The following is a 52,595-nucleotide window of genomic DNA, read 5'->3' as shown; positions in this document are numbered from 1 at the left end:
ATAAAAATAAGTATAGAATACGACTTAGAAGTAGAACCAAGTGGATCTTGGGCTAATGGCAACTGGCGAGTTTTTGAAGTGCTAAAGGTTGTTTGTATACGTCGTCTTTGAGTCCCTCATTCCATTTCTGCTTGGTCGGAGAGATATATGGAACTCGACCTATATACTAGTTGGTTAATGTTAAAGGAAATAGGCTACAAGAGAAACAATTATTATGTTTTTTTTTTCAAATAACAATTGTTATTTTATATTGTTAATTTCTAACTCTACGTACATCTATTACACAATAATTTAAATTCTTATTTTGTACATTTTCTTATGAGTGATTTTATATAATTGAAGCTAATATGCTGGGCTTGGTTAAAGATACGTACGTAGGCATGTGATGGATGAAGAATTCCAAGACGGTGCCTTATTCTGCGGCGATTCTTTAGGGCAACATGCATATTTTTTTCTTAGCTTCTTGCATGTATACTATAAATAATTAAATAAACTGGATCGACGTCCTTTTTATTTTTTCAATTTTCTATAGATCTACCTTACTGTATAATATATGTATCTTGCTCTGCAGATGTATAAACGTACAAATTCTATGTTCGCAACCTTTCAAAACAAGATTTAAATTAGGAAAACAAGAAGATAGCAACAAACACTTGTAAAAAAAATTAAAGGGTGTGATGTTTATATAGGTTACTAATTTTTATTTTAGTTAAAACAAAGTTTTATTAGTCGTTTCTTAATGAATTAATAGAATTATTATTTCCAAACGATGGAATGGTTGTATTTGCAAAATCAAAGCTCTATAAGTTTAGTTAGATTTCTGATTAATTTCAGAAGCAATTTTTATATTTTCTGTCAAGGAATATTATATATTTTTCAGTAGAAAATCGTAGACAAAATATTCTCTCAAGTCATAACAAAATACATATATGATATCGTCAAATGTCGATTGAAACCATCCAATAATTACAAACAAACAAAAAGTTGAAATGTATTTCATAAAAAAGGAGCATGGGAAATGGAGGAATTGTGTATGGATTGTCGGTACGTAAATAGATTAGGACAAAACATAGTTTCCTCATCTTTCTTAGTGCCCACATGAGTCTCCTACGATTCTTTCTCAATGCTCTCTTCACTCTTAATTAATTAATTGTACTTCGAATGTTTGTCCTCTCTCTCTCTCTCCAAAACCCTAAAGTTGAAGATCGAGAGCGTTGAAATTTGATACTCTCGCGTTGAAATTTGATCCTCTCTCGCGTTTTTACTTACATGTTCCAAAATATTTGTATAGATATGTGTGTGCATAGAGTGTCGGAATCTTGCATCGGGACAGTTCATAATTAAGTTTTTCACGATGAGACTAAAGACAAAATTGCTATTAATTGTTACTTTTGAATCATTAAAATGGTAATTGATCAACACAATATAAATATCTACTTGATCATTCGTCAAGTTCAAGTACAATCTCTCTCGAATTATACGTATATGGATGATTTGGTAATTAATGAATAATGGTTATAAGCCTTATATATAGTACCTACTTAACAACAAATAGAGCAAGCCCTAATCTGAGAGATATCAAATATAAGCAGGTGTGTGACCCAATGCCCACTGAAAGGGGTTACCAATAATAAAACCAAAAGAATAGAGACAACTTGTGAATTTGTACAAACGTGAACCCAAGAATCTTTGGGAATCACATCCTTAACTATATGACAAAGCTCCCTTCTCTTTACTTTATAAGTTTTGATTGTAAACGTTGGGATTCAAAACTGTCATATATTTAAGTATATATAATATATGAATAGATCACGACTTAATGAAACACAGATGTTTTAGAGGAATATTGGGTGATCTCCCCCATCATTTTTAATGTGAAAAGCAGAAAAACAAATTGTTCTAATTACAGATGAATACTTCCAATAATCGGCTTAGGTCGATGGTTGTCATATCCGATTTGGTTTTCTCGATATAAGAAACTAAATTCGTGTAGCTTTAGATTAACCAAGTTTATTTGATTTTATTTTTATTTTTTATTTAATATTTTATTTTATTTTTGAAAAAAGGTTTTGAAAATATCGTTATAATATGACAAGATTGTGAAGCGTAGTCTCCGGCAAAGGTCAACTTAACTGGAGATTATAAAAGACATAAAAGAGGTTATAAACTTATAAAGACAAGAGTGGTTTGGTCGGATATAAATGTTTAATCATTCAAAAACTACAATTCTAATGACACAAAATATTCGACTGCTAATTCTAGTATATATATACATATCGACTTTATTATTGTAACCAAGGTGCGTGCATGATATGTGACAACCAATTTAAACAACCTAGCTATTATCATTGTTATAATATGGAAGGAATATTTCGTAAGCATACGAACTAACAAGAGCCTTGTAGTAATATATCATTTTCTTACAGTCTTCTTATCATCTTTGAATCAAACGTATAAATATGTTACTTAACAATCAATTTCCAATATCTAAAACAACGAAAACAGGATTATTTTGATGTATTCGATATTTTCACCGAGCATGATGGATTCGGCACGGTTAGTCACCGCCGAGCGTTCCACCGCGGTTTAATCGGCTGCTTTGGACATGTTTTCGAACATGGATAGTCTATTTTCTCTTAAAGACTATTATTCTTCTTATTTTAAGGAATAAAGGTGATAAGTTTATATGTCTCTGTCACTAAAAGAACAAGCGGATATTTTTCTGGTATGTTAACAAAAATGTAGCAAAACCTAATAACTAATATGATTTCACCAAACGGAAGATTCCAACACACTTTTCCACAAAAAACACATACACATACACGTAACCATGCATGACATAGATAAGAATTAAAAATGTCTGTATATATTATAGTTTATGGAAAACAAGAGGACTATATAATAATGCATCTATAGGGTATGAATATCTGATCATATATGTATTATTGAAGCTAAGTTCCAACATTCAAATGATCATAGAGAGAGACTATACACATATCGTGTGCTGATTTAGAAAGCTAGCTCGCCGGAGAGACATGGACGGAACATCTTCGCGGGAGAAATGCGCCATGTGGCTTGACCTAAACAGAGAAGAGGCTGTGGAGAAGTACAATGAAGAAGAGTCGTCAGTTGAAGACGAAGACCAACAAGTCACAAGTAGTAATAACGTGAGACAGTATGTTCGGTCCAACATGCCTCGTCTTCGTTGGACACCTGATCTTCATCTTTCCTTCGTCCGGGCAGTCCAACGACTTGGCGGTCCACACAGTACGAATATTGTCTTTTTTTCTTTCTTGGATCTCTCTTTCTCTCTTTGACTTGTAATGATTGTACTTGTGTATGAGTTTACAGGGGCAACACCTAAAATGGTTCTTCAGATGATGAATCTAAAAGGATTGAGCATTGCACATGTCAAGAGTCACTTGCAGGTTGATATAAACTTCTCAAAGACTATCATATTTTTCTTGTCTCTTCTTTTTATACAATGTTATGATGTTTCTGATTTCTAGATGTATCGGAGTAAGAAGCTCGAGGCAACGTCTCTACATGGTACGTTCGTTCTGATCCGAAGTGCTGGATCTGAAATTTGGAAACATAAACATTTACTAAAGAACTGTAATTAAAAAAAACTTATTTTCATAATTTAGAAGCCTATATATATGTATATAACATTCAAAAATGTTTGGGGCAAGGTTAATTTTTCACTGGATTGTGTCTAGATCCGGTCCTGATTATCAATTCATAGGAATAGATTCTTGATATTGATGATATGAAGATGGATTTTCAAATGACTTTGAGCAGAGGTTGGAGCGATGATGGGAGCACAAAGAAACTATTTGTTAGACATGATTGATATCCCTTATGGTGGTTTAAGACATGCGTGTTATCCTAAAACAGTTCCTTCAAGGTCACACAACCTCCATTTTTCGTAAAAGATTCAAATTTGTGAACCTCTTCGTGGACAATAACTTAAGAGATGCATTCATATCTGTAGGGTACACAACCAAGGCACGGTCTTCACAAATCTTGGAGCTAACTTTGTAATGCGACCTTCAAGCTGGTGTAACAGGTTAAGTGGAAATGAGTTGCATGGTGTCCGTGGTGGACTTAACAACAGAGACAGCTTGGAGAGCAAGACTCTGCCTCTGCTTGAGGTATAGCTAACCCACTTGATGAACAATTTGGTATAGAATCGATGGAAGATGTTGTAATCTTGTTGAAACCTCATGCAGATTAGGAGGACGACCCCAGAGAAAAGAGTCCGAGAAGAAGCGGCAAGAGAAGTATCATCTCTCAAACGATCAAAACCAATGCCTGGAGATGGGATCAACACGATGCTCTCGCTGTCTCTGTTCTCGACATCATCAGGAGAGTCACCGTAGTCATGGCATCTGACATAGTAGAGACGTAAGCGTTCAAACTTTAAGGGGATTCAAGGGTAGAGACTGTTTCCTTAAAGCCCATTTCTTGAGATGAGTACTTAGCCAGGATCTGGGTCAGGCTTGATTCAGATCCTGTAAGTACTTCTCTATATGAGTTTTGTATTCTTACATAAAATCAGAATAAATAAGTCGTTTTAACTTAAAAAAAGACCAAAGAACCAACAAGATGAGAAGTCATTGTTCTGATGAAAAGTGAACGTTAGAACATTATGTAAATGTATCAGAACCATGATGATAGCTCCACAATTTCTCTCGATCTGCTCCTTACAGTTGTTATGGTTCAAGTCGATCACCACTAGAAACAGAGGAATCACTCTCTGATCAGAGAAAACTTGTAATATGAATCGCAAAGCTTCCCTTTTGATTTAAATGGTCGTCCTTGGTGAGGCCACTTCTCGGTCTGATCGTCAATGATGAGACAGAAGCTCAGTGTTGATAAGCTGATGCGCGAGACCGATACGATAAGATGTCGTGCGGATCGATCATCTGTGGAATCATCTTTAGGGTTAAGATTAGGTAAACGTACTTGCCTTGCTCTAGAAGCTGCATCTTTAATTGAGCAAGGCTTTGACTGCATCTTCAACTGTCTTTGAACTCACTCTTGACATCTTTAATGGGCCTAGATATGTTGTTCAATAAACTGGCATGAGTTTGTTTTTCCTTACTCGTTAATGAGTTGTAGGGTTTTAGAGGCCCAAATGGGTTCTGTTCTGTTGTTGAATAAACAGTCTAGGGTTTGTATTTTGTAGAGCAGACCACTTTAAACTAGAAAGGAAAAGGACAAAGGTTTCCCAATACTTGTGTAGCAAGCCACGCTCTATAAAAGGCTCACTGCTCCAAGTCTCCAACCATTAGGACATCGATTATGCATCTTTTTTTGTAAACTGAAAGGAGTTCGGGCCAAGACCTAAATCTCTCCCTAGAACCAGAACCAAACCTTTACTAATATCTGATGACACGGCGTAAATCATCTTATATCCATTAAGAATCGAAATTGGGTATCAAAAACCTCTTCTAACCAAGGTTCGAACTTTTATGGAACGCAACCATTTTCAGGGCGATAACTACCTACAGTTACTAGGAATTGTAGTTTGGAAGTTTTCATAATGAATATTTGTTTTAATATTTGGTTATATGAACTGCTTTTGAATACACCAACTGGATTTACACAATATATACTTAACAATAAGTATTTTTATAATAACGAAGAGTTGAACTAATGATTAGAATCTTGTGATAGCTAGAAGGAGTTTAAAGGACTACAAATTCTAATTCTGTTGGTAAAGATAAATGGTATAGGTTTCGCTTTAGAGGTATATACGAATTTACGGATTCATGCCTAGTTAAAAAATGAACTATTATTCAAAGGACCAACATGTAATTGTACTGCCCTACCGACTTTGTTTTGTTTAAGAATTTTCCCTACCAGTATTGTAACGTACTGTTTTGTTGGGATCATGATAAATCATAAATGGTACATGGTGTTTGGTATTTCGTATCTAATATATTAAAACATAAGTCATGACTTCTTTTCATGTGTGATTTTTTTAGTTTGGACCATTCCTAGAAAATATCATATTTTACATAAGTTCATTATTATATCTTTTAATATATTTATCTTTTTATTTGAAATAAAAATTAATATATTTAAAATATTCTAACAAAATCTTCTTAAAATCTTCTTAGAATCTTTTTAAATTTATTTTTGAAAATTAGTTAGTTTTAATTTAAATTATCATAAAATACAATTAGAAATTAAAATTGAATATAGTTTTGGTTTATAAACAAAAATTTAAAATAAAATGAAATAAATTAATTTCAAAAATACATTTATTAATAATTTTTAAACATTTTGTTAGAATTAAATATTCATTTCTGTTTTAATTTTTTCAAATTTGTTTTCTAATAAAATAAAAATCATGATTTTTTTATGAATGATATTTTTATTTGGACCATCATTTAAATTTTCTATTAAATGTATATCACTAATGCTAATATATATAATTTTTAACTACTTTAATCATAATATCTTTTATATCTTTTGATTTTTTAAAAAAAATTTAAAATTCCAACAAATCTCTTGAAAAAGATTATAATAAGATCTTAATTGTCATAAATTGAATATAAATATTTTCAACTAATTTTGTAATTAGTAATAAATAGTTACTAAAAGAATAAAATTATATCCTATTTTATCAATTCTATAATAATATCTATCATTTTAAAATAAAAACGTTATATTGAACAAAATATGATAAAATTATTTTAAATTGATAAGTTAACATATTTTATTTACATAAATATAAAATATTTATGTTAAAAATATAATATGTTGGTAGAACGGGTTAATATTAGTAAACTATATGATACATGTATAAAAATTTATCTTATCTTAAACTTTTTAATATACAGTAATTTACTATATAAAATTAATAAACATTAAAAATTACTAAAAAAATCTAGCGATTTGAATTACGGATCATGATTATAATAAATTAAATACTAAATTGTTTTCATAAATGTTGTTTCATGCATTAAAAAATTTAGTTTAGTAATCAAACGCAAATTCAATAGGACAAATATATAATAAGCAACATATATATATGATGATTTTAATTTACAGCATGAAAACTATAAAATTATTATATTTGGCATAATTATACAAATATTTAAATATGTGAGTAACATTAAAAATATATAGTAATTATGTAAAACAAATATCTATATATATAAATGTGAAAATATATTCCTGCACGGTTGTGCGGGTGGAAATCTAGTTTGTGTTAAAATAACTTATTGATTTGTAATCAATACTATTAAAAGGGAAGGAGTCTTAAAAAATCTACCTATCAAAGTTGTTTGGACTCTTTTATTTAACTCATTATTTTTTGGTCTTACCTTAAATTTAGACTAACAATATATTACCATATATTTCTCTAACAATAATTTATTCAATTCCATTATTTATTCAAATACCACTCATAAATCTTAATCATTACTATTACTATATTTACCATTTTGACTTTTAATTGTAAAAGCATTGAAACTAATGTTTTATATTATCACTTTTATCATATAATATATAATTTAAAGCAAGAGAAGTTACACAACATATATGTGTACATTTTAACTTCCTCTTTCTTTTATAATAACGTAATCATATCATATATAAATTTTCCCACTAAAATCTCATATTATATACTAAACTTTCAATCGTCTATATTTTGATAGATATTTTCATATTTAAAAATGAGTTTTCTAAAAATATTTCATCAACCATGTTTTTGTACAATAACGTTAAAAATCTATATCAAAAGGTTGTTGGACCCGATATGGATGTAATGGGTCCACATCTGTTCGGGTATTTAGGATCCTAAAAAGATTCGAAAAATCTGAAAAATATCTGAAACACGAAAATTACTTGAAACTCCAAACAAATACCCAAAAAAATCAAATACCTAAAAATTCAAAATCTTATTCAAAATCTGACACTGAACTGAAAATACACAAAATTTTATCCAAATACACAAAAAAAAATTTAATTTGAAAATTTACCTGAAATCAAAAACTATAATCGTAAACCAAAAACCTAAAAAAAATATCCATAATGCCGGAAATATATTCGAAATATCTAAATATACCTAATAAACACAACATATTTATGATCGGGTCTAGGGTAGGACCGGACTCAAACAAAGACATGTGGGTCCAAAAAAAAACCCCACTAGGTTATCTTCTCTCGATCTGAACTAAACATATATTTCCGGGTCGGTTAGGTTTGTTTTTTTGATCCGGATATAATTCTCATGTCTAAAAAAACTTACGTAAAAGTGTACATATAAAGTATCAAATAAACTTAATTCATAGATTATATAACTGTTAAAAAATATATTTTTTGATATAATAAGACTTTGTATTATAATATAATCCAAAAAAATCCGCGCTTTTCAAGCGCGGGTCAAAATCTAGTACTAGCTTATAACGATGAACTCAATATTGAAAGTTTAACACCTTAATAAACAATCACCATTTCTCACAGATTGTTCTAAGCTAATCCTCTAATAAACTTTTTACTAATCTAGTAACTTTTTGTAAAAGTTATTTCGCCAATTAATCAATGTTACAATATGCCAAAACATTCAAATGGCCAGACTCTGCTACTCCATCATTATCCATTGTTATCACATAAGTCCAATATGTTGGATTTATACAAGACAAAGAGGTACGCTGACATAGAAGTGCAAAACAAACTTTTCTTAAGTATATATAATCTATACACTTACTTATTCAAAAGGAGCAAAATAAGAGAATAGATATGATATATATAACCGATTGATAGCTACGGTATTGGAGAAATGGATGAAAATCGGTAAAAATGGGGGAAGATATATTGAAGATTACATTTTACTTTGACTTCTTGATCATGAGTAGGTAGACTTGAGGCCTCTTTTGCATTTGATCTCTCTATGAGATTCTATTGATCCTGTCAAGTTTATATCATAATTAATTGTCGAGATCATGCATCTTTGTTTGATATAAATAAAAACTTAACCAAATAGATATAAACTCTTTTGCTATGCCAATTCATTCAAGATTTATTCTTTCACTTATGTTATATTGCATCATCCAACAAAATCCAAAAAGGTTTGCGGGGGACAAAACAAACATTCAGCCTTTTCAAAGTTAGTGGTGACAAAAATCTTAAAGGAAGACTCATAAAGATGATACGAGCAAAGTATATAACTACTACGATTAAAATTATACCTGAGATTCAGATCATAGAAAATAAAAAATGATTTTAGGTGTGATCAAAGAGAAACTTACTGTCCCACAAAATCTAATATATCTATTCTATAACTTCAGAAAATGCCAATGCATAACTACTCCCAATGTTCATGCAGTAAAAGAGCCTCTATCAAAGCTCTAACATATATGTCAAAACCCAAGCTCAAAACTCCGAGATCCTAATTACAATTGGTTGAATTGTAATTAGGATTTTGGTTGAATTGAAAATCTTATAGATTTCTTTGAGTTGTTTATAATTAGATCATTTTCCTAAGACCCACAAAGCAATAATTAAAAGCATGATCAGTAAAGTCTTAAATCTATGTTAACTTTTCTTCTGAGATAACCTTATTAACCTTTAAACAATCATGTAATATTGTCAATTATTAATCGATTTCTTTAGGTTTTAAAATGAAGGGGAAAAAGTCTAATCGATTTATCCCTTGATCATCAATGGGGAACATAATCTACAGAAATCTTTAAAGAGAAGCATTCTAAGAGCCAATCATTACTTCATTGAACCACTGTTTACAGTGGTAAAATGTGTGTGGGGTTTACGAAGGAAAAAAAATCCATCTTTGGAGAATCAAATGTTTTCCAAATCTTGAATGGGATTCTCTCTAAGATCTATACTTGATAATCGGATGCAGTTTCAAATGAAGGTTTTAATTAAAAACATTTATAATTTTTTTTTTCATTTTAGTGCTAGAAAACCTAATGAATCATCATCCATATGCTAGAAACTAGAACATTTATTTTCACGTATTATTCTTTCCATAATTAAAATATACTTTCACTGAAAGAGCTAAAATGATTTAAACGTAATCATCTAAAATAAAATCTATTTCAGTTGAAAACCTAAGAAGATCTAACCTCAATCCGGCCCCTTAATCCGAACCCAACATCAACAAAATTATATATATCAATACTTTCTCAAAAGCCTAACCATGTCTGATGTCTCCAATTAATTAGGGTTTGATACATAGACCATTCTCCAACATAAACATATAGATTTGGGGTATGTTACTAGTCAGTGAAACCATTCAATCACATAAGCATATAGATTTGAGATATGTTAATAGTTATGAAACCATTCTGTCAGAAGTTTCTACTAAGGAGATCAAAAAACAAAATTTAATGCATATATGTAAATGAACGCCAAGGCACACATATTTAAACAAAATAAAAGCATAGTCAATGGAGAAATATATTACCACAAAGTCTTTCACCAAGATGAGAATCTTAAGAGAAGCTGAAGGAAGAGGAGGAAGAAGAAAAGTCGTCTCTTCCACCAACCATCTCCGTAGTTGGCTGCTTCTTCTTCTTCTTCTTGTAAGGAATACCTCTAGCCTTAGCCTGACACTCCCTAACCTCCCGCAGATAAACCCTTATTGCTCCACTAGCGAAAGGGTTTGTTTCCGGAGAACCACCGTTCTCCTCGTAAGCCGCTCTCAGCCGTCCGATCAAAGCGTCGAGACTTCCCCAAGCTTGTCTGAGAGGGCACGTGCAAGGAGCTGGTGGCTCAGGCTGGCCGTAGAACATACAGCCAGGAACGTGCACCTTTGTCTTACCGAACTGGTCTAAGTACCTTAGGAAATCAAGCACGTGGTTGCAGTTGCAGTGTGACATGGGAACCGGCGGTCTCTGGTTCTTCAAATACTGTCCGAATGTGTTCCAGTCGCGTCTCTTCTGTGACTCGTAACGGCTTGGTGTCACCGGTGGCTCTGATCCTGATGATTCCATCAAGCTCTTTCCTCTATCTCTAGGAGATGACATGATATATGATCTTGTTCAGTGTAGAGAGAGAGAGAGAGATGCTGGTGAAGTTTAAGGGATCATTTTGTGTTTTATATAAGGATCTGATGAATTAGGTAATTAAGAAAAATGAAATGTTGAGTGAGTTTGATGAGAGGGTGAAAGTAATAGTAATAATGGAGGATGATGTTGACGTAAGAGGACTTGTCATGGGCCCGTTTCAAACTTTGCTTTCTTTCTTCATCAGTCTCATATTTTTGGATTATCTCCCACTTTTCTTCCCTATGGAATTAATAATTAACGAATAGTTATTAATCAACTCATAAATAACATCGCTATGAAATACTCCCTCCATTTTAGTAAGTTAGACGTTTTTTAAAAAAAATTTGTTTCACAAATATAGATTTTTTGTATTTTCTATGAAAAAATTATAATGTTTAAAAAAATTAATTGATTTTATTGATTTAATATTGATTAAAAATTATTAAAATTTTAAAATTACAGAAAATGATACATTTATTATAATAATTTAATATATTTTGTTAATATGTGTGAAAATACTAAAAAAAAATCTATTTTTGTGAACATAAAAAGTATTCATTATGTGGTCAAGAAAAAGCCAACAAAAAAAACAACAATTCACAAAATAACCAAATTTCCTTTCTCTCTTCTTTTCTCTTCTTATCTCTCTACCCTCTCTCTAACAAATTAATTTTAGTTTTTCTTTTGCTTTTGAATCTTTGTCGTTTAGATAGTAAAAATATCGGTTCATGGTCTCAAATTTATCTTAAAAGTAATAATATCCGATGTCTTAATAATATCCGATGTCTTCTAGATTTTGATATGGTGAATAAGAAATGTGCTGATCAAGTAATAGGCAAAAATTGGAAATGTGCTAAACGTTTTTTAGGATTCAAGTTTTATTTAGAAATAAAATTACGTTATGTTAAAAGTATAAGTATGGGATTCGACAATTTACTTGTCGTAGTCTGGTAAATTATCCGGTTACGCGTTGACAAAAAAAAACATCGAATATATTTCTATCGGATCAGACGATATGATATATAGAAAATGTGTTAGCTGGTTAGGTAATTGTGTGTCGTATGTTAAATTTTTATTGTTTAAATACAAACAACAATTTATGGCAGATGATGTGTGCCTACATCATCAGACTAACGGATGTGGAAAATGTATACTTCTGCACATGTCATAGTTTCATGCTTATATAAAGATGTGAAAACACTCTTGTAACTATAAATATAAACTTTGTTAGCAAAAAAAAAAACTATAAATATAAACTTCTCTATAAAATCAGGTTTGAGTTGTCATGGTCAGTTGCTCAAAAAAAAAAAAAAAGTTGTCATGGTCAGATTAGAATGGATCACATCTAGTCAATAAATAAATATATTAATAACTATGCTAACACCCCTAGCTAGTCCATTTAATTTTCAGGACAACCGGACCATTTATAACAGTTTGATATATCTTCCGTATTTATCGTGTTTTGCCCCAAAACAAAAAAGTGTCCTGTTTTTCTATGTCAACACACTAGAAAATTTGCCTTATTTTCTGTATTTAATATTCTTTATGTTCCTAAAAATTCATGTTATAGTTTTTTTCATATTTATTAAGAAAACATATAAAATTGTATTTTCCAATACTGATTTTTTAATTAATTATTTCCAATAACTTTTAACCAATGAAATTTTATTAAATACAATTGTATTTTTTGAAAAGTACAATTTTTTATTAATTAATGTATTGAAAATATAAAAAATATAATTTTTGAAACAATTTTTTTTTTAAAATATGAATCTTTTAGGAACGGAAGAAGTATATTATAACAGTGTTATATCTTCTGAATTAGATATATTTATCATATTTTTCCTATAAACAAAAAAGTATTGTATTTAACTGTACGTATTGTATTTTTCGATGTTAACAAAATAGAAAAATTTCTCATGGTCTTGGCCTCTTGGGTTATTAATATCGCAACAGATATATTCTCTAGATTCATATTTTCAATCGTCCAATCGATTTTTGTTGATAGAGAGTGATGTTGTTTATTCAGCATCGAACCCTTGTAGGGTTCACTCTTTTCTGTTCCCATTAAACTGAAATGGTTTTTTTTAATCTATGTTTTCCTTCATAAATATACTTTTGCTTTTCCAATGTAAAATATCCTCTGTATATTCAATATAAAATTAAATTTAGTTATTACTGTTTGTTTATTGTTATTTTGTTCTCTCTTACTTAGACATGTATATTATCGATATATTCCATTTATTCACGAAAATAGTCATTTTAAAATTTTTATTTGTTTTAGAAAAAAATATTTTTGTTTTGATGTAACTTTATAGTTTATTTACCTATTTTGTTCATATTAATTAAGACAACTACTACATATAATATTTTTTGTTAACATTTATTAAATTAAAATTATTTTCGGTATTACAATTTTATTTTTTAAATATATAAAAACTTAAAAACTACAATTTTCGTGAAAACGAATGTTTAAATCCAGATCAGTTATCACTATATACAACTTGTTTAAATCCAGATCAGTTATCATTAGTATAACACAACAACATCATTAACACAAAACAGTAAATTTTATAGATTTCAGATCAGTTATCATTATATAAAACTTGTTTAATTTCCAAAGGATGATTAATACAAACACTGTAAAATAAGTATTTTTGTCATATACAATAAATGTTTAAATCCCCTATATTTAAAGTAGTTTGTTTATATAAATGAAAAGTATTATTATTGTGTTTCATAAAAAGTGTTATTTCAACATTTTTTTCTTTTATATACAAAATATCATTTAAATTTTTTATATCTATTTAATTTTAATTTAATTTTAAAAATTCAATATAACAAGTGTTTTTTCAAATGCATTATTTTTGTAAATGATAATTTTATCTTAAATACTATAAATTAAATAGATATCATTAAGAAAATAAATTTATTTTAATCAGTTTTTTCAATTTGTGTCATGAAACGAATGAGTATCAAACATAAATTGAAAAATTACTCCAAACATAAATTGGAAAAAAGGAAGGAGCTTTACGATACAAGAAAAAGGGAATTCAGATTTTGTCTTACCGGTCAAAATCAATGTCGATTTGAATATGTCATTAAATGCTTAATTATATTCTAATTAGGGCTCTTGTTTTTTCTCCGAAATACATTGCACATTAACGTTTCCTAAAATCCCATCAAAGCTTAATTTAACGATAGAGTTAGACATTAGTCCTTCCATTTTATAGTGATATGCAATATAATAATAATATAATGAAAATAATTGAGAAAGATGTAAAGTAGAGTGAGCACCGATGTCCCTTATTGGTTCATGAAGACTAGGGAATAGGTTATGAGTCATTAACCACTATATTTCACCTACCTTTTAAGGCATATCTTTGTAATTAGTTACATATGATATCTTTGATCATATGTAAAAATGGTATCTTAATTTTATCAAGGCCCATCAAAATTATTTTCTGATAGTTGAATAAAATATGATACATGTGGCTGATACATTAGCAATCTGGTATTAATAATAGTACATGTAAACAAAAATTTACTTATCAAACAAAAATAATAATAGTATATATCTGGAGCAGAATAAATTGTTATAAATTATGATTTGGTTCGGCCAGATTAATTGAACCGATCTTTCAAAACTAAATAAACCATGATCTGAAATGGTAATTTTCTGTAATCATTGTTTATGGTAAACATGATTTTGAAATTTTAAGTTGTAATGATTTGGAAGTAAGAAAACCTACCGATGTCAAGTAAGAAAACTAGTTCTGGGCAAAAATCTGAATTTGAAGAACTGTATCAAATTTAATCAGAAAAATACTATCAAATTATTATTTGAACGAAATCAAAATTTTGGTATCTAGAAAATTAGAACCGAACCGGATTCGAACCAGAATTTTTTGGATATCAAAATATATCCAAATCATATTTATATGTTTAAATATATTAGTTATTTTTAGATTTAGTATCCAAAAATATCCAAAGTTATAAAAAATATTATATAAATTGTCAAAAATAAATATATAAAAAGCTAAAAAACTCTCAAAAAACCCAAAAAAAATACTTAAAATGTTTATGATTTTTCATTCAAATACTAGCTGGGCAAGTAGAACCCTCTCTTATGCATTTCCGTTGAGACTTAATTGAAAATGGTATCTTTATATTTTTTAAACACCCCTCTCTTATGCAGGGAGGATACAGTTGTTATCTTCAGTCATCTATGAAACTGTTAATTTTTGGACTTTTGCATTTGTGCTTCCAAAAGGATGTCTCTTCACGTTCACTAGTAAATCAAACCCTTATAAAAAAGAACGTAGCATTATAAATTTAGGTAATATTATTAAGAAGACTGATTTAAGAATGGAAGATCATGCATAAACACTTGAAGAGTCATGTGTTGCCGACACCAAATGAATTTGATCGTGGTAGGCTGCTACTAGCATAAGTTGATATATTGCAGACAATAATAGTTATATATCTGATATCACATATTATAAAGAGTAAATTGTACATTCTCATTGATTTGCTCATAATGACTTACATCGGCTACTATATCCATATTGCCATCAATTTGTAGTATATATTGCATATTATTATTAGTTTGTAATTAATAGATAAACCCATTCCATCTTCTTTCTTTTTATTCATCCCACAGGTTTTTGTCCATCATTAACTTTTAATATATGTAGTGTTCTTTTTTTTAACTTAATATATGTAGTGTTCTTGAACTTTAGATAACTAAACGAAAATTTTTTTTTGTCCAACTAAAATTAGTAAATATATACCATGTCATTGACTGAAGATGAGGAGGAGCGGGAAGGGAACAAAAGAGAGAGCATGTGATGTGTTAGGACTTAGGAGACTGTGTATGCATATAGTGTTAAAGTTTGAATATGGGTGGCATTCTTAAAGTTCATGAGCTCACACTATTAACAATGCATTCGTCGCTATTATTGCTATATCACAGCTAACGGAATAAAATTTAGAGTTTAGAGAAAAAAAGTATTTTCGATAAAAATATTCATAGTTAACAACATCATAGAAAACTAACTAGGTCAGTTTTTTTTTTTGGGAAGTCAGATTTATTTTTTCAAATTTAAAATTCTATGTATTATGTTAAAATGTAAAATATACGTACATATGTGTAACAGTGTAAGTTTAACATGTTTCTTCGCATGGCCTCGCGAATTTAATTCTTCTAGAAAATCTATAGTTTGTTAGAAAATCTAAGGCTATGAAACATGTGTGTATTATTTCAAATATGAGATTATGATGTTTGAATCTTTGATACAGTTTTAAGAACAATGAAAACGTGCAGAATTATGTGTTTGTGTGTCATCAGAATAACTATTATTGAAAATTTGCATAATAATGCATGATAAAGAAAAAGAGCATTGAAACTTTGGCTTCACGATTTTTGACTTTTTAACGAAAGAAAACTTTGTGGTGTCTTTTATTTGTAAGAAAATCAAGAAAAAATGCAAACGTGGGCGTACACACAAGTAAGACATAATCGATATCTTGTTAAATCTGTGTGAGTCTCATTTATCTTCATATTTCTAACTAAGCAATTAGCATAGTAATTTCTGATCTTTTAAAACTTTATTCTCAATAAATCATTCAAAAACTTACTAGAGAAACAACAGTAACTATCTAGTGGAATGCTTTGATGAGAACAAAGCATTCTAAATTTTACTAGAAAAAACAGTAACTATCTTATTTTCTTAATTAACTTGGTATACATATTTTTCTAAGAATTTTTTTTTTGCTAAGGCTTGGTATACATATATATATGCTTGTCTGTGTGCAGTGTAACATACTAGAAATGGGCCAACGAGAGCAAGACCTGATGTTTCCATTTATATTTTGAATATCAACATTTAAGAAAATTAAGAAAATCAACCTTCTCTATCCCTAGAAAATTCAGATCATATGAAAAAGAAAGAGAGAATAAAAAACAGTTAAAAGGTAGATAGATGTAAAGGTATACTGTGAGTCTATAGTAGTTACACAAATACATAGATTCTATTACATCTTTACAAAAAAACCTGTAAAGGAAATCGAGTGGCATCGACATTTCCTGACGTTTTCTAGGGTTTTCACTTTGAAATTGAAAATTTTGGTTGTCATCTAGTGACAGTTACGGTTCTTTCAATGGCTGCTTTAAACGTAGTTCGTCTTTTTCTTACAATGTCACTATTTTCATTTGTACGGTATTGTTTTTTAGCCTTCGATTATTCTTAACATGAAGATACTGTTCAGTAATGAGTTTACTGTAAACTCAAATAACATTAGTCTTGAGTCTCTTGACTCTAGTGGGAGCTTACTATCAAATAGCCCGCTTTGCAATCGGAAATGCGAAATTAATAATCGGACCTTAATTAGAGTCGCTTCCAAGTTCAAAGTTCTAACTATAATCCAATGGAAATTCTAGCCCAAATTTTTACACAAAAGTATTTTTCTTAACTGTTTATTCCCTTAGTTGTAACTAGTGTTCAAGCGCTAGGCGCTAAGCGGGTTATAACGTTTATTGCATCATATTACAAGTGACTAAATCACCATTTTAATAGTTTTACCACTCAAAGATCCACTGTAGCTGAGTTATAACGTTTAGCTGAGCAATGAGAATATGTATTGTAATTTGCTTATCGCAAGTGTCTAACTACATTTTTCATTATCTACAACTCGAACACCTACTGTACTAGATCTAAATCCATACTATAACACTATATATAGCGATACCTAAAACCACTAGATTGCAAAATATGTCGGATATAAAAAAAATTATATCCATTCAAGTTACTTATGTATACACACAAAAACAACTAGAAATTTGGTCAAAAACATTTTTTCTTATTTTGTCGTTAACTCATCACTAGGATTTTCATGGTGTGTGTTGTGTGCCAGCGCAATACCACATTACTACCAAACTGTCGAAATAGGGACCTAATTGTTCTAATGTACAAGAAAAAAACACATATAAAGTGATTAAGTTCTTGTCAGTGCCTCAACTTTTGTCTTGGATCAATAGGACAACCTATCTTACTATACGTGGAGCACCACTTGGTTTGAAAATTTTACTTTGATACGCAAGAAAACGAAAAAAGATGAAAAGAACCCTAAACATAAATGATACATATTTAAAATCATGTTCAGAAAAGAAACAATGGGCACGAAGAAACATCTTCACGCATGAGTTGCCAAAAATGTCACAGTCTCAAAGGCACATTTATGCATTAGTCCTTTGCCCCCACAATTATTTTCTCTGCTTCTCTTTTTGTTGATTGTGATTCCCTCTGTCTTCCCACCCACCCCCATTTTTTCATTATTGTTTTTTTTTCCTTTTTGTCAATTCATCCCTCTAACCGAAATCTACTTCGGTTTTAGACTCGGTTAAGAACTTTTGAACTGGTTTGATTTACTATAGGTGTTTAATTTTTGCTCCGGTGATTGGAATTAAGGAGTGTATTGGTGCGTAAAATAGGTGGAAGACAAAAATAGATGTATTCGTTTTCTTTTTTCTTTTTGCAATATAAATGTTGGCTACACATTCATCGAGTCTGTGTCACGAAAAGAGAAACAAACAATTTAGTTTACATTAAGCCTTGTCTAAAAATAAAAACAGCTTAGTTTACATTAAGCTTTGTTTAAAAATAAAAACAACATAGTTTACATCGGTCCATTGACACCATTGTAACAAATAATTATACTTTTATCAGTTATAAATATTCATCGATAGTTCGATATCATACATTTGAGGGACTGCAGTTGAACCAAAGAAAAAAAAAAAAAGAGGGATTGCCAAGGTAAGAAAATGAATTTGTGGCCTAATATAGTTCTTTATTCGAGGTAGTTTATTGACAAGTCTGACAAAAAAAACTACAGATTTGGAAGAAGAATTCAAAAAATATTATGCCTATTTTAAATTTATTTATTATATTTTTGTCATCAGTTGGATTAACAATTTCCAATCCATAGTTAACCCTATATAACGCTTGAAAAGGCGACTTTATAATCCAACTCTTGAGGATAGACCGTAAATGTGAAAATAAAAATTTCTTAGGACATGCATGCACTATACAAGTGAAATTTTTTTCTAACTTTTTTTATAACACAGTTTTTTTCTAACACCAAAAGGAAAATTGGTCGGCAGGGCCAGGGTCTTTCTCACTGGAAGAGCAAACCTAGGTTCGATTGCTGCTGGATGCACTTGGAACGTTCAAGGTCTCTTTTAGCAGCTTCACCATTTGGCAGCCTTGACAAGTTTAAAGGACAATTCAATTCACACCATTGAAACTTTGGAACCAAAGGCAGAATCTTGACCATCCGCCATTTTCAAATGCTAGCCTTTTCGCTGTTTTTAAACCCTAACCTTTGCTGGGAAAGTTCTCTTATTTCTTTTTTTTTTTTCTGAAACGCATTACAACCACAGGAAACTGAAACAAGTTGGCGACCTAAAATTTTACAAAAAAAAAAATCATTTATAGGCAGGCTTTTCGATGATTGGTTTTTATAGATATATTTTGATATACCGAAACATGAATAAGTTTTTATAGACAAGTATACTTTGACAATGGGATTGGATCCAGATAAAAAAAGAAGCTCATATAACAGACTATGATCCAAACCGCCTTATTTTATTTTATTTTTGTCATCCAAACCGCCTTATTCATTCCAAACCGATCTGTCTACTTACCCAAATAACTTTTCAAATTGGGCTTCAAATGGGTCGAATTTACATGGGCCAACTGATATTTTATCTATTTGATCTGCTTCTGTTATCTGCTTAGTTATTTTTTTTTTTTGTAACATATCTGCTTAGTTATTTATTTAATTTAATTCTCAATAGTTTCTTAACACTTATTTATTCTCTTCAAAATTATAAAAAATATTACAAAACTATTTACAATATATGTTAGAGAATTAACACCACATCAAAACCTTATTTACACTACTATTAACTGTTTTATAAATTTCATATCTAGCCATTTTGTTTTTATCATATCGAATATTTATATGATATTTCATATAAGTTTTTTTTTGTTAATCTATAAAACCAAGATAAATTGTCATTTATAAGATTTTTGGTTTAAAAGCATTAGTGACCATTTGATTAATACACTGGATTAGTAAAGTTTCCCCAAATTCGAAGAAAATCTTATCTGCTCTTTTAATATGCTATTGAAAAAAACCTTATCTCCTCTAATTGGGTAATCTGCAATGTGAAATTGCCAATTAGGATTTTTGACATTGTGATGTGATTCTTATTTCCTTTCTATTTACTTTATTGTATGAGAAAATATATAATTATCATGGGAGAAGATAAAGAACTATTAAAATGAGTGGACTGGTAGATAGAGAGTGATGACATGTCACAATCTTGTTGGGTTAGAGAAAAACGAGTGGACCCCACAAGGAATATTATAAAGATATAAAATCACTTACAGACACAAACTACCCCCACTAAACCCTCGTTAATTACAGTTTTATCCCTACGCGGAGCTCAAGTACCTCTCTCTGTGTTCTGTCTTTCAACTGGTCGGATCAGTAGAAAAAAGCTTGAGAACTTGATACCTTTGATTTCAAAACCCATGGAATCTGCCAAAGAGCGTGACACTTTCGTCTACCTCGCTAAGATATCTGAACAAGCTGAGCGCTATGAAGGTAAAGAATCTTCTTCTTATGGTTTCTATGAATCTTTATCGTTGGACTCAAGGGTTTTCGATATGTTTCCAGATAAGTATTGAAAGTGTGATTCTTTATCTTTTATCACAGAGATGGTGGAGTCGATGAAGAACCTTGCGAAGCTGAACGTTGATCTAACGGTGGAAGAGAGGAACTTGCTCTCTGTTGGATACAAGAACGTGATCGGTTCGAGGAGAGCTTCGTGGAGGATCTTCTCGTCGATCGAGCAGAAAGAAGCAGTGAAAGGGAACGATGTTAATGTAAAGAGGATCAAAGATTATATGGAGAAGGTTGAGTTAGAGCTCACAAGTATATGCATTGACATAATGTCTGTGTTGGACGAGCATCTGATCCCATCTGCTTCTGAGGGTGAATCAACTGTCTTCTTCAACAAGATGTAATGCTCTTTACCTGATGCTAAACTTGAAGTTATATGCAGGACAGGATCTGAGATTTTGAGTCATAAATATTTACAAACTTCAATAAAAAATAAAAATATTGGGAGCCAAAACTAATGTTTCAATAGGCTGTTTCCAAATCCGGTTCTGTTTGGTTATATGTATCTGAAGATTTTGTTTGGTTTGGTGCAGGAAAGGTGATTATTACCGCTATCTTGCTGAATTCAAATCAGGGGATGAGAGGAAAGAGGCTGCTGATCAGTCTTTGAAAGCCTATGAGGTGTTCTACTTGTGACTGATCTTATTACATATATCTCTTTTCTTATAGCTTTAATTTTGAGTTTTTTTTTTTTTCTTGCATTACAGATTGCTACTACTTCTGCTGCGGCTAAACTCCCTCCTACCCATCCTATCAGATTGGGCTTGGCATTGAATTTCTCTGTGTTCTACTACGAGATCATGAACTCACCTGAAAGGTTTTAGAGATTGTTTTATTACTAAAAAGGCTCATTGCTTCAGGGGTTTGAGATTATTTTATTTTTTTTGGTTGGCTATTCAGGGCATGTCACCTTGCTAAGGAGGCGTTTGATGAAGCAATCTCAGAGCTTGACAGTCTGAATGAGGAATCTTACAAAGATAGCACTTTGATTTTGCAACTCCTTAGGGACAATCTGACCTTGTGGACTTCTGACATTCCAGAAGAAGGAGGTGATGATCGTTCTGTACTTGAGAGCATACTCATTAACTATAATGTTTTGATGTCCTGTAGTGGTCCCTTTTAGTGTACTTATTTAATTATAGGTGTAGATGTTCCTTGTCACTTCTTTTGTATGGTGTTGTTTTGTTTGGAACCAATGAAGTTAAGACATGGACATGCTTGATGATAGATAGTTGAAGTAGCATCCGGACACGTATTTAGCTGCTGATTTCAAATATTTATTTTGCCTATATGTGTAGCAGATGATGCCCATAAGACGAATGGTTCTGCTAAACACGGTGCAGGTGGAGACGATGCAGAGGTAAACCATAAGATAATCCTTTGCTTGTAGTCAATATTAGTTGATTCTAATAGCAGATCTTGTGTGCTCCTTTGCTGCAGTGATCTTAAATGTGTGCACCCGCAGTAGCAGCAACACTGAACAAGTTTCAAGAACAACTGAATGTGCGGTGAATAATAGTGAAAACCTATAGTGCTTATGTTTCCTGTATTATTATTGTCTATATTGTACTCTCTGGTTTGAGTGTATGCTTTGTGTCTCAAGAACACTCTCTTCTTATTTGTGATTTGTACTCAGTACTGTCTTCTTCACCCATTGCTCTTCTCTCTCTCACTATGTATTCATTCTTATAACTCTGTTCACTTACTTTCACAGCTCTTTAATCATTAATAGCACGCAAAACACCGTACCTGTTACCTATTTATAACACAAGCGTAACGTGAACTGATAATGAAGCTTGCATTTCTTGAATACTTCTGAACATTTGCTCAGTTTAGCAATATAGCCAAATCAAGCAGAGTCAAACTCCAAAATGTTATATAGAAAAAAATAATAATGAACAATTTGTTGAATGATAGAATAGCTCTTCCCCCATCTTTCATAAGATTTCTTCTCTTAATGTGTTGAAATATAGGCTCTTGGGATCTAGTTATAGTGAAGCAGAGAATGATGATGATGATAGGCTTTATCAAATTATAAGAGGAAGTGCTTTATAGAGTCCTCTAGAAACTGGTGGCTCGGACATATCATCTCCTTCACTTTGTCTCCGTTCTTGTACATCTTAAACGTTGGAACTTTCCTGATACTCTCTGCCTTGGCCAACGCCAAGCTCTCCTCCACATCCACCTAGTAACAATTCATTTTCTTGATTAGAACATTGCAAGACATAGAAGAGTTTAAAAAGAAACTGTGATTGGTCTTTACCATGAAGAAATGTACTAATGGATACCGGAGGCATAAAGTGTTGACGTAAGGAGAGATCTCTTCGCATTGTCGGTTTGATGATGATTTAAAATGAAACACAGAGACACCTGAAAAAACCATGTTTCAACTTTGAGCAAGACAGATACAAAAGAATCTCAATCTGGTCTTCCGTGTTTAAACTTTTACCAGGAAGTGAAACTGAGTTCTTGAACTTATCCAAAGATGAAACTGCTTCAACTTCGTTATTGAATCCCAAGCTTTTGGATTCTTGACTTAGCGCGGTTTTCGCTCTCTCTAGTGACTCTGCAACTTCACTGTCTCCTGGTAGTTCCCTTCTCACAAACTCATAGTCTCTAACCGCATCTTCCCATCGACCAAGCTATATTTCAAACTAACATTGTCACTCAAACACACACTACTAAACTCGGTTAATAACAAGTTTAATCTTACCTTTCCATATGAAGCAGCCCTTCTTAGAAGTGCCTTGATGTAACCAGAGTGGATTTTAAGCGCATGGTTACAGTCTTCAACAGACTTCTCCCACAAACCGAGCTTATACCAACACGCTGCTCTGTTACAGTACAGAACCGAGTTGGACCCATCGTACTTAAGACCGTCTCCATAAGCTACACTAGCTTCAGAGTATCTCCCCGAACTAAACAGCTCATTACCACGACTACGCGCCTTGGCAACCATCTTGACATTGTTTAAAACCGACACGAGTTCCGGATTGGTCTGATCAAGCATGGAAGCTCTCTCTGCCTTTACAACACCGTTCTCAAATCTGCAACAAACCTATCATCTCTACTCACTCACCGAATAGAATCAATCAAAGTAACATTAGCAAGTTTCGAAAAAAGCTCTCACCTTCCTAATGCCATATCAACTTGCGCTTGGATACATAGCACATAAGCTTCAGCTACCATACCAAATAGTTTGGCCTGTGATTGATCATGATCTAGTCTTGGAATGCAAGAAAGACAAAACTCTGATTCCTCTATTTGGTTAAGACGCAACAAAGCTTCAGCTTTACAAGCTACAAGCTGTCAGAATCAAAGACTGTTAGCTAATAATCATTAAAAGCAAAAATGCTTATGCTATAGCGATGATCTCTGACCTGAGGAGACGAATCAGCACCGTTTGCAATGGCTGCATCGGTTTCCTTAACCGCGGTTCTCCAATCTCCGATCTTCCTAGCCTCCCAGCATCTCCGGAGATGCTTCTCCAGCGTCTGCAGCCGTTGGAGATCAGCTTGGTCCGGACATTGACCGGAGAAACAAAGATGTCGCCTTGCATTCTCAGCTTCTCCCAGTCTAAACCGACAAAGACAAGATCAATCAAACTCAGTCTTTAAACTTACAAACACACAAGATTCATCATTACCTGAGATAGAGTGAAGCTAGTCTTTGGTGAGCTCTAGAGTAAGACGGATCAAGCCTTACAGCTTCAAGACACTCTTTAACGGCTTCTCCTAACCGCCTTAACGCCGTTAACGCCGCCGCGCGGTTGCTTCTGTAAGAAGCATTCTCCGGCGACAGTGAGATTGCTCTGTCGTAAAACGACAGAGCTTCTGAGAAGCTTCCTCTTCTGTACATATCGTTCCCTAGTCTCTTCAGCTCCTCCGAGCTCTCACCGTTCGCCACCGCGTGGTTTGTCTTTCCGGTGCTTCCTCCGCCGCTTTTTACTACGTTTCCGTGACCGTAGTTTCCGGTTCCTGTCCACAGAGTCTCGGCTCTGGTCGAGCTCCGAGTCGCCATTCCGGTTTTCAAGATCCGACCCGACGGGCAAATGTTGCCGGCGGGTAAAACGGTCGGGCTCGGAGACACCGCGGACGTGGCGCCGGAGCTTTGGCTGGCTCCAGAGTAGAAGCTAGAGCCGGAGAAGATCAACGGCGTTCCGGTGGAGGAGGATCTTCGATGACCCGGTTTGAGATTCCGGGTCGTCGTCGTCGGCATTGCGGATCTCGAAATCTCGCCGGAGTGGCTTTTCACCATCTGAGAAGTCACCGACGGTTTGCCAGAAACAGAGCCTGAGGAGCCGGAGCTGCTGGTGGGAGTCGCCGCAGCTGAGGAGGAGGAGACACGTGGCGTTAAGGTGGAGACAGGAGAGCCGAGATCGAGTTCTCTGAAGTCTGGTTTGTTGACGTCATCGTCGTGTCTCTGTAAAGTCAAAGAGTCACGAAACCTTCTTGAGGTTGAGTCTATGGCAGGTTCTAACGAAAGCCTTCTAGAATGAGACATATCCTCCTACTTTTGAATCTATTGGCTTCCCTCACCTTCTTCTTCTTTCTTTTCACAAGTCAAGTACTGTTCAGAGAGAAGAAGAAGAAAGAGAGAGAGAGAGAAGCCAGAAGAGAGAGAAATAAAATAGATCTTGTAAAATAATAAATAGAAAAAAGGGGCGAAGCAAAGAATGAAGGTGAAATAAAAATCATATAATATATAGTTTTTATTTTGTTATGAATGTGATTAAACTTGATTGGTTACAGATTAACTAACCCCTCTGAGATTATGACATTGATCTTCATCACGAGTCTCTTTCTCTCTTCTTCACTCCCGTGTCCTCACGGCTGCTTGTCGCTGAGATGACAAATACTGTGTTTCATCGAATTTTAATTCTTATTTATTAATCATTTATATAACTTTAAGTAGACTAAAATAGTTGACTTTGAGTTTTGAACACACACTATTCGAAACCAAACTTATTATTTAAGACTTGTCGTATACTTTTAGATAATTTGAAATATTTATCATGTACTGTATTGCTTAATGTTGATGATAACGAACTATCAATGTATTTATATGATACATTGTATTTGTTAAAGTTTACTACATAAACTTTTGTTTTCCAGTTTCAAAAAAAAACAAGTTTACTACATAAAATATAGAGAAATTGCTCTAATTTTGAAAACGAAGCATCCAGCAAATGAAATGCGTACACTAACATGATCATTTATCAATAGCCTCTGACGTGATGTATTAGTATATGGTTTAATTCATTTCCCCAAAATGTCAAGGCATGCAGATTCAAGCACGTTCACTCATGTTCCCTAAATGTTACTCTATCAAATTTAATTTTCTTGCAACATTTATTAATCACAAGCTATACAATAGCATAAGCAGGCTATTATTAGAATTTAGCACTAAACCTTCGTACAATATTCAATGCACGACATGTAAATTATTTTTTATTAATATTATTTTTTGCATATTTCATTTACCAAACCCACTTCTAGGGGCGTTGTACAGACCAGTAGCATTAAATTTGCCGCTCAAATGATCAATTTCTAAATTGTGATGGTAATTGCTTACGTATTTATACTTTAATCTATATGAGGATTTTAGAAAAGGTGTTTAGCCAATAAAAGAGTATTTCAAAATATATAATTAGACAAATCACTGACTTTGTTTTTTTTGGCAAATCAGTTATACATACATATTTGTGTCTTTGACTAACTAAAATGAAAACAAAAAGGAATAAACGAGAGAAAATGCCACCTAGGTTTTCAACTTTCGTTCTAAAAAACATCACGATCGAGGCCAAAATCGTCTTGTGAAGTTGAATGTATTTATCAAGCCAGCAAAACCTTTTCTCTAAGCCACCATATTTATCGTAATATTTATAACTTTCTGTAATACTATAAGTTTATAACTTACAAGCAGATAAAGTAATCTTGTGTGACAATAGCCTATTCTTATTTAAATGAAACGAATATTACAAGCCTAGTTCTTGCGTTGCGTGTTGAGATTTGAAAAGAGATGGAAAAGAGGTTTTCATGAAAAGAACAAAATACAAATAAATGGAAATTTATTATTATTATGAAAACCCTCTAAATGCAGAGCTTGGCAATTTTTTTGTTTTTGTTAACGGGTATCTTTGAAAAGCCTGTCATAGTTCTCTTTTCTCTTTTGGGATTACTATTTAATCATTTTAGTTCATCAAACAAAACAAATTAATACTCATAACTACTTTCTAGTACTCCCTATTTCATTTTTAATTTCGTAGACCATTGCGCGATTCCACATGCTCCGTACCGTTCGGACCTACGGAACCACTGATTACATACATTGCACTGAAGCAATACATGCATATTATTCTAAGTCATGCCTCTCACTCTCAAATAGTTTTCTAAAGAAAAGTCAAATGTTTTTCAGAATGATTATATATTTTTCAACTGGTGAACGCTCTATAATACATAAATGAAAAAAATAAAAGGATATTTAGGAACATAACAAAAATAATACTAGGAAAATAGAAAGATTTTAACTAAAGAAGTCGGCAAGGAAATGGAGATAAATGCAAACACTGATCACGCCAGCTGGTGCTTAGCGTCACCGATGTGTCTACCAGCTAGCACACAGTCAATGTAACGCTGTTAAGTTTCAATGACGGATTGTTCTGTTAGCTCTGAAGGATTATTCGAAAACATGTCCTCGAGCCCGCCAAACTGAGGATGGGGGACGACAGTGACACACATTTTTTTTCTTTTTTTTGTTTGTTGATAAAGTGACATACACAAAATTGCTAACTATCGGTTTAACAAAACCGGCTATTTTATTCACGTAGCCAAAAGAAACATGCATGATATAAATACATAGAGATCTCAAGACACCTTATTAAACTAAAATAAATAAATAAATAAAAGGTTAACATATATTTTTTTAGAGTATATGGGTCTCAACTATAGTATTATAAAAAATGGATTTGAATGGCGAATCACGTATATGTGAAATGTGACTATCAAACCCATCAAATATATTTATTTTTTTATAACCGTAGTATGATCTCAAAAGCTTTTAGACTCAATGACTAATCACCGCAAAACCCGCAAAATTTACATTTTTTTACCACTTAAAATACCTCGGTGGCCAAAAAGAATCAAATCCATGATTATACTTACATGAGACATTTAACACTAGACCAAAGCCATTTGATTAACATTTGTAATAATTTCTCTTTAAACATAGGTTAACATTTGTAATAAGTTTTCTTACGTATGTAATAAGTTCTCTTTAAACATATGCCATAGTTGCTTTTAAATTTCATGTGAATGTTCAGTTTTTTTTATCTATAGGCGTTGACGTGCGGTGCCAGTAAAAATTTAAAAGCTCGAAGATTAAAAATGGAAAATATATAGTTATGATTGATCCATATAATTGTCATAAATTTGACAGATAAACAAATGAGTTTAGAAAATTATATTATTAATTTTAGTATATAAGATTTTACAGAAACACTTTCATTAACTAGCAAAAGCCACACCAATCACAATTAGTCTGTTTATTCAACACACGTCACATTTTTTGTTCTGCTAGAGACGTACAAAACATAATACAGTGCTCAGCCTGTAATGTTTGATTATGAATGTGAATGGACCCAATCAAAGATAGACAAACGAGGAAATGTGTTTACAATGGAAAATAAGTGCAGTTACATGCTAATAGTAATGTTTTACATCATTTTAGTCTCTTTATTTAAGCATTAACTGATTTTTTCATTTTATTAAGTAAACAAAACCAGCTATCCAATATCGACAGAAACACACGAAAGGAAAAACAAGCCTTTTACATAGTGGTACCAGTTATAACACCAAGATTAGAGTTTCATGTAAATTATAAGATATTAGATCAAAATCTTTCACAGTTTTACTCGTCGACAAATATACTTTATTAACTTAAATAGTTACAGTATTTAATTAAAATGATGTTTGATTTTATTCATTGCCTGGCTTTGAGTTTGATGGTTTGTGGGTTTTGCCGAGAGAACATGGACTTTGTATATTTTAGAAAAGTTATGTACGGTATATTCTTTTTAGATGCACCTATCTAAAATTCCACATAATATTGGAAGTTAATACAGAAAGTGTCAAGTGTAGTAGGAACCACAGGCCACAAGGTCTTGGATTTCTTTCTACTAAATAAATTAGACAAAAAACTGGCACTCCTCAAAGAAAAATAGATTTATAATGGGCCAAATAAAATTCTCGTTTGTTTAAATATAATATGTAAGTGCTTGTTATTTACATGGAATAAAACGAATACAGTTCTTTAGTTCTTGTAACTACACATAGTGAAATTTATTTATACATGCGTTGTTTTTTAATTGGATTACCTTTTAATACATTGTTTTTGTTAAAATTATTGTAATAGCTGCATTTCTGTTCGTTGTATATTCTTATCTATCTGTATCTCTTTTTTTTTTGTAACTTATCTATCTGGATCTCTTCCACCATGACACTTGATAATATATACAAAACCACGTATGTGATTATCTGGTTTTCTTAATTATTCGATTAATAGTTTTATTTAAACGCTATCCACGCTTTCTAAGCTTAACTACTACAGGTATCCTATGCTTAATCAATAGTATTTTATTTTGTTTTCAAATTAAGATCATATTGTATGTACGAACAAAGAATATATGTAACTAGATCGCATTACCGTCCAGCTCAATTTTGTATTGTTGCCAACACAAAAGAATTACATTCGTTTTTTTGTTGTTAGCCATTCTTCTATATTTATAATAAATCAGTACCCTCCCATAGATGAGGAATTACTTTGGTCTGGATAGTATTTAGCCAGTGAATGATGAGACTTTCAAATAAAATCTAGAATTCCATTTAGACAAGCATCAATAAACATTGTGTTTGAAATTTTTGGAAATAGTAAAATTACAATAACAGAATAGTAAAATAAAAGAACATTAGATATTTTTAACAGGTATTTAGCTTTAAACGGAAAAGAAACATTTCAATGATCTTAGACTTTATCAACTTATCTTTAAACGATGTAATAGTTAATATAGATGACAAAAGTTACAAAGTTTTAGTTAGCCCTAATCAGTCCATGTTTTGTTTTTGGTTGAAATACCAATCCAAGTTAATAATTACGCAACAATAGAACTTAACTGAATAACTTACAGTGATTAAAGGAACGCCACTATCGTCCGACGTGCTGTAAGCCTGTGAAACACGGATGGATGTGTGGATAATTGAAAACATATCCTTATAATGTAATAGCTAATATTGCATTTGTTGCCACCTTTGGGTCTATACATACATACTCAAGTATTTTTGCCAATGGATGATGAAACTTCAAATAAAATCTATAATATAGCAGACCAATTATATGCTGCCATGATTTTATTTGTTGCCACCTGAAGTTAGATGCTCGAAAATGCATGTGCGCATATGCCGATCCTCTATGAATCTGTTTTACCTTCATGTCACCTCCATCAGCAATCGAATTTCATTATCATCAATTGTTTAAAAAAAACTATTCTGTTATTTTTTAAACACTAGTCAAATTATTGATTTCATCATCATATAATATTACATCATGAATAGCTTCACGAACAACAATTTTTAATATAGTTCTTCTCGCAACACACGACTACAACGAATAACTCTATCTACTTCAAATCTTGTGTAAAAACCTTTAAAATTTTGATCAATGGACCATAATGCTTTCACAACTATTATGTTTGATTTTAGACCAAAAAAAAAAACTATTATGTTTGATTAAACATTAATATATGTACCTATTTACAAACAACGTTATGATATCTACATATATATATGTATGTATGTATGTATCATTTATAATAGAATATTCTGGTAATGACTTTGGCCGTTGGAGCCTTCTTGGTTTGTCTGATACTTGGAACTTACTCTACTCTTTTTTCATGTAATTTTGTTTCTTTTTTCATCATCGTATATGTTACTCAAGAACCATCCACCTTTAATCAGATTTGAATTTTGGTCGCTTAATACTTCATTGAAATAACGTTTGAGATACTAAAGTAATTAACTCTGCACAAGACATGGTAGCTTAATCTATACTATTATTTACGAAATGATTTTTTTGCAATCAAACTCTAACGTTAAAAGTTATACTGGCTAAATACATTGATACCTTTAATAAATAATTAATTTAGTTTTATTTATTTTATATAATTAACCATTAAACATGAATTAATTATAATAAAATGTTTTAAAAAATGTTTTTGACAAAAATAAAAATTCATATCTAGTGTATTATTATCCAAAATAATATTATTTTTGGTACATAAATTTGTGAACATATATTTATTTAGTAAAAATCAAAATTCTGAATTAAATTTTTTTGAAATAGACTCAATAATTATAAATTTATATATTAGCCATATGTTGATAAACATAATGGAAGATCTTGATAATTAACGAAAAAGAAAAAGAAAAAAAGCACAACCAAAATTATATATAAAGAAATTTCTACAATATTTACATAACATAATACTCTGAGTCTTGTAAAATAAATAAATAAATATATATATGTTTTTGTAAAAACTGCATCATATATAAATAGTTTTATGTCAAATTTGTTATAGATTAAATAAGTGTATGACAATAAATTATTTTGTTGGTCTTTAAATTTATAATATATTTATTAATAAATATTAGTAAGACAATTATGTTCGCATGGCGGACGCAATTAGTAATTATTTCAAATGAAATACTCTACGAGAATTTTCCAGGTTATTACCCTATTGAGCTAGCGATATACTTGGACCTAAAATCAAATGGGCCTGCTTGAAAACAAAAAGAAGCGTAGTGATGCGATTCCATGGCTTTTTTTTCATACAAAAAGAAGCATAGTGATGCGATTCCATAGTTGGAACTTGGAACCGACCAAACTGAAAAGCTGAGACGTCGAGACGACACAATGCTCTGGAAGGTCCGTCTCCACGTGCTAGTACGCAACAACACGTGTCTAAAACCGAGATGATTGGCTTCTTCTCGTTGGCTCAAGAACATTAACGTTGATCTATTCCCCACAACCTGAGTCACGATACATCACACATCCCTACACGTTTGCAATAACATACTCAACACGTCACACACCGCCAGATAATTCTTTCTTTTAGGTTAAAGATGTTCGTCGATTACAAAAGCAGAAGAAGGATCAAACCTCGACAAGAATCATCTAACTATAGTCTTGAAACTAAACTGTGTGTTCTTGAAAGGTGTTTATTATTGTTAATTAGCATATAATTACAATGGCGTCAGAGCAAGCAAGAAGAGAGAATGTGGTGAAGCAGAGGGAAGTTAAAGTGGAGAAAGACAAAGGGAGAGACAGTGGTGTCCATGTTACTCACGCTGCGACGGAGAGAAGACGTCATGGAGGCGGAGAAGCTGCTGCTGTGTTCGGGCAAGAAGGTCCTGGGAGAGTAGGAGTAGAGCTGACGGGAGAAGGGAGAGAAGAGTTAGAGAGTGGCGCTCATAGCTTTCATGGAGAGAAAGCACGGCATGCGCAGATTTTAGCTGCAGGAGGTGAGGAGATAAGAGAAAGGAAAGGTCAGGTGTCAATCCGTGGTGGTGGTGGTGGTCGGAGTGCAGCTGATACTGTCACCGAGAAAGGACGGCAAGCTAAGGAAAGTGTTGGTAAAGGTGCTCAGAGAGCTTCTGATTACGTGACGGAGAAGGCAAGGGAAACTGGACATGTGGCGGCTCAAAAAAGGCAAGAGGCAAAGGAACAAGCTGACATAGGCAAATATACAGCGGCCGAGAAAGCACGGAGAGCTTCGGAGTAGGAGAGGGAGAAAGGAAGATAAACAGGAAACACGGCGGTTTAAAGATTAGTGTGTTTTTTTGGTTTAAAGGGTTTTGTATGTAAATAACAAGCAGCTCAGTTTCAGAAGAATTCTCTAGTAAATAAAACTTTTCTGTTTCTCTGTTAATTGGTTCGAAGTATAAATGTATTTGTTAGTATGATGGTGATGTACAAGCTTCCTAATTATTTGGTAAGGGAGATTCTCTCTAGGGTGGTTACATCTTTGAAATTGCTTGCAACTGTGGAAATCAGCAGCAGCAAATTAAAGCATGCTATTGTTATCATGTTGGAATGAAACATCAAACTTCGAGGAATTGCTGATCCATCTACCTAAGATTACAAGTAAACTTATTAGCATCAAGGATATATACACCTTATTATAATTCTGATAAATTTGATAAAGATGATATATATCATTATTGGAAAGGCTTGTTATTATGCACCACCACAAACATGATACTCAAAGCAGCATATTTGTGGTTAAAACTTTGTGGTATAGAATCCATGTACGGATATGGGGTAGTGGACCACGATGAAAAAGAAGTACTTGCAGTATATATAACTATTTTTAATTCAAAAGTTCGAGTTTTTTTTTTGGTACTAGTTTTTAAAATGGATTGGAAATATATGATTATAAATTTAACTTAACAAGTTTTTTCTATGAATAAATTTAACTATTTACTAGTTTAGATGAACATCCCCAATTTCCCTTCATATTTCGTTCCAAAATAAATTTTGGAGTAATAAATGCTCATATCCACTTTATTTTCTATTTTTGTATGAAGTAAAAATATATCTACTCTATAAATAGAACAGTATTTTTATTTTTTGTTCATTATTTCATTTTTCATTTTGAAATGGAGTAGAACTGAAAAAACTATACTTTTGTTATGGTATCTCCATCTTAAAAAAAAAATGAAATCAGTATATATAACTATTTTTAATTTAAAAGTTCGAGTTATTTTTTGGTACAAGTTTTTAAAATGGATTGGAAATATATGATTATAAATTTAACTTAACAAGTTTTCTCGATGAATAAATTTAACTATTTACTAGTTTCGATGAACATCCCCAACTTTCTTTCATATTTCGTTCCAAAATAAATTTTGGAGAAAGAAATGCTCATATCCACTTCATTTTCTATTTTTTGATGAAGTAAAAATAGATCTACTCTATAAATAAATCAGTATTTTTATTTTTTGTTCATTATTTCATTTTTCATTTTAAAATGGAGTAGAACTGAAAAAAACTCTACTTTTGTTATGGTATTGCTCCATCTTTTTTAAAAAAAAATGAAATTTTCAATTGAAAATTTCATTAATTCCTATTGAAATGCGGTGTATTCTAAATGGAGATACTTAGAGCATGTTTATAGGCAATTCTTAACTCGTGCCTTAGGTTAATTAATCATTAAAAAAGAAGAAAACACGGAGTAAAAGAAAGGGACGTCCCTTAATTAAGCGTTTGAAGGCACGTTCTTTAGTGCGACGTGTCACAACCGTATTGGGCAGAGGAACGGTGAAGTCGTTCCCGTTTCTTTCTCTCTTCTCTTTCTCTCTTTCTCTTCTCGGTTGCTCCGCAAAGGCGACGCAAATGGCAAATTTTTTCGCCGTCTCGATCTTCGCCGTCAACGTCTACTGGGGTTTCTCTCGTCGATGATGGAAACGGCGTTTGCTCTCTCACCGTGCTCTCCTCAAGGAAACGACGATTCCTCTCCCTCTCGGTGGCTCTCGTCGAGGAAAGAAGACGGTGAACTCTCAATCGGTGGCTATCTCTCTCTCCTGGTGGCTCTCTGATACGGCGATTGTCTCTGAAGGGAATCGAAAGGTAGCGTCTCTTTGATTCTTTCAACTATGCATGTTTTGATTCTTGTTTGATTCATCATTTGTTTTCTGTGTTTGTGTCGCTTCAGAGAAGGATCAAGACGCATGATCCAGGACTGAGCTAGAGGCGTGAAGTGGGCAGAAAACCTGTATTTTAGGCAGACAAAACCGCAAATCGCAAAGGTACTTTAGCTTTGATCTTTCTAATTGTGTAAACGTTTCTCTTTGCTCTGATGAAGTGGATTGCGAATGTGAATGTGATTTTAATTATAGTTTGGAATGTGATTGTGATTTCCACTTTAGAGGATTACATATAATTCGTTGTAATGGTTTTGATTTGTTTTTGTTTTTGTTTTGTCTTGAGGTTGTTTGACCAAGATGCTTGATCCAGTTGGTGAGACATAAACGAAGAAGCCAACCATCGTTCATACAGGTAAATCACTCTCTTTACTCTGCGCAATTGGATGAAGTAGTAGTTAGGAATGTATTAACTCGTGCGTCAGTGTTTGGTTAGGTAATAAATTGTTGTTTACCGTGGTTAGATAGAAATTAGGTAATGGTTGGCATAGGTAATAAATAATTTTTATGGTTAGATAGAAATGAATGGATTACATTGATGAAATTGTGGATAAATGTCTAATCGTTCTTCTCTTCAATGCGTTGAAGCTTTTCTTCAATGCGCTGAAGCTGCCCTTCCCACTTTCTCATCTATTAAAGTCTGTCATTCTCCTCTGTCTTTGATACATTTTCACCGTGTTCTTCTCTTTCCACTTGCTCATCTCTCTAATTATCTTTCTCTCTTCCTTGTGCTTGCTTCCCAAATGGATTCTTCTCCATTTTCTAAATTTGTTGACTTACTTAATAGCCAACAAACCATTTCGTTTGTTAACCTTGAAGAAACTGTCTCACAAGCTTCATCCCAAGCTGTTGGAAACGAAGATGGTGGTGAGACTGGTACTCGCGCAAAGACACGGCGGAAGTGGACGACTGCGGATGATATTGTCCTCATTAGCGCATGGCTTAACACAAGCAAAGATGCCGTGGTTAGCAATGAGCAAAAATCAAGCACTTTCTGGTCAAGAGTAGCAGCTTATTACTCGGCAAGTCGTCAAGATGGTGAGGGCGAGAGGGGAGTCCTGCATTGCAAGCAACGTTGGCACAAGATCAATGATCTTGTGTGCAAATTCTGTGGCGCCTACGCAGCTGCAACCAGGGAGAAGACCAGCGGTCAAAATGAGAATGATGTGCTAAAATTAGCACATCAAATATTCTACACGAACCATAAGACCAAATTCTGCCTCGAATATGCTTGGAAAGAGCTGAAGAACGACCAGAAGTGGTGTGAGGCAGTGTCTGCTAAAAACGAAGGAAATGCTAAGAAAAGAAAGCCTGGAGACGGTGGAGACTCTTCAAGCTATCAACCAACTGACATGAAGCGTCCAGAAGGTGTAAAAGCGTCAAAGGCCCGTGGTAAGCAGTCAGTGGCTGAGGAGAAAGCGATGAAGGAGTTTGAGACCATGTGGTCTATAAGAGACCAAGATCTCACCCGGAAAGAACGCATGTCTAAGATGAGACTACTGGATAGTCTGATCGCCAAGAAAGAACCTCTTGTTGAGTATGAAGAAGAGATCAAGAAGAAGCTGGCTAAAGAGTTGTTCTTGTCTTAGTTTAAGTTTCTTTGGTCGGGTATCTTGAAGTTAATGTTCCTTGTTCTGTTCTCTTTAATTTCCATGTTCTTTTCTGTTTAATTTCCATGTTCTGTTCTCTTTAAAATGTTTCTTGTAATTTGGCTTTCATGAAGTTTTATGATATAAAAGTTGCTTCAAGTTTAAAATGGCTTTCATGAAGTTAAAGGTTTCATATTTTGTTGAGGTTGATGCTTCTATACATGTTAATAGTTACGGGTTTTTTGTTCTTGCAGGCTCCGTAGATTTGGAGCAAAGAAGACAGAGGTCACGGGTTTGTTGTAAAAGACAGACGTCACATGTGTTGTTTCAGTAGTCACGGGTGTAGAAGACAGAGGTCACGGGTTTGTTGTTTTGTCAGGGTTTTGTTGTTGCTTTGTGGTCACGCTTTTGTTGTTGCTGGTCACGGTTTTTAGGTTGGTTTTGTTGTCACGAGATGTTGTCACGGGTGTTGTTCTTGTTGTTGTTGACATGTTATAAATTGGTTTGGAGTTTTAACATTTGCATCACAGCATTCTCTCCATTCTCGTTTCTATCTCTTCTCACCATTTTCGTATAAATTCTATCTCTTCTCACCATTTTCTCCATTGTCATTCAAACCAAAACACAAACCAAAACTCAAACCATCTTGTAATAATCTCATGGCATCTTCATCTCAAGACACGTATGGTCATGAAGAAGCTTTCGAGGATAACGAGGATGGTTTTGATGAAGCTTTCGATCAATATTTTGATCAACGTTTCGATCAAGCATTTGAAAATGTGTGTTCGACTTATGGTCATCAAGGAACGCAAAAAAAAACAAGAAAGAAACGAGAATTTATTGAAAGAAACCGTGAAGAAGGTCATCAACGATTATGGAATGATTATTTCAGTGACACTCCAACATATCCTCAACATCTATTCCGACGCCGATTTAGAATGAACAGGCCATTGTTCATGCGGATTGTTGATCGCCTCTCCAATGAAGTTCAATTCTTTCGTCAAAAGCAAGACGTTACCGGAAGAAATGGTCTCTCCCCACTTCAAAAGTGCACAGCAGCTATTCGTGTGTTGGCATATGGTTCTGCGCTCGATGCGGTCGACGAATACCTCCGGCTCGGTGCAACCACTGCTCGGTTATGTGTGGAAAACTTTGTGGAAGCAATAATTGATTTGTTCGGCGTTGAGTACCTAAGGAGACCAACGCCGGATGATCTTCAACGTCTCCTTAATATTGGAGAGCTTCGTGGATTTCCCGGGATGGTAGGAAGCATCGATTGTATGCATTGGGAGTGGAAGAATTGTCCCACCGCTTGGAAAGGGCAATATACTCGTGGTTCGGGAAAACCCACAATCGTTTTAGAGGCGGTTGCTTCATATGATCTCTGGATTTGGCATGCGTTTTTCGGACCTCCAGGTACCTTGAATGATATCAATGTTCTTGATCGCTCACCTGTTTTTGATGACATAATAAATGGTCATGCTCCAGAAGTGAATTTCTCGGTGAACGGAAATTCTTATTCAATGGCTTACTATCTCACCGATGGTATTTATCCGAAATGGGCAACTTTTATCCAATCTATTTCACTACCACAAGGTCCGAAAGCGGCTTTATTTGCTCAATGTCAAGAAGCTGTCCGAAAAGATGTCGAACGTGCTTTTGGAGTCTTGCAAGCTCGATTTGCCATTGTTAAAAATCCAGCACTTTGTTGGGATAAAGTCAAGATCGGGAAGATTATGAGAGCGTGTATCATACTCCATAATATGATTGTTGAAAACGAACGAGATCAACAAAGTCAATTCGATGTTTCGGGTTTCCAGCAAGGAGAAGGCAATACAAGTTCACATGTCGATCTCACATATTCAACAGATACTCCTACAAATATCGCCAATCAGATGGGTGTTCGAGTAAGAATCCGTGATAAACAAGCACATCAACAACTGAAACGTGATTTGGTTGAACATATATGGCGTAAATTTGGACGTGATCAAGACAACAATTGAACTTGGATGTCGGTTTCAAACTTTTATTGCTTATTTTAGTTCTTTTTATTTTCATGTTTTTATGTTTTTATTTTAAAATATATGTTTAAAATGTTATATTTGACTTTTTTTTATTTAATAAATAACTTTTATCTTTTAAAATAAATTGTTTAAATTTTAGTTTAATATTTTTTTATTTGCTAAGAAATTTAGTTAAGAAACTACCAATAAACCCCCATAATTAAGTGTCTCTTAATAATGTCTCTTAACTTAATGATAATCATTAAAAAATCATTAGGGCCCATTTAAGAATCACTTAAGAGTTTTGCCTATAAACATGCTCTTACTGGCTTGGTTCCGACGAATCAGAAGATGTACCAAGCTTATAAGCTCTTCTTTTTACACTAAAATGAAATGACTTAACCCGCGACATTAAAACAGTTATATATATATATATGACTGTAAAATATGATTTCTAGACTTTAGTTAGACTATTGGTCATGTCCTTTTAGAAGTTTTTAGTCGATATCTCAACACAAATAAAATCTTAATAAATAGGACAGGTATGAATAGAAATTTTCAAATAAGAACTCATCCCATGAATTACCATCAAAACATGTGTCATTCTATAAGTAATTTAATTCCCCTTTTATTATTAAATTTAACTATATAATCAAATTATATAAAATTAATATATTATATTTTTAGAATTCTGTTTTCATAACTTTTTGTGTTCTAAGACCATCTCTAATAATGTATTTTTTCACAATAAAATAGAGTAACTCTATAATAAAGTTTGAGTTTCTTCCAATGGTACTCTATTTTAAAGTAGAAAATAGAGTGATGAACAAAAAAAACAAATTATTCTATATTTGGAGTAAACTTATTTTTTTACAAAGTGATAAATAGAGTACTATTGGAACATTTTTACTCTAAATTCTATTTTAAAGTAAAAAATAGAGTGAGATTGAAAATGCTCTAAGCTCTACATTTAGAGTTGCCATCATATAAGTTTGTTTTTGGTTGATTTAGATTTGCAAACCTAAAAAAAAAAGTTTGCAAACCTAAACTAACATGTTGGCCGACGTATTTTTTGTTTTTCCTTTTTGTTTCTATCACAATAAAGGTGGTATACGTGAAGTAACGAGAAGTCGAGAACGACCCACAACTTTTATTTCTTACTGCTTACTTTTGCAAAAATATAAAAACAGAAATGCTAACATCTAAAACTTGTGTTGCCAAAAATGTTGCCAAAACTGCTAACATGTATATCACCACAACTTTTGATGGCCGACCTGTTTTTTTCTCCTAATATTTATTAAAGAAGATAATATTAATGCCTTAAAAATATCCTTAGGATGCCACGTGATTTGGATTGTAGTTGGTCTAGTACCTATAAAACTATGATACTGTTGGAGAATAGATTATTACTCATCTCACTCTTGTTCCTCTTAAAACTCGTCCTTTGATTTCTCTAGTTCTCTTCAATGGCGATGTCATTCTCAGGAGCTGTTCTCAGTGGGATTAATTCTTCTTTCCCCAGCGGCGTAGCCAAGCAGAGCGGCGTAGCCAAGCAGAGCGGCGTTGGCGCCGTCAGATTTGGCCGGAAAACTGAGCTCGTTGTCGTCGCTCAGCGCAAGAAGTCGTTGATCTACGCCGAGAAAGGTGATGGAAACATTCTCGATGACATCAATGAGGCCACGTAAGTCTATGTTTAATTTCTCTTTTAACATCTTGTCTTGATAAATAACCCACCCTAGCCGGTTATGAAAGCGGTCGTTTGAAACATATATACCGTACACGATTTGCTTTAATAAAAAGAACTTTATATTATTTTAAAAAACTATATTTTATTTAAAATTTTCTTGGAAAATATTTGAGAAACAAGATATTTTGAGTAGCTCCCTTTAAAGTAAATAAATGACTAAAATTTCTTAAAATAAAAGGAAATTATCAAAACTAATGGTGTAGTCTTTTCACGGAAATTTGTGTCCTAGAGCTAATTATATTTTAAACTATTCTAGTATAATTCAAGATATATGGGTTCATAAACCATAATATATATTGATCTCCCTTTGTTTGTTAAGCTTACGTATTAGCCTCAAATATTTGAGCATTCAGTTAAATAATTCCATGTTGGCAATTGTGGATATATATTTAAAATCATTGGTCAATAATGAATCTGAATAAGTTTAGATTTAATCTTTTAATTTTATCATTGAAAATTTGTATTTTTAGAGAAAATATTATATTTTAAATTATTGAAGATACAGAGGTTCATAAACCATAATAGATAAATTGATCTTTCTTTTCATATTAGCCTCAAATATTTGAGAATCCAGTAAATTAAGATATTCCATGTTGGCCAATAATGAAACATATACATAAACAGAAAGAGAGCTTCAGATTACGTGACAGACAAGACAAAGGAGGCGTTGAAAGATGGAGAGAAAGCAAAAGACTACGTTGATGAGAAAAACGTTGAAGCCAAAGACACTGCATTGGATGAAGCTCAGAAAGTTTTGGATTATGTGAAGGAAAAAGGAAACGAAGCAGGAGAGGATAAGGACACTACAAAGGCATGATGATTCAACCACTTAACTAGTATATATATATATATGTATCAATCCTTCATGTTTCATGTTTAATATTATACAATAAGATCAGTTTGTTTTTACTTCTATTTCACTATTTGAAATAAAAGATATGTTACTTAACTACTCATCATCATACTTTAAAGTTTAAACCATTACCATACCGTAATTAAGTTAGGTTAGATCTTGATGATGTTTTCAAAGCATATTAATGAGAAACTGAATGAAAAAGAACTAACGGGGTATTCCAACGATAAACTGTTTGGGTGAAAGGCTTCCAACGAGAGATAAATTGATCCAATGGGGTATGAATGTCCCTCACTCTTGTTTGCTATGTGGTGCTAATGATGAAACCAGTGCACAGTTGTTCGTCATTTGTCCTTATTCGCTGGATGTTTGATCGTCCTTCTTCAGACATAGGATTTATCTCCTCCATATTCTTTGACTGACATTATTATCTGGCTTAAAAGGAGAGTTTCGAACAAGGAGTTAAATTTGGTGTGCCTGCTCATTTTTCATGCTGTGGTTTTATTCTCTTTGGAAAGAAAGAAATGTCAGATTTCATTCGCCTATGTTAGTAGGCCGGCTATCACTTTGGTAAAGGAATTTCAACTCACTCTCAGAGCAAAGCTTTATGGTCTTGACATCAGTAACCGAGCCTCTCTTCTTCGCTCTTCCGCAAGCTCGTCTCCTCTCATCGAAACTTGGTTCAGATTTATCCAATTTTAGGCGCTTGTCTCTGTTTCAACCCTCAAGTGGTTTGCTTCAATTGTGTTTCTCTTTTGATGTTTGTTCCTTTTATGTTTGTTTGTCTGAACAACTTCTCAAACTTGCTCTTTTAGGAGAATAGAAGAGAAAATAAAAGTATTAAAAAAATAATAAAAAAGAACTTCTATGGATTTCAAAACTAAGTGAAGCTGCGCTATAACTTTATAAGAAACCAAGAACATGATCAAAACTTAGATACAAACACTGTGAAGCTTGGCGACTGTTACTTTTAGTACATCCCCTAAAAATAGCACAAAGGATCAAATCACCTAACATTAGTTATGTATGTATCCATCTCTTCAATGAAATCTCATATAGCTGTAAAGGGGTAATACACTAATACATGCTCTTTGGAAATGTAGAATAAAAACAGTAATCAAAGAATTATAACAAAAAAAAAAAACACTCTAGGAGCCTAGTCCCCAAGCACTTGGAGTTTCTCCGCTATATCCACCACTTGGGGCACCATATCCATCACCATAGCCTCCTCCTCCTCCTTCTCCTTCGGACTAAAATCTGAAATGGACCAAAAGGCCAAAAACAAGTCTCACACATCCAAAAAAAATCTGTATGGACCAAGTGATTGTGAACTACCATTTTACCCTTAATGAATGAATAATATGAACCATTGGATTTATAATTTTTCTATAAATCAGAACCGTCGGATTAAGAGAAGAAAAGATGAATGTTATATTTACAAAAGTGCCATTAATGAAACTCCAACCAGAGCCATTGATCATCTTTTCTATGTTTTAATCTTGGCCACACGCTTTCACAGATCTCTCATTCTCTATCTTCTCCTCCTCTTTAATCTGACGCATAAATAACTCAGAGCCACACGATTTTTATTATTTCATTCTCTCATTCGACTAGGTACAACTAGTATAACTCATACAACTATACATGTTAAAAAATAATATAACTGGTACAACTGGTATATAAATGTTATAATTCATGTACAATTTGCAGCTACTATAATTAACTCAACTATTAAATCATTTTTTACATATGATGATAAAATTTCATCTATTTTTTCTGAGGTTCTTCAATTATTGTTAAATTATTAAATTACACTATCAATTTTATATAAGATACCTTATACTTTTAATGTTTGTTAATTAGATTGACCATATTATTATGAAAAATAAACATCAAAAATATATTTACAAAGTTATAATGTGAAAATATTGGTACAACTCCTAAAACTAAACATATAAAAAATTTGGTATATTTTTTATTATATATTAAACAGGAATTACTGGCACAACTGGTACAACTTTGACATTTCAGAAATTGACAAAATCAATTTGGTATTTCCATATGAAAAAAACAATCAAATGACCAAACTGGTAACTGTTTAGACAGATTCCTTATTTTTAATGATTTTTTGTTTTTTGTTTTGTTTTTAGCAATTCTTACACCATCATATAAGTTTACATGATCTACCTTATACTTTTAAGGTTTATTAACTTGTTTGTCTACATAATTTATGGAAAACATACATGAAATGTATTTAAACAGTTATGAAATGTATTTACCAGACTAGTAATACTGATATAACTAGTACAACTACCCAGGTTCTGAAATTTAAATATTCATTCGAGTATGTCATATGAAAAAATCAATAAAGTGGCTAAATTGTAAAGTATTTATAAAGGTTCCTTATGATATTTCATGGGGGGGTTTTTTTTTTTTTGCAAATCTAACACAATCACATAAGTTTGCATGATCTACCTTATACTTTTAAGGTTTGTTAACTTCTTTGTCCACATAATTTTTGGAAAACATACATGAAATGTATTTTAACAAAATTTATGATTTCATTTTATTGGGGCACAGACATGTACACATAATGAAGTGGTACAACTGAGATAAGTTTAAATTTTATGTCGTACAACTAGTTTTTTCGATTTCACTATCAAAATATAACTATGTACAAACTAGTATAACTCAAAAACTAGTACAACTATGTACAAACCGGTACAACTCGAATACTGGTATAACTATGTTATTTCATTTTATATTGTGCATTACATTTTAAACGTGTATCACGTTTTAAACATTATGGTTGAATATTAAATCAAGTCGTTGTACAAATTGTACTATTCCTAAATATTTTTGGGTAGTTTAACCTGTTATCTATTTCTTTTGGTTGAAATACATTAAATCAAAGTCGATAAAATTAAGAGAAAAATTTGTTAGGTACGTAAATACAACACGTAAAACTAAATAATATTTATAAAAAAATAGATATTAAAAAAACTGATGGTTTTGGGATTATAAATTTTATAATTTTTTAAAAACTTCATACGTTGAAAACAAAAATTAAATATAATCATATTAATTGTAAAATTGTAGTAATTATACATGTTTTAGACTTCTAGTTGTTTTAATTATACATGTATTTTGACAGATGCAAGCGGGAAAGATTAGACTAATATGTATTATTTGTTCAACATCATCTTTTTTTTTATTTCAATATCAAAGTCCAACTATGTACAAACATGTACAACTCAAACACTAGTACAACTATGTACAAACCAGTACAACCCAAATACTAGTACAACTATGTCATTTTGTTTTGTATTGTGCATCGCGTTTTAAACGTGTATCATGTTTTAAACATTGTGATTGAACATTAATGTCGAGTAGTTGTACTAGTTTTACCATTCGTATATATCATCATCACTTGTTATTATTTGTTTATGCAAATAATTTTTAAATCAAAAGTGTTATAATATAGTCAGTGGACCTTGTTAATTTGAAAAACATAAGAATAAAAAATTATTTGAAATCATATATGGAAATACTACTACTCTGAAAATATTGGTATAACCCATAAACCTATACATATGAACAAATTGATATAATTTTATTATATATTAGACGAGTATTACCGGTACAATTGGTGCAACTTTGACATTTCAGAAATTGACAAAACCAATTGGTAAATTCCATAGGAGAAAAACATTCAAATATCCCAGTATGTACTCAAAAAGTTTCTCTTAATTTATTTTAATTTTTGGAAAAAAATTGAAAATTATCACACAACTAATATATTTTGATTTTACTGCCAAAATCCAACTATGCACAAATTAATACTCTATAAATTAATAATCACAATAAATTAATAATCTATCCTCTCTTGCCATTTTGTGTGATATCCTACATCCTCTTGGTAGCCCTAAGCACTATTAACTCCACCATCAAATAGTTTGTTTAATACCTAAACTTGTGATGATTATGCATCCTTTTTGAACTTGTGACGAATTCTAAGTTATATTTTCCAGTATATTCTTCTAAAGTCTCTTCTACTGCAACATTTTTTCGCTTTGCTATTGTCTTCTTCGGCTTCAGGATTAAATATAATGTTGTCGTAAATAAAATAGTACAACTAGTAAAACTAATACAACTAGTAAAAAAATAACTCTTTAGATCAAATATTATAGAAAAATTCCAGCAATTGTGAAAACTCCAACAAGTATCAAATATTAAGTATAATATTATGAGTTGATCCAAGAATATTGCATTTAAAGATAACAAGACAACTGATCACATCACATAATCTCAGATGATCATTAATCAAAACATAGATTTAATCAAAACATAGATTTAACAGAAAATTAGTATGCTTATAAGTTGTCAGAATAAATTGCAAAGTGCAATGGTTATTCACATTCTAATTGTACCAGATATACTTATTATATGTGTTATAGTTGTACCGGTTATACTAGTTATACGCATTCTAGTTGTACCAATTATACTCGTTTGAGTTATACCGGTTGTACTAGTAATACTCTGTGTTCTTCATTGTCGTGAATATCATATATTGATGATGAGATTTGGTTTAAAATGGTAGAAAATTGATTGAAGAAGATGATGGGTTGATCGATTTGACAAAAGATGATTATGACTGAACGATTTGAGATAAGAATGATATAATCTAGAATTTGAAGATTTTTTTTAATTTCAATTTGGGATGAGAGAAATATCAATGGAGAAGAAAAGAGAAATAAAAACAGATAACTGATAAATAAAACGATGATTGTCGACGAAGAATATACAGATTGAGGAAGAGAATCGAGATATGAAAAAATTGAGATGAAAAATTGAACTATCGATGGTTTTGAAAGGGGAAGAGGAGAACAAAAAAATAGGGATTTGAGAAAAAATCCGACCCGGATCCAGATTATGTTATATGGGTCGAACTTTAAATGGTTGGGTTGGTAATTTTATCAACTTTTATAAGGATAATGGTCTTTTCCTTACCTTTTTAATTTTTAAAGAAAATGAAAATTAATTAGAAAAAAGAGAGGTCTATTTTAGATTATTTTGAGTCCAAGTAGTCCATTCTAGCATTTGATCCTTCTCCTTCACCGCCACAGTAATTGCTACAACCACCGCCTCCTCCTCTACTGTAAAGGTATGACCCTTATTTAAAATCATGGCCTCCAAACCAACCACCACCACGCCGGTTCCTACCACCACCAAAAGAGGAACGCGAGGCATATCGTGTGAGCCATTCAGGGACTTCCTGGTAAGCTTCTTGCATCAGCTCAGCGAGGGCGGTCTTGCCATGGAAGTGTTGCCATCGTTAAAGAAGGCAGTTGCAAGTCCTGATTTGTCAGCACGTCCTGTCCGCCCAATACGGTGGACATAGTCATCAATGTCATTTGGTAGATCAAAGTTCACAACATGAGCCACGTGGTGAATGTCGAGACTCACGTGCTGCTACGTCTGTTGCAACCAGAATCGGTGTTCTTCCGCTCTTGAATCGGTGTCCTTCCAAAACACTAGTATTGCAATATTACTTGAATTTGTGTTAAAAAATTCGAATTTTATAATATTCTTAAGTTTTAGACAATTTATAAAAAAGTCTTTGAATATTTTATTTATTTTTAGAAAGTTTAAAATTTAATACTTGAACATGTGAAAGATTTTTCTTTTAAAATATGATTTTAGAAAAAAAATATATTATCTAATTTTTATTTATTTTATTATTAAAAACTGACATGTCACTACATATAACATGTAAATGAATAGTCATCTTGCGGTCGACATTGAAAGATTCATGTTCTAAGATTTAGTTACAATTTGATGAACAAATAAGTTAAGTTTAAAGTTTTTTGCGATACAAATGTTAGGTTGAAAGTTTAAAATGCTAATGAAAAACTTTAAAAGTTTAAAGTGTTAATGAATACCACTTTGAGGGTTTTTATGCAATTTTATGCAATTTTCTCAATTTTTAAGTTACCCATCTAGGTACAAAAATATTTTAAACCATTTTGTCCAAGATTCGTGATTTCTTTGAGCCGGTCCTGATGGCTTGGCTCTGATGTACCAGAAAATCGATGCACCACGCTAATATTTTGTACAAAAAAAAATCAATGTTATATAGCATTCAATGAAACGATTTAACCCATTTTGTAAATCCTAATTGAAAAAACTAATCTTGCACCCGGTGACCGTTATATATGCAACTTTGTGAAAATATGGTTTGTAGTTTTTATTTAAGCTATTACACCATGTCTGTTTAGAAGTTCCTAGTGGATAGGATATCTCTGAAAGTGACGTTAATTAATTGTTATTTATGTAATGGTATGCCTTTTAAAATTACAAAAATTGGTTTTAGTAGATAAATATGTTGTTTAAAGGAAAATAAATATAATGGTATGCCTTTTGAAATTACAAATATGACGTTAATTAATTGTTATTTATGTAATGGAACCCCATGAAATACCATAAACCATATATCACTCTATAAGTGTGATAGGCTTGCCATCATATACGTTATATTTTTATATCTATATTTTGAAAACTTTTTAGGCTTGCCATCATATACGTTTTTTTTTTTTGGGGTAGATTTACTAACATGTTGGCCGACGTATACTTTTGTTTTTATCACAACAAAGGTGGTACACGTGAAGTAACGATAACGACCCACAACTCCGATTTCTTTGTGTTTAATTTTGCAAAAAATAAAAGCAGAAATGCTAACATGTATATCACCACAAGTTTTGATGGCCGACCTGTTTTTTCAATAGTTAAAGAAAATAACATCAATGCATTATAAAAAAATTCTACGATGCCACGTGATTTGGATTGCAGTTGGTCTAGTATCTATAAAACTATGATACTATTGGAGAATAGATTATTACTCATCTCACTCTTGTTCCTATTAAAACTCCTCCTTTGATTTCTTTTGCTCGCTTTTGACTCTTTAAAGAGAACTTTCATGGCTATGTCACTCTCAGGATCAGCTGTTCTCATTGGGATTGGTTCTTCTTTCTCCAGCGGCATAGCCAAGCAGAGCGGCGTTGGCGCCGTCGGTTTTGGCCGGAAAACTGAGCTCGTCGTCGTCGCTCAGCGCAAGAAGTCGTTGATCTACGCCGATAAAGGTGACGGCAACATTCTGGATGACCTCAATGAAGCCACGTAAGTCTAATCTTATTCACCCAAAAACTCTCATATATATATATATTATTACTAACCATGATATTACAATATCATTCAAGATATAGAGGTTCATAAACCATAATATATAATTGATATCTCTTCTAATTTTTTAGTTTACATATTGACTCAAATATTTGAAAATTAAGTAAGATACTTCCATGTTAGCCAATGTGGATATACGTTTTGTCAACAATGAATCTGAATATACACATACATGAACAGAAAGAGAGCTTCGGATTACGCGACGGAGAAGACAAAGGAGGCGTTGAAAAATGGCGAGAAAGCAAAAGACTACGTTGTTGATAAGAACGTTGAAGCCAAAGACACTGCAGTGGATGAAGCTCAGAAAGCTTTGGATTATGTGAAGGCAAAAGGAAACGAAGCTGGGAACAAAGTTGCCGAGTTTGTTGAGGGTAAAGCAGGAGAGGCTAAGGACGCCACAAAAGCATGATGCTTCAACCACTTAACTCCTAGATATATATATATATGTATATCTAGATTATCCTTGTTGTCTCATGTTTATTATTTTACAATAAGATCAGTTTGTTTAAAACTTCTATTTCACTAGTTGAAATAAAGATATGTTACTTAACTACTCATCATTATATCTTGATGATGTCTTCAAAGTATATCAATGAGAAACTTAATAAAAGAGAACTTTTATGGATTTCAAAACTTGGATGCACAAACACTGTGAAACTTGGTGATTGTTACTTGGATGCTTGCAACACACGTTTCCTTGACCTGTTCATCTTCCTCAGAATTACCCTATACTCTTCAAAACAAAAAGGGGATGCAGTTTCCTGGAAACTCCACATCCATCGCTTCGCGTACAGAATCAAAAGGCGGAGACTTCACTTGCTTCTTTATGATTATAGCTAAAACAGAGTCGAGTCGTTCTCTACTGGCGGTAAAGAAACGAACTGCCCGCCTCTAAGATCAGTTAAATAAGCTCGAACCGGTTTTATTAAACCGGATGACGCAGAAAACAAACCCGGTTATATGATTTCCTCTCGTACCCGTACCGATGCCGATTTTAATAAAGCCGGGGTATTATGGTAAAATCCAAAAATAGAGCTCGAAAGCTACAAACCACCACTCGCTTCTCTTTTCACGCGCCATCTCTTCTTCTCTTCTTCACTGAGCGAGAGAGAGAGAGAGAGTTGACAAAAAAAAAAAAAAGAGAGAGAGAGAGAGAGAGAGAGAGGGAAAAAGCGAAGAATACGCAGATTCAATCCAATTTAGGGTTAGAGATTCCCCTAATTTGGAAACCTAATCCTGGTCGCTGATCTGTTTTCCCAGATCGGACGAAGAATGGGGGCGAATTCGATACCGACGGACGCAACCATTGATCTCGATGAGCAGATCGGGCAGCTGATGCAGTGCAAGCCCCTCTCCGAGCAACAGGTGCCCGCCACTCTCTCCGTAGATGATAAACTCTTCCTTTACCCTTTGACATTTTCTTCTACGTTTGCTGTTATGGACTCGCGTTGTATCGAATGATTGGATCTGTTAGAGCTTTTTATCGGATTTGATTTGGAGATTCTAGAGACCCTTTCGGCAAAAATGTTAGATCTTGATTTGAGAACTGGCTTTGCTTCTATGGTTTGATGATGATTTTGGCTAAAGTTGTTTGTATTCTTATGTGCCTGGTAATGTTGAGTGCTTTAACATTTCTTGCTATGGAGCTGGTGATTTGATGTAGCCAGATAAGATTTTTTTGATTACTTAGCATTGATTTTCCTGTTTGCTCTGTGTGCCAAGTAGATTTCTCTAAGTAAGTATATCATATGCTACCTTGTTTTTGTTTTGTTTTGTTTAGGTTAGATCATTATGCGAGAAAGCCAAGGAGATCTTAATGGATGAAAGCAACGTTCAGGTTTGTTCTTCCTCTTGGTGATTGTATTTTCAATGTGGTAGACTGTGGCATTAATTACACATGAATTCACTCTTTCAACTTTTTCTTGCAATGTAGCCTGTGAAAAGCCCTGTGACAATCTGCGGTGATATTCATGGACAGTTCCATGATCTTGCTGAACTTTTCCGTATTGGGGGAATGGTAACATCTCTTAATTACCCTTTTCGTGTATTTGACTCTGGTGCTCTGTTTTGTATTAGCTCTATAAGTTTCGCTTTTCGACTCTTTTGCAGTGCCCTGATACCAATTACCTGTTTATGGGAGATTATGTTGACCGTGGTTATTATTCTGTTGAAACTGTTACGGTACGACGACTTTTTTTTCTCTCTTCCAGTTAAGATTTATATTTTTGGGTCGGAATATGAAGCATGTTGATACTCTTTCTTCTTTTTACAGCTGTTAGTCGCCTTGAAGTTGCGATACCCTCAGCGAATCACCATTCTTAGAGGAAACCATGAAAGTCGTCAGGTAGAGTTATGCTTTATTATCGTCTCTCCACACCTTTTTCCACTTTTGTTGTTGGCACACATGTTTCTCATAAAATTTTCTTCTTCTCTTCCACATACATTTGTACTCATTAGTTTGGTGATTAGTACTTTCTGCCATTCTACTTTCTTATCTGACGCATGCTTTCCTTCTCTTTTCTTATGTCTGGCAGATCACTCAGGTTTATGGATTTTATGATGAATGTCTGCGAAAGTGAGTCCTCTGTCTTCTCTAGCTGCTGTTAGTTGCATGCAAGTAATTTGTATCATCATTCGCATTGCTCTCGTCCTTATTTTTGCGGTTGCTACATGTCTATTGGTGTGGTAGTATGTCAAAACTGTCTTACATTTTTATTTCCTCCCTCACCTACCTGTTTCTATTAATCCTTTAAGCTTGTGATTACTTGCTTATAACACTCTTATACTTATTATCTTGCACATCCTAGTTGAAGCTTATTAACCTCTAAATCTAGATACGCATTTGATTAATTTGGGTTGTAGATTTTGCCATTTATTTAGCAAATGTTGCTTTCCTTGCAGGTATGGCAACGCAAATGTTTGGAAAATCTTTACAGACCTCTTCGATTATTTCCCACTGACAGCCTTGGTTAGTGCCTATCATGTTTCACACCTTTCTTCCTCTTTGATGACCTTGGTGTTCACATTAGTATCAAGTCCTAGATTCTTTTAATATAGACTGATCCTTTGTCTTGTACTAGCAATGTTCTTTTGAACTGAAGATTGATTTTCTATTTTGCCGTTATATTTATTTTGCTAGTGTCACATCTATTGCAAGACGTTAGTATTTTGAAAATCCAAAGTACGGAAGATCTTATATATGGAAGATTACACGTATGACTTATCTGACTAAAATGGTGTTTTCAATGCATTCTTTAGATATCAAATCGTCATGTTATTCTATTACAGGTTGAGTCAGAAATATTTTGCCTTCATGGTGGATTGTCTCCATCTATCGAGACACTTGACAACATAAGGAACTTTGATCGAGTTCAAGAAGTTCCCCATGAAGGGCCGATGTGTGACTTATTATGGTCTGACCCTGATGACCGTTGTGGTTGGGGCATCTCTCCTCGTGGTGCCGGATATACATTTGGTCAGGTAATTACAAATCTCTGAACGGTCTTCCTGAATCTCTTTCTGTCTCTCCTTTTAAACTTAGTTACTAATTAACTTTCATCTCTTTTCATTTTATTTCTATAGGACATATCCGAACAGTTCAACCACTCAAACGGCTTAAAGCTGATTGCCCGAGCTCATCAGCTGGTTATGGATGGATACAACTGGGCTCATGTAATAATTTAACTCAACCCTTCGGTATTCCTTCCGTCCATGGTTTGCGAGGTTTAAGATCTTTGCTCACTATAATATTTTTTCCCGTGTACAGGAACAAAAGGTGGTAACTATCTTCAGTGCACCAAACTACTGTTACCGTTGTGGGAACATGGCTTCGATTCTTGAGGTTGATGACTGCAGGAACCACAGCTTCATCCAGGTCTTGCCTCAAAACCCATATGTCTTTTCTGCTAACGAAATTAGTGTAGAAGGAGAAAACTAACTAAAGTAAAAAAAAAATGTGTGCAGTTTGAGCCAGCACCGAGGAGAGGAGAACCAGACGTTACTAGAAGAACACCAGATTATTTCCTCTGATCACTGGACACAGAATCATCTCAGCAGCTGCCTCCACAACTGAAAAAAGGTCACAGTTGGTTGGTAACTCAAGAAATGTGTTTTAAGTTCAACTTAGTCCCACCACCAGAATATAGTGTGTATTGTAGGCGAAGAAGGTCCTCTCTTATCATCCTCTATAACCAAGAAAAAAAAGAGAGGTCAATGGACTGACTCGACAGTACCCCATCATACACATTGTTTGATTGATGTTATTAGCTTATTTCTTTTTTTTTTTTCTGTGAATCAGAATGTGTTTTTTTCATGTTAAAGAGATCTTTTTGTTTCTATAATTCTTTTGGAGATTTCACTACTTTTTAGTTTACAAATCCAAAGAAGCTTTTTTCATTGGAACTCATGAACATGCGTCTAACCGAAAGTGTACATGATAAACTGATTGAGAGTGACCCTCAAACTTAACAAGCATGCATAAAATGACTCTAGCTCGGACTCCTCTCCAACGCGGGCCAAAATGAAAACAAATTTGCACTGTTAAGTTATTGAATCTTTTTTGACCAAAAAAAGAAGAAGTTATTGGATCCTTTTTCTCAAAAAAAAAGTTATTAGATCTTTTTTGTTCTAAAGTTAT

At 32.8% G+C, this 52,595-nt stretch overlaps 8 protein-coding genes across 9 annotated transcripts; 6 read left to right on the top strand and 2 right to left on the bottom strand.

Moving 5' to 3' along the window:
• Positions 1–2,897: 2,897 nt before the first annotated feature.
• LOC106428148 (protein PHOSPHATE STARVATION RESPONSE 1-like) lies at positions 2,898–4,402 on the top strand. Its single transcript, XM_013868895.3, has 6 exons — positions 2,898–3,267; positions 3,352–3,428; positions 3,510–3,549; positions 3,802–3,907; positions 3,995–4,154; positions 4,233–4,402. The coding sequence occupies exons 1-6, from the start codon at positions 3,036–3,038 to the stop codon at positions 4,380–4,382; spliced, it is 765 nt and encodes a 254-aa protein (XP_013724349.1). The 5' UTR covers positions 2,898–3,035; the 3' UTR covers positions 4,383–4,402.
• Positions 4,403–8,578: 4,176 nt separating this feature from the next.
• LOC106428142 (protein LIGHT-DEPENDENT SHORT HYPOCOTYLS 10) lies at positions 8,579–11,080 on the bottom strand. Its single transcript, XM_013868887.3, has 2 exons — positions 10,442–11,080; positions 8,579–8,925 (listed from the first exon to the last, which is right to left on the bottom strand). The coding sequence occupies exon 1, from the start codon at positions 11,001–11,003 to the stop codon at positions 10,470–10,472; it is 534 nt and encodes a 177-aa protein (XP_013724341.1). The 5' UTR covers positions 11,004–11,080; the 3' UTR covers positions 8,579–8,925; positions 10,442–10,469.
• A 9,379-nt stretch (positions 11,081–20,459) lies between these two features.
• Positions 20,460–22,428, top strand: LOC106428158 (14-3-3-like protein GF14 mu). 2 transcript variants are annotated; one of them, XM_013868907.3, is made up of 7 exons: positions 20,460–20,696; positions 20,808–21,114; positions 21,308–21,395; positions 21,482–21,591; positions 21,675–21,823; positions 22,076–22,134; positions 22,215–22,428. In XM_013868907.3, exons 1-7 carry the CDS (start codon positions 20,624–20,626, stop codon positions 22,215–22,217), a joined length of 789 nt encoding a protein of 262 aa, XP_013724361.1. In that variant the 5' UTR covers positions 20,460–20,623; the 3' UTR covers positions 22,218–22,428. The 2 variants fall into 2 exon arrangements, with proteins under 2 accessions (XP_013724361.1, XP_013724360.1); XM_013868906.3 differs by having other exon boundaries at positions 22,073–22,134.
• A 125-nt stretch (positions 22,429–22,553) lies between these two features.
• LOC106428157 (inactive TPR repeat-containing thioredoxin TTL3) lies at positions 22,554–25,446 on the bottom strand. Its single transcript, XM_013868905.2, has 7 exons — positions 24,421–25,446; positions 24,155–24,350; positions 23,905–24,080; positions 23,488–23,821; positions 23,224–23,416; positions 23,038–23,144; positions 22,554–22,959 (listed from the first exon to the last, which is right to left on the bottom strand). Exons 1-7 carry the CDS (start codon positions 25,275–25,277, stop codon positions 22,807–22,809), a joined length of 2,016 nt encoding a protein of 671 aa, XP_013724359.2. The 5' UTR covers positions 25,278–25,446; the 3' UTR covers positions 22,554–22,806.
• A 9,636-nt stretch (positions 25,447–35,082) lies between these two features.
• LOC125607144 (glutathione S-transferase T3-like) lies at positions 35,083–36,117 on the top strand. The gene has a single exon (XM_048776970.1). The coding sequence runs from the start codon at positions 35,083–35,085 to the stop codon at positions 36,115–36,117; it is 1,035 nt and encodes a 344-aa protein (XP_048632927.1).
• Positions 36,118–39,471: 3,354 nt separating this feature from the next.
• Positions 39,472–40,816, top strand: LOC125575121 (protein COLD-REGULATED 15B, chloroplastic-like). The gene is made up of 2 exons (XM_013868904.3): positions 39,472–39,801; positions 40,492–40,816. The coding sequence occupies exons 1-2, from the start codon at positions 39,587–39,589 to the stop codon at positions 40,682–40,684; spliced, it is 408 nt and encodes a 135-aa protein (XP_013724358.2). The 5' UTR covers positions 39,472–39,586; the 3' UTR covers positions 40,685–40,816.
• Positions 40,817–45,815: 4,999 nt separating this feature from the next.
• Positions 45,816–48,584, top strand: LOC106428155 (protein COLD-REGULATED 15B, chloroplastic). The gene is made up of 2 exons (XM_013868903.3): positions 45,816–47,896; positions 48,140–48,584. Exons 1-2 carry the CDS (start codon positions 47,697–47,699, stop codon positions 48,366–48,368), a joined length of 429 nt encoding a protein of 142 aa, XP_013724357.2. The 5' UTR covers positions 45,816–47,696; the 3' UTR covers positions 48,369–48,584.
• Positions 48,585–49,006: 422 nt separating this feature from the next.
• Positions 49,007–52,296, top strand: LOC106428154 (serine/threonine-protein phosphatase PP2A-3 catalytic subunit). The gene is made up of 12 exons (XM_013868901.3): positions 49,007–49,080; positions 49,119–49,324; positions 49,740–49,796; positions 49,893–49,976; positions 50,069–50,140; positions 50,232–50,303; positions 50,494–50,534; positions 50,861–50,927; positions 51,248–51,439; positions 51,542–51,631; positions 51,726–51,833; positions 51,923–52,296. The coding sequence occupies exons 2-12, from the start codon at positions 49,232–49,234 to the stop codon at positions 51,986–51,988; spliced, it is 942 nt and encodes a 313-aa protein (XP_013724355.1). The 5' UTR covers positions 49,007–49,080; positions 49,119–49,231; the 3' UTR covers positions 51,989–52,296.
• Positions 52,297–52,595: the final 299 nt, after the last annotated feature.

Source organism: Brassica napus, chromosome A3 (genome assembly GCF_020379485.1).
Source record: "Brassica napus cultivar Da-Ae chromosome A3, Da-Ae, whole genome shotgun sequence".
NCBI classification, from domain to species: Eukaryota; Viridiplantae; Streptophyta; class Magnoliopsida; order Brassicales; family Brassicaceae; genus Brassica; species Brassica napus.
The sequence above is the reverse complement of the archived record's forward strand: the minus strand, read 5'-3'. Positions and strand labels throughout refer to the sequence as shown.

Bases quoted from the DNA above. Each gene is read 5' to 3' on its own strand.
- LOC106428148 (XM_013868895.3), top strand. From the start codon at position 3,036: ATGGACGGAACATCTTCGCGGGAGAAATGCGCCATGTGGCTTGACCTA. The intron at 3,268-3,351 runs GTACGAATATTG...ATGAGTTTACAG, and splicing joins ACGACTTGGCGGTCCACACA to GGGCAACACCTAAAATGGTT. The intron at 4,155-4,232 runs GTATAGCTAACC...AACCTCATGCAG, and splicing joins AGACTCTGCCTCTGCTTGAG to ATTAGGAGGACGACCCCAGA.
- LOC106428142 (XM_013868887.3), bottom strand. From the start codon at position 11,003: ATGTCATCTCCTAGAGATAGAGGAAAGAGCTTGATGGAATCATCAGGA.
- LOC106428158 (XM_013868906.3), top strand. From the start codon at position 20,624: ATGGAATCTGCCAAAGAGCGTGACACTTTCGTCTACCTCGCTAAGATA. The intron at 21,115-21,307 runs GTAATGCTCTTT...GGTTTGGTGCAG, and splicing joins ACTGTCTTCTTCAACAAGAT to GAAAGGTGATTATTACCGCT. The intron at 21,396-21,481 runs GTGTTCTACTTG...CTTGCATTACAG, and splicing joins AGTCTTTGAAAGCCTATGAG to ATTGCTACTACTTCTGCTGC.
- LOC106428157 (XM_013868905.2), bottom strand. From the start codon at position 25,277: ATGTCTCATTCTAGAAGGCTTTCGTTAGAACCTGCCATAGACTCAACC. The intron at 24,351-24,420 runs GTAATGATGAAT...TTGTCGGTTTAG, and splicing joins CTAGCTTCACTCTATCTCAG to ACTGGGAGAAGCTGAGAATG. The intron at 22,960-23,037 runs GTAAAGACCAAT...AATTGTTACTAG, and splicing joins CATTAGTACATTTCTTCATG to GTGGATGTGGAGGAGAGCTT.
- LOC125607144 (XM_048776970.1), top strand. From the start codon at position 35,083: ATGTCTAATCGTTCTTCTCTTCAATGCGTTGAAGCTTTTCTTCAATGC.
- LOC125575121 (XM_013868904.3), top strand. From the start codon at position 39,587: ATGGCGATGTCATTCTCAGGAGCTGTTCTCAGTGGGATTAATTCTTCT. The intron at 39,802-40,491 runs GTAAGTCTATGT...ATACATAAACAG, and splicing joins GATGACATCAATGAGGCCAC to AAAGAGAGCTTCAGATTACG.
- LOC106428155 (XM_013868903.3), top strand. From the start codon at position 47,697: ATGGCTATGTCACTCTCAGGATCAGCTGTTCTCATTGGGATTGGTTCT. The intron at 47,897-48,139 runs GTAAGTCTAATC...ATACATGAACAG, and splicing joins GATGACCTCAATGAAGCCAC to AAAGAGAGCTTCGGATTACG.
- LOC106428154 (XM_013868901.3), top strand. From the start codon at position 49,232: ATGGGGGCGAATTCGATACCGACGGACGCAACCATTGATCTCGATGAG. The intron at 50,535-50,860 runs GTGAGTCCTCTG...CTTTCCTTGCAG, and splicing joins TATGATGAATGTCTGCGAAA to GTATGGCAACGCAAATGTTT. The intron at 51,440-51,541 runs GTAATTACAAAT...TTATTTCTATAG, and splicing joins CCGGATATACATTTGGTCAG to GACATATCCGAACAGTTCAA.